Below are 72,089 nucleotides of genomic sequence, written 5' to 3' on the forward strand. Positions count from 1 at the left end.
AGGTGGCGGAAAACTGCGCCGCTTCTGTGGTCTATAGTTGGGGAGGTCATACATGTGGCATCATTTGAAGACACAAAAACTTCCCAAACGGAAGCAAGTGAGTCCCAACCTGCTGTGGCCCATCCAACATGCAATAAGGTTTCTCTGCCATCTAGTGGCAGAGTGTGTTCAATGGCCTCTGCTTTCCAACGCAGTTAATGGGTGGAATAAATGTTTTTATAAATGGACCTCTGGTCTTCTGCTGTTCTCCATAAGTGTCTCTGATCAAAACTTATCAAAATGCTCATTTAAATCTGTTTTTGACTCAACAGACATCGTTTCTTATACATATATATACACACTTTGGGTCATAATATTGCTAATAGTAAAACAACTATGACCCAATAGCGATCTTACCGTATGCATGGTGCTCGCGTTGATGTACCCGCGAACTGCAGGGCCAGTCAACTTCAACAGACCACATTACCCGGCAAGCTTTGCGACACCGTAAAGCCTTGTGGGTAGGTTACCAACGTCCTTGTCCTACCAAGCGCACACCGACTGGCTCCACGCAAGGGCTTGGCGATCTGTGTCATTCACCCGTGCTTGAATTAAAAAACACCGTTTTCGGACATGTTGGCAGCCAGGATTCTCCGCCGCGGCCTCCCGGCGCTCAGACACGCTCGCTCCTACGCCGAGGCGGCCTCCGGTCCCCTGCAGATGTCCTTCACTTTCGCCTCCCCGACACAGGTAGCCGGCTAACGCTACTGCCGAGGCTCCTGGGGCCCGACCTGCTGCTGGGCTGACTTAGATTTTTGTATAAAATGCACCTTCACAGTTTGCACTCTTCCCGGCGGTCATTTTGGCAGTTTTGTGCAGATTTGTGGCTTCTCTGTCGTGGCTTTTAAATGTTGTTGTGGTTTATTTTTGCCTACAGTGTTAGTAATCGGGTGTTAGCTTAGCAAGCTAACGACCAACTTTGCTGTCATTCACTGTCTTTGACCAGCAGCCGGCCAGTTTGTGTTCACTGATTGATACAATTAAAGCAACATTGTGTTGGTTCAGTAGTATTTTAGTAAATGTGTGAAGGTGAAATATATTTAAAGCCTGTGTGTGTTTGTTTTTTTAAAAACCACCCCAAGCACGAGTGTGTCAAATACACCTATCTCTAACCTTGACTTCAGCGATTGTACGTCGCCCCAATGACGAGTTGTGGTCATCAATACATGTATTATGTTTTAAAACAAAATTTCCCCTGTTCCCAGTTTAACATCTTCAGCCTTAACCAGTCACTATTAAACAATGTGGGTTTGCTGCAGTTGTGCTTCAAATGTCAATGAATCCGTGTCCCTGCCTCTTGTCTCCTTCCTCCAGGTGTTTTTCAAAGAGGCCAGCGTGAAGCAGGTCGATGTGCCCACACTTACTGGTGTGTTTGGTATCCTCCCGGCCCACGTCCCCACCCTGCAGGTGCTCAGGCCCGGTGTTGTCACAGTCTTTAATGATGATGGCTCCTCTATCAAATACTTTGGTAAGACCACACTTTGCCAAAACAAGAGAGCGATTGTGGACAAGCCCTCCCTAAAGGACCTCAAAATCCCCCCCCCCAAAATACATTAGCAATTCAATTCTCATGCTATGTAATAATGGCATCTTTGTACATGCGATTTGTACCTTGTACTAATTTGTTACATATTGGTAAAAGGTAAAACTCTTAATTTAGCAGCTTCAGATTTGATTCAAAATATCAAAATATCAATTCATGTGTAAAGAAGTTTGTGCCCAGTTTGTTTTCTAAATTCCCTTCTCTCAAAATAGCCTAACATGCCTGAAGGGTATACATTTTGTCTCACTAATACAATGGTACATCATGAAATTATTGTGATTTTGACATTTAGGTGTCATGTTTCATGTGGCAGGATGTCTGCAGACTTTAACACAGCATTCTGGATTTCAAAGCTCGTCAAAGTTACTTAGACTATTTGTCTGTGTGCACACAGTGAGCAGTGGGTCCGTAACAGTCAATGCCGATTCTTCAGTGCAACTGCTAGCTGAGGAGGCCGTTCCTTTGGACCAGCTGGACGTTGCAGTGAGTATACCAAACAGCAGCATCATATCATTCACGTGCATATCAGAGCTGCATCTGTACTAATGTTTGGCTGATATGAACAACTTTTACCATGGCGTAGGAAGAAAATTTGTCAGACTTTACAGCAGTTTAAAGCTATTTAAAGCTATTCCTTTTGTTAGCCAAGAGCAATTTTGCACTTAGCAGAACTTAATACTTGATACTTAGGCTTGTTGGATCAAGATAATGAAAGTCTGCATTTTTGAAGGCGTTAAATCACAAGATGAGCAGTTTTCATATTAATTTGAAAAGGAGTGCTGTTCCATACACAATGTCCAAAAAACAAACAGACAAACCAAAAACAAAATCTAGCTGCAAATGGTTTGTTTTATTTGAAATAAATGTAGAGATTAAGGGGGTGCATACAACAACATATTCCTTTAGTTCGAAGAATTCAGGAACTTGTTTTTTCATCTTTGCTTCTTTTGTCTCTTTAAAAACAATGTGGTCCTGGTCAGCCATGACATCGGCGTTCATGTCAGGTGATCCAATCACCAGTGGACGGCTCTAAATACAGGTGTGAACCTATTCAGGGCCCATTTTAGATCCAATCACTCATCCCACATTCGGAGGTGGACCCGTCTGTTAGAGTTTCTAAAAACAACACTGAATACCAGTTTATTTGCATTTAAAGCGGGGAAGTGAGATCTGATCATAAGTGGTCACTCCAGACACGTTTTAAAGCCAGGCATGAAGTGAGAGCTAAGAGCTGACCACTTGGGCTTGGATCATTGAAGACCCCCTTCTGTGCCGTACAGCAGTATCTTTGTACCTGAGGTTTCCTTGAATGTTTAAAATCCTAAACAGCTCTGCATTTCCACAGGTTTAACTGGACTGTGGAAGTAGGAAAGCAGTTGTGATTCTTTTTCATTTCAAAAGGTTTTCTTCAGTATTGCCTCTTAAAAGTACATGCAAATCTTTTTTTGTCATAAGTAGATAAGTAGATATTATAAAGAGCTGTAGTCTTTCACTTTTAATTCCATTATTGAGTGTGGACGACCCAGTGTTGACAAATTGTATCTTCAAAATGTCAGTCTAATGTGGATTAGTCAATTCTTTATGGATCTTGGAGGTTTTAATGAGATTTGTGTGATGGGTGTCCATATCCAATTGTTTGAGACGTGCATAATTGCTGTTTATTCAGCCTGGTTTGTCTGCTGGCAGAGACTTGGTCTTTGACCATTACTATCCCGATACCCTTACTATACTTTTTCCTCTCACATTTTGATCTGCTGTGCTGATGAGCACCCTCCATCTGGTGATTATACGTTTGATCTTTGTTGCAGTTGGACCTCAACATTGAGTCCCTGTTTAAATGTCAACATTGTTAATAGTGGGCTGCATTATTATGCACTCGCTGTCTAGGTGTCCGTCTTTGACCTTGGGCACTGCCAGTGTCACTGTCAAGTTCACTTCATTGCGGTAAATTAGTTACTCCCCCCTTGTCGTCTTCCACTCTGCAGTAACAATGCACATGGGCCCAGGCTGTTAATAAGGAGGGAAAGGTCAGTCACTGTTGAGTTATAGCAGATGTGTCAAATCCCTGCTGGGAGACCTTTAACTTCCAGCTATGTTTGGCATTTCTTGTTTCTAATCGCTACTGTGACAAATGGTGCTTTCAGAGAAAAGAGGCAGAGAGGATTTTCTCTATCTGTCTCTACCCACTTTTGACTCATTCTTCTTGGGCCTTGTTATTCTGACTTTTACATTTTGAGTTAGCCTCAGAAGGTTTTTGGGTTAATTGGAGTAGGTTGTGCTTTTTCGCCCCTGTGATATTTCTGTGGTTTCTACTTGGACAGTTAGTGCTCCAATAATTTTTATTTATTTTTATTCCTGGATGAACCAGCCCGTTGAGAGATTTTTGTTTCGCTGTTGACAAACCAAAATCTTAACTCGGGGCTTCATCAGTTTCTCCTTGTTATACATTGTGTTTTCTCTATTTTTAGGCTGCCAAGGCCAACCTGGAGAAGGCTCAGTCTGAATTACCAGGCACATCTGACGAGGCAGCGAGGGCAGAAGTTCAGATCAGCATAGAGGCCAACGAGGCCATCGTCAAGGCTCTCGAGTAGACCAGTGGTACGGCACCTCAGCCTCACATTGCCAGTCTGGGTGATTTGTTTTATCCACCTCTATGACATAATGATGAAGCAATGTGAATATAGCTCTTAATATTATAGAAAAGTGTTCAATATCGTATATCAAACTGAGTTACTCTCCCCCTCCAGGTAATCTTTTCTGTTTCTTTGATGGAAATCAATGGTCCATCAACTCCATTTCCAGCTCAGTCACGTCGGTGTCCAGAAGAGTCCATGTTTGCTTTGTACAGTGGATGAACTTAAAAATAAATTTATTTGGAATTAAACATGTGATGAAGATTGTGTTTTCCTTAAATCTGTGCGTCTGCTGCTAAGGTTTCATAAAATCAATACAGACCTATTGGCTCCAATAGATTTTATAATCTGTTTGGATTTTACATTTAATCAGAAATACCTTTTTTTTAATCCCCGGAAAGAAATTGTGCTGCTTGGCAGCTTATCTCCTGATAATTATGGAGTTGTAAAGTCTGACGTCTGCAGGAATTAATGATTTTCTGTGTCTTCCCTTCCTGCATCGTAGATGGATTAACCGACCACTGCAGTGGTTTCTCTGATCCATCAAGGTTTTATGAAGTGGATGGTCTGAATATTTTAAAATAGTCTCTGTCTTCCCTTTTGTACATCGCTCCACCCCCGCCCCTAGTGAGTCTAATCTGGTTCCAGTCACAGCTCTTTCCACCAGTTTGTCCAGCTGCCTTTCACCCTTTCGTTTTATGCTGCGGCACAGAGCAGCATACTTGCTAGCACAGAATGATAAAACATCTGGTGATCTGTCACATGCATTTTTCTTCATTAAGCAAATTTGCCATGTGTAACAAAGCAACACAAAATAATAGTCTTCCAAGTCCTTTTTTTCCTCTTGTGTTGTGTGTTTCTACCACTTGGGGGCAGCACACATCAGCGGTAGTTCGAATCAGCGCATTCTGGATATTCAGATTTTTGTTTAACTTCACACTGACTTTATTTTAGAGTAGCAAAAGTAAGTCATCGGATAACCTTCTGAAAATGGTTTAACTTGAACTGACTAAAAATAACAAGGATTCAGCTTGTAAATTACACAGCTGTGTGTCAGATCTGTGGTCACAGCGTAGCCACTGTAACAGTTACATGGTTGAGGTTACTTCAATCCCTCAGTTACTGTCTGGATGTTGTGCTGGCTCTGTTTGTTATGTGCGATGACCTCAGGTTTGAGTGACCCGGCCAGGAAAAGTCCTCCGCTGCCCATCCTGTGGAAAACTGGGCCTTTCTCTTGTTTCATAACTGCAGATTTTAACACAGTCTCGCTCCAGGATGCGCTGACCTCATTCACGTGCAGGCTTGAGGCTTTCGGAGCAGACACCACAACTGGTTTCTGTTCAGAATGTTTATTCAAAATAAACATTTTGAATGTCAAAACTCTCGAGGACCTTTTAACAAGTGGAAGTGACACTGTTCATACTGGAATACTCTCCTGGCTATGAAAATGTTGCTGTTGCTTGTGTTTTCAAAGCTGTATCAAAGCCTGACTTTTCTTCTCAGAACAGAATAATTATTCAATTTCTGTCACTACTTGAAGTAAGTGCCTCTACAATCAAGGAACACAAATAATACCATATTGCATAAATGTTAAGTGTTGAAATCTCTTTTTTTTTTTCCCCATGTACCGTGCAGACATGTTGATTGGGACTTAGACCAGTAACCATTAATAACAAGCGTTCTCAACACCTCACCATCACACATCCTGCTCTCTGTTCTCATTTCAAATCTTTCTGCCTGTTTGATGAAAACCTCATCTGCATTGCACGCGCGCGCGCACACACACACACACACACACACACACACACACTCACTCACTTGTGGACAGCCACACTCATGCTCAATCATCAGTCAGCCTCAGAGCCTGGAGACATGTAAGTGAGTAACACTTCAGACAGACAAGATGAAATGGTTATGTCAAAACCACCACTTCTTTAATCCAGATATATGAAGGGGGATGTAGAAACTGAGCCCCAGTCCTCTTTTCGGCGCCGCACTAAGGTGACACTCTCACTAAAAGGAAAACCAGAAAAATGACCATGTGTTTTCCATGTGCACACGGCACTCTCAGTTGGTGTGCAGTCGTGTAGCTCGAACAGAGAAGGCAGGATGTTCCGATCTCTTCTGGAAAAGAACCTCCCGTCATTGAAGAAGAAGCGTTTTTGGTCTGCAACATTTCCAGTTTGAGTTTATTTCTGAATCTAAACTGGTGCTGTAAGCATTTTTAGACATGAGAGATGACTCAGTCAAATGCACTTCATTCATCTTCTCCGTCACCCCCCCTAATGAACCAAATGAACCGTCTGGCTCGGGCGCTGAGGTGGTGTTTGCTGACATGAAAGTGGTGGAGTGCTATACATTGATAAAGGTAGATGAGTATCCACAGAGAGCCCTCATTCAAGAGGCACTCTGTTTTGTACGGCTGATGAGGCCCAAGATAATCTGTCATAGTCTACATTATCTTCCACGGACGACCATATACCGTAATTAAAAGATTGTGCTGTCTGCACCTGGGAGAGAATAACATGATACACAGCGTGACACTCCATGGTGTCATGTTTGAGTGGTACTGAATACAAAGCACCTCCCGTTTTTGTACGGACTCATTGGCCTATAGAGTTTGTACTGAGTCAACTAAAGCAGGAATACAGGGGACAAACCCGTGTGAATCATCATGTTTGGAGAGATGCAATCTCTAAAATGACATTTAGAGGAGAATAGGGATTTAATCTGCAAAGGCTGCAGCCATGGCTGTCTTTGGTGTCAGTAAACTAAATGATTTCCAAATACAAAGCTTGGTGCACACCAGAATGGAAACAACAGGAAGATTACCTTTAAAAACGGTGCTACTATATAAAAAAAAAGAAAAAAGAAAAAAGAAAAAAAGAATCATCATCAGCATTCATAAATTTTATTTCCTTGGAAACTCACATTGTTGCATTTTACAGTTGATGAACCCAACGCTAGCAACCCCGCAGCATAGTTTGAAACTCCTAGTGTTAACCGCTAATCCAAATACCTGCAGAACCGGTGACATCCCAGCCAGAGCTGTATTTTGTGTTCAGAGATAATCGGTGAATGTTAGCATCCTAAATAAAGTACAACAGCTTAATCTGCATTTTAGCATTTAGCCCAGAAACCATCCACAGAGATGCGAGCATGGCTGATTGGTTTGAATTAACTCAGTGAATGATGGATTGTTGAAATAGTTGGCTACTATTCTGATGATTGAATCAGCAGCCAATTTATCGTTTATCTGAAATGAACGAGGAATCTGATTATATTAACATACATTTATAATGAATATTGCTGCCCAAAAACGTGTGCCGAAGAAACATAAGATATAATAGAAATGAGATAATTGAACAGTGGGGCATAGTTCAGCTTGTGCGTATGCGTCTGTCAGCACTAATATTCATCATGAAGCTGATAGAAAAACATCAAGGCACAACGGTTTTTAATGTCCTGCATTTTCCTGTATGCTCTTAGAGCATCTCCATATAAGCCTAGTCAGGGCTGTATGGAGTGACTTTAACCTCATCAGACTTGGAACACAGATGAGAGTCTTTTAGTGGATACTCAAACTGAAACCCTCTTCATCTCTTTAATATAAATGCTCTCATTAGCCTCATGAAATCATGGGACATACTTCATTTGCACCCCCATTGACATTTCACTCCTTGTGTTAATGATAATTCATGCCGCTGACAGCATTGGGAGACCTGTTAATTCATCAGTCGCGATTATGAAAAAATAAAGCAGTGTAATAGGTGAATAATAAGAGAGTTATGCATAAAACGGGCGAGTGACAGATGACACATTTGATTTTCAAGCAGGTGCTGTGACTCATGAAAAACATATCAAGACGCTCATACCTTTGACTGACATGAGCTCTCACAACAAATTACTCATATACCTGAGGCGACGTAATGCTTTCATCTGATAGCAGAGAGAAACAATCATTGAATATAAATGTGGATCTGTTGGTCTTGTTTTTCCTGTTTTTTCTTTGTTGTTGTTTTTTTGGGGTTTTTTGCCTGAGCTGGAACGATACCTGCTCAGTCTTGCAATGGTAAATAATATTTCATTGATCTTCTGCCATGAAATGTCACGTATTAGGTTACAGGATATTGAGAGTACCTTATGTGTGGTGGCAAATTAGAGACCTGAGAAAGGAAGTGAGAGGAAATTAAAGGTCCCTGAAAAATGTAACACTTCGAGTGATCAGCCAGCTTTGACTTTGGGGATGGCAATTTTCCACACATTGAAGTGCAACAAAAATTAGACTTAATATCCAGTGTGCAAAATTATCCGCCTCGGAACCTAAATGTAGCCCTGCAGTGGACGTAAGGAGGTACATGTATGTTTGGAGATGATTTTCTTGTGTGTTAAACTGCTTTTCCCCCTCGTGAGATATGGTCAAGCACGGCTAAGTGTGCATCAAGGGGGCGAATAGAGGCTGTGCAGCGGTAAGAGAGAAAGAGCAGCATCCAGAGAGCGGAGCTGATTGAAGTGCTGACCTTTTGGTGGGACTGTGTAAAGAGGGGGCCTGCAGACTCTCAGTCAGCTGTCAGATATTGCATCCAGCCTGATAGTGGGAGTAAGGCCCTGACACCAGCCTCCCACCACTCTGCCCTGTTTGTGTCATCCATCCCTCCATTCTTACAGCCTTCCATTCCACACAAACACCCACCCACCTGTCAAACACACACACACAGCCAGGCGGCGCACGCAAACAATCAACCAGACGCAAAACATCCACACAAACACAAACATATTTCAGCCTGTGCCAGCTAGGTAACATTTCTACAAATAGCAGTGTGGGCATTCGGGAAAAAAAAAAAAAAAAATCTCAAAGCTGCAAACACAGCCTGCTGTAGGGGTGAGATAATCAGCTTTGTGGTAAGAGTAAATGGCCTCTGAGTGGCAAGGCAGGTAATCATTGCAGTGTTTTTGTGTGAGAAGGGAAGAGTGCTTTTCCATCCTTGTGTGTGTGTGTCTATGCATATTCATGCTGAAATAAGCAGCCGATTTGAGGAAATGTGGGTACTGAAATTATCACTAAAGGCACTTATAGCTGCACTTCCGCGACCTACACTGTGTACATTAAATTAAAAGGAAACAACTCAAGTCTGTATCTGTGCAGCTATTCTTATTTGTGACGTATCTTATTGCCATAACACAAAAATGCTCTCTGTTGTCGTCAGTGTTGCTCTCCTGCTTGTAAAAGCAGCACAGGTGGGGCGCATTTACATAAATGGCAACAAAAATGCTGCAGATTTGCTTAAATCATGTTTGGAATTATTCCACATGCCCAATCGCTTTCCTGTTTTGGATAGCTTTGATGATTTTAACTCAATTACAAATCACTGAAGAACACATCCACTCTTCCTTTTTATTGGAAACTCAGGGTCAGATCAGATTCAGATCAGCTCATTAAGTGAGCTGATCTGAATCCTTACATGCACATTTCTAATACCAGCATGCATAAATGAAATGTAAGGGACACGATAGCTGTCAACAGAAGCCCATAAGTGGAATTAAATGTTCAGTGAAAGTAGATTTGAATGAGAACAAAAGTTAGAAGTTGTGCATGTGTGTACATGTTATTCAAAGAATCTGAGGATGGTGTAGGCCTTACTTTAGCTGGGACAGATGTGTAATATATAGCTGCTGACAATTGGCTGTGAGGCAATTTGGCATTCTAACTAGAAGTGTCACATGCTGCAGGATTCAAAGGAGTGCATCAGCAGGGTGGACCTCTAACTTGTGTATACTACAACCCGGCCTTGAAATGAATAGCTAGATAAATAATCGTATTTAACAGATGTGACACTGATGCCTTTTTTTTACTTGAGCACCTGCAACTCAAAATGTCGAGCCATGACTTTTGTAAAATAGGTAACAAGAACAGAACAGTTCAAATATTTCAAAAAAGGATTTTTGTTAGAGCAATACGGAGGGACGGGAGACGAAATCTGATCTAACATCTGCTAGCCAGAGCCAACAGTAGTATGAATCCTACTAATCCCGGCACTGACGCTTGATTCATCCCAAACAAGGAACCATACATGATCCCTCGGTGCAGATGACGTTTGATTTGTTCTGCTACCCGTTCACAGAGTTGGCCACCTTGGGAATGATTTTCCTTTCCCAGACATTGCACGCTCTTTCCCCTCTCTCCTGGGTTCAGATCAGCCGCTCCCATGTGATCTGTCCATCACGTCCAAGGGGAGTTTTTGCCACCTGGTACTTGCATACTTTTCCCACAGGCTGTCTCAGGGCACGTGATGACACATTCACACTTGAGGCATGTGAACAAAGGCATTCATCATAAAAGTGCCGTTTATTATTATTTGTTGCCCTTTTAATTTCATGTTTTGCACAGGTGTGGTCCTCGTTATACGCATGTGTGCATATGAGTGTGTGTGTGTGTGTGTGTGTGTGTGTGTGTGTGTGTGTGACATGGTCAACCACAATGTGTCAAAAGGGGAATTGAGGCAAAGTGCAATTGGTGCCATAGGAGGACCTCCGGGTTTCCTTTCCTTCCTCTTCTACTGTGTTGAAACTTTAGTGTCATGGTTTCTGTTCTGCCACCTGTGTTGTTTCAAAACTTTCCAACTGACAGAGGATTTCTTCAAATCTCAGTAATGAGGTCACATTTCCTCTGAAACGATGAAATAAGACGATAATTACGCCAATCTTGATGTCACCTAAACATCATTCATTCTGGTTTGATGGTCACACCGTACAGAGAGAATTTGTAGCAAATAAAGAACGTTGCTCTGCTGAGTCATGTAGGCCACGCATAAGGCTGACAAGAGCACAATGTAGAGTTCGGGTTTGCAGTACTTGCGTCTGTGAGTTTACGCCACACTGTTGTTTATGGCGCCAAAGTTAAGACTGTATGAATTAAAACCAGCTTCATCAGAAATCTGCACATGAGGTCATCCCTCATACCAAAGATGCATCCCATACATTTTCAAATAAAACGTGAATAAATTATGTGCTTTTTTTAATTGTGTTCTATAAAATAGTCCAGTCAAGCAGTCATTAGTTAGTCATTATCTTTTGGGAAGCAGAACACTGAGGCCATCTTTCAAACTATTCATGTCAGTGTGAACTTTAAATTAGAGAAACAACAAAATAGCGAATTAGAGAAATGAAACTGCATGTGACTTTGGAAATGTGGTCCCATCTAACACTCACCAGTCTAGCTGATCCCTCTGTGCTGGGTGACTCCCACTTCTGTCCCCAGGGTGAATGACATCTTTTTGTGGCTTCATAGTCACAAGACTTTCTGCTGAAGCCCTGTAGGAAAATATGCTAACAGGTTACTATGCTTTCCGCTTAGCGCAGCCCAAAGCACGCAGAAATAACTCTCCTAACATGCATGGAGCATTCGTGTTAATGTAAGAGTACAGAATGCGTGCTGTCATCAAATGAATTATTAGCTAACTGCCACTGACAGTCACAGGGGTCAAGAAACATATTTTATGTTGTTGCCTTACAGTGAACATTTGCAGTAAAAGTGCCAGGAGGGAGAAAATACGAGTGCAAAGAGTCAAAGTCTTGGGAAATGTGAATGATCATTGGTCACAATCTCAACAAAGACCATAAAGACTGCCTGGCAAACCTGATACTACTTTTAGCTTATAAACTTTTAGCTTTTAAGTGGGCTGAGTCGGTCTATACATTTCACATCTACACAGATCACACACTGAATTAATATGATCTTCTGATGACAAACCATTTTAAATGATGACACCGTGTGCCAGTGAGCTGCTACCTCCACACCCGTTCGTAGTCTCAAATTAGCTTTTAGACTGCCTCTGAATATGGCACAGAATAGACAACCCACCAAGAAATGTGTCAGATTCTGTCATCCTATATCCGCAGTTTTGTTTTTATGCGACGAACGCTGATGGATATGGTGGATAAACACATTCTTAATAAGCAGTCAACACCAGACAAGCCAGCTGAAATAAATAGATGCAAGTGACTAATTAACGATGCACTCCCAGGGAGTCCACTGGCTGTATCAAGTTACATCAAAACAAAAAAAATAGACATGACTAAACATAGACAGGGCCCAAGCTGGGTGGAGGGAGGTGAGGTTAGTTATCATCTGGTTTATAATTCAGCGTTTCAGGCATGTTGATGAAAGTTAAGTGCAGCACGGTGGTGAGAGACAGTACCAGGGAGAAAAAACACTGAGGTCAATTCAATATCAGAGGAGGATCTCTTTTGTCATGACAACCGAGATAGAGGACAACAAATAACGTTAAGTGCTAAATTACTAGTTGGTGACTTCTTTTTTTTTTTTTTAGGTAATCTTGTTTCACTTCAAATGAAATGGAATCCATTATTGGTTTCCTCTCGGATATATTTCTTCTTTTTACTTTATGAGTATGATTTTTCTTTTTGGGCTCATTGACATTTCAGCCATGTTGATTCCTGTAAATTCATGCAGTTTCTCCTCAAGGCCACCTGAGGAGTGCTTACAGATGTGGTGTCAATAGTATGTGAAAGTGACGTGCTATAAAAAAGGTGAAAAATGTTTCACTTTGTACAGATCACAAGTACTGTTCTGTTTAATAATTATAGTTGTTTTAGCATTTATCGGTGGAAATAGCTCTATTTATGCTGTAATTGAAACTAAAAACATTATTTTATCTACATGTAATAGAACATGGTGGTAAATATAATGATACCAGCCAGACTGAGCCGGTGTCAGAGGACTAAATGTAGAAAACTGGGGATGAAAAGTTGCGATACAGATATTACTTTGCCACATGCAGAGAGAACCTTGAGGCAATAAATACCCCCTCCTGGAAACACAGCAGTTGTGCTCATCTCTTTGCTTATTGTACACCAACACAGCACAGCCATTCTAGGCCAGCTGCACTGGCTCACGCTTGAACAGCAAACCAGTGCAACAAAAATATGGAACGTGAGAGTCATGGTTAGTCATCCTTTTAACCGCTGAAACATGTATTTAGACTGTATATCTGAATGAAAGTCATCTGGTGTCTGGGCTTTAGGGATCACTTCCTAGTTTTATATGCATGCATGCATGCATGGGATACCTGCTGCCTGATCAGGTGGAGTAGACAGAGGGGAACAAACTCTGCCTTGCTTGCTGACAGGGTTAAATTTAAGGGCCCTCTTTGATTGCTAGTAATATAGATACTTTGGGTCAGTGCAACCTTCCCTGTATAACTCAGTTTTGCTTTGTGGCACACCACCCATACATAGTAAATATTTAACTACATGTCACTGCTGGCATTCTGTTTTTAGTATCTAAATGCGCCTCCTTTCAGAAATGATGGTTACATGTCACTTTGAGAATAATGCATGATTTTTTTTTTTCCGAGTATGCTGGAACGCTGCATTCATTCAAGCGCATGTTATTGTAGATTGTATATAATAATTTTACCATTGAAATCCTGAGTCGAGATTTTTCTGTTAAAAATCCAGAAATAGTTGTCTGCCACAGAGCAATCAGCTTTAAGTTCAGTGAATGGAATCAGTGCATGTATCGTAAAACGCAAACAAACGATGGCAAAGAAAAGAGGGGGGAAAGGCAAGGTCTGGAAAGTTACAAGAGCAGGGGGTGGAAAAAAAGGAGCAAAGGGGGAGAGTGGGGCCAGACTGAGACGGGAATGGTGACGTCGTCAGTGGGGACAGAGGGCTATTTTAAGAATATGATAGGGAGAATGCCACTGCGCACTTTTCTGGGCTGACGTCATGGATGGGATTATCCCTGCACAGCCTGCCAGTCAGCTCATGTGACCCGTAATGACCTTCGCTATCAGTGATCAGATTACTGCATGTCAACTGCAGAGCAAAGACCTGCTGAAGGGAGCAGATACAGTGCTACAAAGAAATCACCAGGAGAGAGTAAAGGAAAGCGAAAGATTGGAAGAGAGTCGAGAGTTATTTGTTGAGAAAAGAAGTGGGGGGTGAAAGCAGAAGAAAAGTTATGAAGCAAGACTCTGAGCGCAGAGACCAAAGGTCGAGAAAAGAAAGACAAGAAGAGAGATGTAAAACAGAGGAGCGCTAGCAGAGATTGAATTAGCCCACAGCTTCAGCTACCCCTAAGTTTGGGATGGAGGAGGATTAGTGGGCAGGGATTCTGGAGTGTGTGTGGGTGTGTGTGCAAGTATTCAACCGTGTGGGAGGAGAGCAGGGTGATTTGGCAAGTTCTGAACTTGCTTGCACCAACAAAGGAAATGCCTGCATCTGGTATTCATCATTGCGTACTGTACACATAAATACCCACACAGACAAACACACACACACACACACAGAAATACACATCCACTGTTATTATCTCCTATCTGTTTCCTTTCGGTGCAAAAAAATAAATAAAAAAAAAAACAAAAAAAGTGCTGGAAGTACTGGTGCACATCACATGTTGCTCTTAAGCTGATTTGGTGTCCCTTCAACACACACACTGACCTCAAAGGGCAAAATTTCTTTACAACTGATGCTACTCAGTGAATGGGTAGAACCATTGCAAAAGTCATATCTTTGTTTTACCAGAAGTAATACGCAAGAAGTCCATTCTGCATTGCCAAAACCACCTACCCAGCCACCCACACATCCTGCCCTGAGTCTCTCTCTCTCTCACTCCTATTTTCTCCAGTCTCACTCTCTGTGTCCCTCACACACACACACACACACACACACACACTTGCTCTGCTCTCTTCTATTTCATAGGCACTATGCTGACACGTAACCTTTGTCGGACCACGAGTTCCTCTGGCTACACTGTGGGCTGTCAAACGGATGAATAAACAAACAGATAGTGCTATCACCCTCCAAGTGTGGCCGAGTTTAACGGCTGGAAAGGTTCTTATCGTGCCCGGCTTGTGTCCTGTGGGCGGATTTCATTAGCTTATTTAGCACATTCAGCCCAGTTTCCAGACTGAGTACTATTGTAGGCCTTTTAGTGTGAGCAGACTGGCTCTGTAAAAGGAGGCAATTATCAGGTCCACTTTGTCAGGGTGATAAATTTACACCATTTGGATCAGGTTGTGCTGTAAGTGGTTAACAGGCCAGGATCTGGGGTTTGGGAGTGCAGCGCAACACCACAAATGTCTTATGAGTCATGCAGCACCACAACGGAAGAGACGATGAAATGACAAATGGTTCGAAGCACACGGACAGAATACGGAACGCAGTGTGAACTATCCTGTTACGAACATGGCCAGCCACACCTAAACTGTACATCTTTTTCTCACAGTCTGACTCACATTACCATGCCAATGCAAGCTAATGATTTTTTAATCATAAATGTTGTAATAAGGACACCTCGACATTTATGACGTTTACTTGCTTCCATGCCAAGAGATAGTGAAGATACATAGTGCATTGGTGTCTGTATGGAAGCGAAACTATGGTGACCGGCCACTCAGCCTAGTGGACTGAAGGACTGAAATGCAACAATTAGAAGACCTTCCCCCAAAAAGTTAAAAAAAAAATAAAAAAGTCCCAAAAGTATCTGAACCCAGTTGAAAAATGTATAATGTCATAGGTTGATTTTTGTGCAGCTTAACAAACATTTTATAGTGTTGGTGAGCTCTAGATAGACAGGCTATCCGTGTTCCTGTGCTTCCAGTCTTCATGCTAAGCTAACTGTATCCTGGCTATAGCTTCATGCAGCATTAAGGTAAGGTAGGTACCTTAAGATCTAGTAATCCTTTTCACCAAGGAAAAAAAAAGTCAGTGAGTATATTCCTGATTTTTACAGTAGGTTAAAATGTTGTTACTGTCTGTAATGGGTGAGTAAGTTAATAAATTACTAATAAATTACAGTTTACATTTATGTATCATCAACACAAACACACTTCCACACCACATGACAAATATGGCACCTGTACAATCCAGCGAGCTTGATTGTGAAATATTTGGACTGTTTCCACTGTGCCTCTGGGCGATGTTCAGTCTATTGAGGGGATTTATCATCACTCACATGGCAGTAAATTAAACATATAAACTTAGTAATATGCACCCAAGTTAATATTAACGTAACTCACTCATCAGTCAAAAAAAAAAGTACAGTCAGAAGTGAGCAGAAGCATCTGCTCTGGTAAAAGTTTCATTACAAAGTTTTCATGACACAAGTCAAAGGAATGTCGTGGCTTGTGATAATGGAAATTGAGTTCTTGTCGAAATGTTCCTGGCTTAGATGTTCAGAAGATACTCTACAATGTGACTGTGCTTAATCGTAGTCTGAAGTGACACTTTTTCTTCTAGTCCCGTTGTTACACATTTGGCACATTTGCTCTCGCTTTTTTTTTTTTTCTTATGCCGGGTCTCTGACACTTTTCCTGGCACATTGTCTGCTTTACTGTGTAAAGCCGTACAGCTCGAGATGTGTCACCAGTCATCTGTGCTGTGAGCCGATGGGTGAGCAAGCACTTCAGACAGGGCTCTTTCGGCAGGTGTGGGATCAGAGGCCCTGTCCACACTGAAATACTTCCCACTCCCACTCAACTGATCACTCCTCATCTCCGTGATGACTCTTTTTTTTACCCTACACTGCATCTTGGGTGGTTTTTGAACTCCATCGCAACATTTAACACTTATCCCACTTTGTATTTGCTGCTACTATGACCATGTTTCCTCAAGCTCTGAGGCACATATTCTTTCAGAAAAATTACTCAGATCGGAGTTATAACTATAGTAAAAACATTCGAGGAAATGGAACACTCACAAATATGTTGCTTTTTTGTTGCAGCATTAAATGAAATTTCTATCTCTTAATTGTATCTGTCCTTCATTTTTTTTTATTATTTTATTGCACACATATTGACATGCATATATGAAATCATGTCCTTATATGTTTATCAGTATATACTAAATTAATTCTATCAATTAATGCCACACAGCACAAATATGAAATTTACTTAACATATTCTCTTCTGCACATCATGCATAACACACAATGTGTCATCACAACAGTCAGTGTGTATCAGTAGATTGTGCCATGAATAATAGATGTCATTCATAATGAATCACCAGCCAGTCACCAAATCACTGTGCTGACTGACACAGACTTTGTGATCAAAATCATGGTATCAAAAAAAAATTTCATGCATTCATATAGTTACTTATTTTATAAAGTCCTTTTTTATATTAAACATGTTTGGTCATAGTTCCATTGTTCTCTTAATCCACAGTAATGTCTCGACGTGTAAGCATGAGTCTCCACCCATAAACCTTTCTCACTGACCAAACTGTCAGTGGACACCATTCAAACATCTGAGCTCTAAAACAGTTCAGAAACTTTATCCAATCCCGGAAACAGGCACTTAGGCCACAGTCAATACTGTCTGAAAGACAACATGTAAATCAAATTAGAGACACATAACGATCTGAGCCTGATAAAACCTTTAAAACCAAGAACCAAGTGGGGTTATAGTAGGTCAGCCTACATCAGTACCACCATGTTTATGTCATTTCATTTTGACTTTACACCTGAATGTTAATGAGTCAAAAACTGTTATGAGTCCAGGGTCTGATACAAATTCTTAACCCACTACGAAAATAAATAATGCAGAAACTTCCTCAAAGTCCCTGAGATCAACAAAACACCAGGGATAGAAGGTGCCCTGCTCGAAGAGCCCAATGAAATGATTACTCCTCCCACCACGCAAAATACAAGTCACCAGGTAAGTGCTTATTATTCTTAGAGATTATAAAAGCCCTTTGAGCTCATCTGAATTGCACGTCAAATTATAACATTGTCCCACTACTAACACATGATTATTAGGGCAAAAAGTGCCTGCACCTCACACACTTTTCCTTTGTATCTGTGCATGTTTGTATGTAAATGTTCCCAGTATTTGCCACCCTCGCATCTCTCTGTGAGAGATAAAACCTTGTATGATCTGTTTCCCAAGAGTTCACACCTTATCAGCCTGTAAGGAATTCAGGCAGATCTATGTGTCAGCTTCCGGAGGTGATGTTAAGAGTGTGGCGTTGCAAAGGCCTGTGAGGTGTGTCTGTACCACTCACAGCCACTCCGGGTGAATCAGGAGGATATGGTGGCAGGACAACAACAACAGCAGCGGGATGAGAGCGTTAGGCATGGTTCATTTTTCTCCTGAGGCAGAGGGCGGCCCACTGGTGACTTTGACGGATAGGAATGCTGCTCACCCACACACACATACACACGCCCACACATGTCCCACACACTCACACAACAACTTGCGCACTGTTGCTCGTGCATCGATATGCATGCACAAACTCACACTTGTGGGCACACGCGCAATCACACACAGGCTGCTCTGCCCCACCAGATCTGATATCCAATGTGAAATGTTTACGGCCCGCCCACGCGTCCTTCCTCCCTTGTCAATAAGCTCTTCCCAGAAGTATGTGTGATGCATTGCCATGTAGACGGCTGCATATGGGGGTTGCTCTCGCATCCTCCATCACAGGATTATCCATGTGCATCCTACTACACCATGCAGCACATAGTGAGAAACGCTTGGCTTATAAGCTGTGTGATGATAAATTTGTGCATTAACTGGATGCTTTTACTTAATCACATTGTGATTTGTCACATTAGCAGAGATAGAATGAGAGGACGGTCTGTACCAGCTACTGGGGATTAAAATAAATGACATACTGAATGAAGCTCTCAACCCAAAATACTAAAAAAAAAAATAAAAACAAAAACAAACAAACAAACAAAAAAAAAACATGTCTTCTACTTTACTAAAGAATGAAAAATGGCCAATTACAAGGAAATGTTGAGATCAGGATTACACGTGGAGAGGGTTGCACCTTTGTCACAAAACATATTCAATTGTCAGATCAGCTCCAGTCCAATTCAGGCAAACAAGGTCAGAGTGTTCTGGCCTACCAAAGCTGTGTTGACAGCTAGACCTGCTGACGAGTACAGCCAAGCTGAAAAGAAGAACTTGACTCGCAAGCGGCCAGAGTGACACATATCAATGCACATTATTAGTTTTCTCTTTGTATGGATGTCTCATACACACAGATCCCTTAATGTGCTCCTGCTAGCATGACAAGCGTCAAAACAGTCTATGGAGCGAGCTAATTCAAAAGCGCAGCATTTGACTAAAACAAAGGGTTTGGTTACAAGAAGAGGAGGGCATTTAACAAACTCCTTTCACTTTGCTCCAGTGAATCAGCATCTCCCCGAGAGAAATAAAGAGATGGAGACAGATAAGGAGCAAGAGAGGGAGCTGTTGGGGCTAGGAAAAGACAGGCACCTTTGTGTGATTATGGAGTCTCTGAGAGATAACGCCAGTGTTTCTTTTGAACACACACTGCTTTGTCTTTCTCCAAAACACACACAAACATACACACTCAAGGATGATTCAGTCCTCAGACAATGTGATAATATGCTTGTGGGGCACAACGTCCTCTACACAGCAGGGTGGAGTGTGTCTCTGTAATCAGACAGACAGTCTGTACCAGCCCTGAGGCTTGGAGGAAGGACAGTGTTTGGCTTGTGAATGTTAACTGACTTTAAGGCAGACTTTGGCTTTTTTTTTTTTTCTTCCCTTTGACACTTTGCCTAACATCTCTCTTGTCCTTCAGGTGAACCTTACTGTGATGATTATCTCACATGTGAGCTACATTAATCCAATCAATGCATGGGCAAATTACAAAAAACATCCCTTACTTGGAATGTATTTACTGTGGTAAAGTACATTTACTTAAGTACTTTACCACAAGAGTGCAATTTTCTGCTACAGAAGAAAATGCACTTTTAAAACTACTTTATTCACTTACAAGTAATCCTTGCACGCCACAGGCAAAGATTTGGCAATATGATAAGTGCAGTAATAAATAATATTAATTCTATCTTATGTATATAAAAATATGGCATTATTAAAGTGGTAGTGTTAAATAACATCTGTCAATTTGTAATGTTGGCGGTAGAATCAACATGTGTCCTATATTTCTATTTTGATTTAAGACATATCTATATGTTTCCTCTACTAGTGCCTACATTTGGCTCCTAAATAACAAGCAGCATTTCTGTGAATATTTAAGAGGCAGATTTGCGTTTTTGTTTGTTTGTTTTTTTTTATTATCCATGAAATTTCCCGCAACAAGCGCATTTCCCGTATAAAAAAAAAAAAAGTGCGTGAACGGTGCCGCTGAAGTTTTTGTTTACCTGTGCGCGTGCCCCCGTATCCAGGCAGCCTGTTTACCTGCTCCGTTGCCCGGCGACATATTTCTCTATGTCGTCAGAGGCCGGTAACACCCCTGATATGGCCAAAGCGCCTGGTTTCGTTGACTCTTTGTTAAGGTGGCGCGGCGCCGGTGGACGCTGTTCTGTTTCCTATCTCGACATTTTCCTCCATTAAAAGCCGGGGTCGCGTCGGAGGAGTCATCGACACGGTTTAGGTATGTGTATCTGTCGCCGTTTTGCGTAGGCACACTATCCAACCCCCCGGTGACGACCCGCTAAAAAAAAGAAAAGAAAAGTGGGGCCACCTTAAAAAAAACACTCCACCCATCTGAGAGAGGAGTCGGTGCGGAGCTGTCTCACCTTCCCGTCGGCGGCCCTTTATTACTGGGAAGGCGGCCCGTGCGGAAGCAGCACGCGGCGGCACTGTTAGGACACAGCTGCAGCTCCTCATTGGCCGGCAGTAGGCGGCTGCGTAACCGTCGCGCGCTGTACACGGATAACGCACGAGACGGCCAGAGAAGCCGCTGAAGAGAACAACAACAATAATAATAATAATAATAATAATAGTATACATTTTTCAGACTAATAATAAGCCCTCCAGTGGATATTAAAGAGTTTGGAATAATTTCTTCAGTTTTTTTTTTTTTTTTTTTACCATTCTGGGTTTTTTACTTTACATGCCAAAGCTGGGGGAACAGACTGGAACACAACAGACTTCAGCGCAAAGCTTCACAGTTTTCGCCACAGTTATTGGTAAGTGGATATGTTCATGTGGGTTCTTATTTACTCGATGGCATGTAAACTTTAGATTGACTCTTCGTGTCGACACAGGAGTCTGGACAGGGGCTTTACTGCGTTGGTGGCTAAGACATTGATTGGAGAGGAGCAGTCAATCGCGGATCGATAGAAACTTGTTGTCAAGTGACTGGATGAGCCATGTAAATTTTGTGGGCATGATTCCTTAAATTAGGTCTTTTGACGACAGTGTAGAGTCACCTTAGTAAGTATGATTAGAATTGGTTGTTGGCAGCAAAGGAGCACAATAACACAATCAAACGGTACCTTACTCCCGTAAAGACGAGAATAAGTTAATGTTATGATAGACTCTTACGCATGAACAGATGTATTCATGTTTTTGGCCCACAAATGCTCGATATGAAGTCTTAACTGGACTCTCTTCCATTGTCAAGACCCAAGTAAACTATGACTCAGTTTCAAGATTTGATTGTGAAAGTTTCCCCCTCGGCCGCTGGGGGGCGACCTTGTATGAGCTTTCTGGTGTTAAAGACCCTACATGTGCATTGAAAATATAGGGATGACTCAATGTGTGTGTGTGTGTGTGTGTGTGTGTGTGTGTGTGTGTGTTTGTGTATGTATATATAATCTCATATGATCAGGTTTTACTGGGAATTTTGATCATGGCATTGATTGATTGCCTCAGACTGGAAAATACCAAGTTTTGCAGTCACAGCTGCAGCTTACCAAACATGTACGAAAGTGTCAAGTCACATCCAAAGTTTGGCTGCAGATACTGAGATCGACATTTGATTGTGCTGCCCAATATATGCAGTGTAAAGCCTATGAGTTGTCTGATAGCCCATATTTCTTCCTAGAAAGTATATAACATTTAAAGGGGTGATTTGCATAAGGCAGTACTCATGATTACATCAGTAGCCTAAGCGTTGCTGAGATCAGGAGAAAGAGAAAGACGACAGCAGTATTACCGCCATCACACCCATGACATCTGATAAGTTCTTCTTATCAGTAAAGAATGTGACATAGATGTACTGTTATACTGTTTTAATTATATGTGTGTGTGTGTGTGGGGGGGGGGGGTATTTAAGGTAACTACATCCTCTCTGCCGTTCAGCTGTAGTCAGGAACAGAGCCACTTTCTTTGACACGGTTAAAAGTTTACTTTCAGTAACACAGACATCAGATTAGGACATTCATAAATTACAGCGATTCATCATTTTGGTTCGTGAGTCTAAGATCAGTCTATAATTTATCTATCTCTCCAGAAAATAAGGAAGTCGGTGATAGCGAAAAGTAATGAAGTCGTCATTTTTAACTTCAACTCGGTGAAAACTTAAAGGTAACTTCTGTTTAAATAGCACGACTATAACACGTATATTTTTGTTTTATGCTGTAATTTATTATGAATGGCCCAAACTCGCCTGCCCTCCACGTGGGTGTGGATCTCATCTTCCCATTGGCTGAGAGCAGCGACGGCCTGCAGGAGCTGTGCTGTGATTGGTCGGGCCGGCCCCCGGGGGTGGGCCGTGGGCGTGTTTTTATCGATGGTGGAAGTGAGATACTTTCTGACAATGTTCATTGTCGATATTTCGCCGGAGCTCCGGAGGGTGTGAGTGCTCGGCGGAGAGCCTCTCACTTCTAGCCGTGCGAGGCATCGCAGCTTACGGACGGTGTCGTTTCATTCCTCCGAAGCTTTCAAAAGCTTTCCAAACACCGAAGGGAATTTATTTTATTTCCAAGTAAACCTAGCAGGGTTTTGTTTTAAAAGGCACTCGCTTACGTAAATGAGAGTTCGTGGCTTTTTTTTGTGTGTGTGTGTGTGTCTGTGCGTGTGTGTGCGTGTTTGTGCGCGTGTGTTGGGCTGACTGCACACTTGCGTTGCTGCCTGGCATCTGCACATCTATGTAGCATTTAAGAAGACTTTCACGGACACGCTGGAGACAGAGAGAGACAAAAGAGGGAGAGAGAGCTCTAACGAAGACACAAACACGCTTTATGTAGTTCACTTTCCTGGGAGGAATATTCCCATGAGATCAGCCGGAGAGAGGACGGATCGGCTTTTATTGTGACTCTCAGAGAGCGAGAGGAAAGGAGGCACCGAGAGAGAGAGAGAGAGAGAGAGAGAGAGAAAGAGAGAGAGAGAGAGAGCTCTCTGAATGCTGCATTTGATTTGCAAGCACAACAAGGGACGGTAGCCGAAGCGGCGGATCTGCTCCCCGTCCTCCAACAACCCGTTTCATCCCCGGCTCTGCTCGCCTTGCCCCCCCCCCCCCTCTGATCACAGGTTATCGGATGGACCAGCATCCCAGCGCCCGGAGCTGCACCAGTCGCGGGGCTTCGTCCTGCGAGGCCGTCCCGACTGAGCCCTCCATGAATCTTTACATCCACTCCACCACCGGCACACGCTTCGAGCTCTCCCTGCCCCTGGAAGAGACCGTGGAGGGACTGAAGAGGAGGCTGTCGCAAAGACTCAAAGTACCAAAAGAGAGACTCGCTCTGCTGCACAAAGAAACGTGAGTAAACCTGATGCATGTGTTCGTGCACGGTTGAGATGTGTTTACTGCAAAGTGTAGCCTCCTTACTGTGGAGGGGGAAAGAAGCACAAACAGCACTTAATGCCTTTTGTCCCAAGAGCCATTGTCCGTAGTGTTGTGATGCCTTTGCGATTGGAAATGTGAGTAAACCCGAGTTCAGGTGTGTTCACCCTCTGGCTCTGCAGTGATATGGTTTAATCTATACTTTGTGTTTATTTGTGCTGGAGCTCTGGGGCGCTTTAGAGACAACCTTGGCTGCTTCGGCCATCAATACATTCAAGGAAACTACTGACCACGGTATTGGAATTACGCACAGGGGACGCACCGGTCACTGGAACAGTATTGACAAGGAGAGCTGCACACTCGCATTGATTCATTCCTCCTTCATTATAAATACCGAAGCCTGACTGAATTGCTAATGCTGTGTGAATCATACACGTTAAAAATTGATGAGTACAGTCACACTGGGCAGTCTGTAATTTATTTACTGTGTTACTGCAGGCATACATTTGGCTCATCTTGGACTGTATAATTGAATATGGATGTACCTTCTACTTGGATCGGGATCTAAGTGTTGAATTACATGGCGATACCAAGTATCCCTGAAAGCAGAGTCACTCCTTGATGGTTTCAGTGAATTTGTGGGTGTGAGGTTTCGGCTTGCTGGGTTTGAGTACTCAGAAAATGCTCCTGTAATAGCACCACAGGACGGAGCTGTAGAAGTGAGGGGATGGTTAGACCTTTGTTATTTAAACCCAAACATACAGTATTAGTCGGCTTCTAAATGAATCATGCCTGGGTCAAAAGAGCTAACACTAATGCTGATGGTGTCATGCAAAAATGTCAGAGGGGGTAGGGTAGGATAGGACAGTCAGCACTATTTTCCAGCTCCCACCTATTGTAATCACCCAGCAAATCACATCATCCTCTAAAACCTGAAACCTTGTTTTAATTCCCCCCTCCCCAGTCTACCCCTCAAAATGTAGACCAAGGCAGTGCTGAAGGTCTTTGTTCAGCTGCATTGAGAGAGATTTGGGTCATGCTTGTACAGTGGTTTGTCCTAAACATTCTACATAAGACTATAGGAAGCACTACACCTGGATGTGAGTGCTTTGAGTGCTTCGTGACCTGCAAGATAAAAGCTTTTCCTCATTGTGGAAGAGATACTTCTGCTCTGCGCTAACCATTAAATAGTAAAGCCCCTGTAAATGTATTATACATCATTTGTCTTAGTGTTCTTTGGCATTGCAGAAACATCTGCAATACAGTTTTTTTTTTATTTATTATTTTTTTATTTTAACCAAGAACAATACATCAGCAATATCAATAATAGTTTCCTGTCGCCCTATTTATTTTTTCTCATAATGGTTACAAGGACTGTGGTTCAGTTTCACCTTGGATTTTCAGGCTCTTCGTTTGTTCAACTCCAAATGCCAAAAGAAAATACTTACCTCCACTTAGGCAAGTGGCAGTGGTGCCAAATATCCACTGCGAGCAATTGTCAAGCTCCACTATACTCGAAATTGAAATATGACAGTCCAATCAATACTTTTCTTTCATGGAGCTTTTCACCCACGGCTCTTTTCGAAACTAGTTTTGAAGTCTGTCTGCCCCCCCTGGCTGAAGGGTATTTGTGTGTCTGAAGAGAGAAGATATTGTCAGCACAGTCTAATTATCTTGTTCTCTCTAACCCTTCAGGCGACTAAGTTCAGGCAAACTCCAAGATCTAGGCATCTCTGATGGGAGCAAGTTAACACTTGTACCAACAGTTGAAGCAGGATTAATGGTAAGGCTCATTTGACTGTCATGTTGTTTTAGTTTGGATTTCTAATAGTTATTATATGTAATGAGCATTTGCATCAAAAAAAAATTTGCATAGAAATTACCTTGCATGACTGACATGTTCTCCCTTCAGTCCATTTAAACGGATTAATTATTATCCATTTCTCTTGCTGTGCAGTCTCAAGCATCAAGACCAGAACAGTCAGTAATGCAAGCCCTGGAGAGCCTAACAGAAACTCAGGTAAGAAACTGTATTTCCACGTTGACCCTGAAATAATATGGATTCAAAACTTAGCATGCAACCATGGCCACAATCTAATATGAGCTTTGGACCTTTTTTATGTGTGTGTTTGCATGGGGGACATGGGAGGTTGCAGCTTTACAGAGAAACTACCAGATATGACAGAGGAGGGAATGAGATGAGTTGAGCAGGATGCACAAGCACAAGCCTCTTTGCTTGTCTAATCTCAACCTCTTAAGCAAGCCAAGCCAAGCCAAGCCAAGCTAGACATCGAGTGTGAGCTGTTAGGATATAATAAGCAGCAACACCTTCCTGTATCCTAGTAACATCTGTGATAGTGTGCGCATGTGTGCGTGTGTGTGTGTGTGTGTGAGAGAGAGAGAGAGAGAGAGACAGTGAGCGTGTGAGCATGTGAACATGCATGCCAGAGAGAAGCCAGAGTGAACAGTGCACAAGAAAGTTTGTGAGATGTTGAGAGGACAAGCACTTAATACTTCCACGTTACTGCAAATACCTCTATCTGTAATCTCTATCCACTCCCTCTGTATTTCATGCTCTGACAGATGTGCACAGGCATACACACACACACACACACACACACACGCACAGGCAAGTTTCCAGGAAGTGTGCTGTGGCTACATGGAGATTGAGTGTAGTCTCACTAAGTCATAAACAGAGTGCTGGATCATCAGATGACAACCTCCTCACTCAGTATTAGCATTTGGTTCCTGGAAGCCTGGCATGTATCTGACTTTGAGTGGGGCCTACTACCTGACTTATGGTGAAACAACTCTGTAGGCCCAGTTAAATACACCATGCATTTGACTCAGTGTGAAATGACTCACCAAAGTGATCAATAGTGAGAGTAAAGCAAAAAAGGCAATTAGTCTTCCGTGCTGGCCACAGAGAGAGCGAGAGCGAGAAGACAGGCGATAAGGCCGAATGCACTCAGACAACACTGTGACGTATGAAACACTCTGCAGCTGACTGACTGACTCAGATCAACTTCCTTTTGTAGTGTTCGGGAACACTGTGATGTACGTAACTGCACTGCTGAATGATGTCAAAAGAGAGCTGGGCAGCGAAATCGGATAGTGACGTAAGAAGCGTGACAGAGATGGAGCCGTCACATTCAGATGAAAAACAATTCTCGAAATTCACTCCGTGTTTTTTTTTTAATTGGAAGTGGAGAATGTAGGTTTTTGAGAGATAGCGGAGTATTCTTTGGTATGGCTTCACTCCCTGCTGATTTTATGGTGGAAATCCTAGTGTTGTTTTGCATGGGTGTGTGTGTGTGTGCGTGAACTCAGCATGCTTCTTGTAGCACTGACAGCAGATGACTGTGCGTGTAGGTGTGTGTAAGTAGATGTGTCCTTATGTGTGTGTATGTTACTGGCAGTGGGCTGGAAGGAAGCCTTGCCCATCATGTGGTACGCCTTTGCTGCGCAGCCATGAGTGACTGTCATTTTCACCAGAGGCTGACAATAATTCAACCACCGACCCAGACGAGTAGATTTCTCACCATGCCGTTCTTCTCAACTCTGTCTCTCTTTCTGGCCACATAACCTCTTAAACTTGTAGCTTCATTATGAGTAACATGCTTGTGTTTTTCACAAGAATTGCTCACTGTGCATAACTGTTACGTGTATATTTACTCTAAGTTTCACCGTAATACTGCAGTGGGTATAGAAGAATAAAAAGCACAGCGAACATATCAGTGTGAGAAGTTCAAATAAAGGTATAACGCTACTTAAGTGTGTTTTTTATCCAGAGAAATTGATTCTTGTTTATAATTCATGAAGCGGAAGGGAATGATATAGATTGTGGAGAGGTTACAGATCTGAGTAAGATTAGAAAATAGGAACAAAAAGCTTTCCCCCACCCCCCTGCCCCTACTCTGGGGCTATCAAAAATCAATCAATGCACTTAGCTCTTAAAAGTGTCTGACACGATAACTGATATGCCCATACAACCAAAAATAGCCTCGGGTAGATGTGGGGTGGCAGTTAGCTGTGGTAGCCTCTAAAGAAATGGGTATGAACACCTGGACCTCTTATTACTCTTCACCCCTCCATATATTTTGGTCGTGTCAGGTCTGATTTCCAGCTTGGGTGTTTTCCCAGGAAGTGTGTGTATTCATGGAAGACTGGACAGAGTGCACCAGTTTATGTCTTCTCCTTTCAGAATTCAGGGGGTGTCTGCAGCTAGCAGCTACGTAGCCAGCCAGCCAGACAGAACATGACAGCTTCCAGTGGCTGTTTCAGACTTTAGTGGAGCAAGTAAGATGGGAAATATTTTATGGAAATGGGGCCCCAGCAATTATTAAAATGAGATTTTTTTTTCCCCCCTTTGCGCCATCTCCCCTTTTCTCTCCTTCTCCCTCTCTTGTTTCTGCTTAACAGCTCTCCCAGGATCCTATAATTTAAATGTGCTGTGGTTTGCAAGTCCGGCTAGCTGCCTCAGTTTGACCGTGATGGCTGGCTTCTTTAGCAAGGACAATCCTGGCTGCCTTAATTCTTCCGTTTGCGCCTCACAAGACTTTTTTTTTTTTTTTTTCATGACACGCGAGCTGTATTAAGCCACTGCTTCCTGACAGCCCATCAAAATACAGTTGCCTGTGCCACTCTCTTTTCATTCTATCTGCTAAATAGAGGTTGTGTGCACAGCTTACTTATGCAGTCATGCACAGCCAAATACACACATGCACACACCAGAATTGAAAGGATATATTTAAGAGGATTTCTCATCCTGCTTGGTGAATGAGAAAATGTCTGATCCTAGTAGTAAAATAAATGTATACTTACAAGACATAGTAGTGAAAGGGAAATGAAAGCAATATTCACTAATTCAGTGGCTATGTAGGCAGTGACATCAGTCCCTCAACTATTGATCTTGGTATTTGACAGAAAGAGACAGATTATATGTTCCTCTCAGCACACAGGGACTATTTGCTCATTGATGCACATTGATGTTAGAATAAAAGCCAACCAGGCAGGCAGGCATCACCCTTCCCATCCCCCCATTACCCTTCCCCCATGCAGCCCCCTCTTTGTTCCTGTCTTAAAGCATGAGGACCAAACCTGCTCAGCTGACAAACACAAAACAGCGCCAGAGGGTCACCCTTTAAGTTTCACTCTCCTCCCATGATCCCCTTTCATCTGCCATACATTCACAGTGACATCAACTATATCCAATCAAGTGCAGCAGCCCGTTGGTGCATACTGGTTTCAAAATCGATGCACGGCCCAGCTGGAGCAAAGCTTAGTGGGCTGCAGATTGACAAATTTTGAACAATCTGAACAATAACGCAGATTGCTTTGGGGAGGAGGATGTGTGCTGCCATTTCATATGTCCCTACAGAATACGAATATGTATCTGCACTACTTTTCTCTCTCCTGCCAACAAGCACCTCCTGTCCTTATCCACTCTTCTCCTCCTCCACCTCCCCCACTTCTAGGAACAACAGACTCAGATATGGCACAGTTTTGCCATTGTGTCTAAAAGCAGACAGATGGAAACTAGTAGGATCTAACAATCTGTCGGGAGTCACTTCAGGGTCACCCTCACCTCATTTCCTCTGCTCTGCCTCCCTCAGGGCATGCCAAAGTGGGCCAGATAGGTGGAGGAGAAAAGAAAGGGAGAACTTAGCTCAAGTCACTCTGTAAGATGTCAAGTCGATGTGTGTGTGTGTGTGTGTGTGCACGCACAAGTTCTGCAGGCTTAGGTAGTGGGGACGATGAGTACACATCCCTTGGTAACAAACAGATGTTGAAATACAGGGAGGGGTCTAATATAAGGGAGGGAATCGAGAAAAAGATGAAGATGACTTTGGCCAGCTACGCATACTTTGGAGAAAATACACCTTTATGGACAACGACCTATGTACCTGTGCACATCTGTGTGCCCGTACATGAGTCTGTGTAAAACAGTTCACTGCAAATGGTCTGGTTCTTTTTATGGCCTGGCACACTACACACTACCTTGACTAGGTGTTAGTTAATCAATGGAATTGGCTCTACTGGAAATCATTGAAGAGTAATAGTATTGAGGATTTGGGAGTGCAAAGAATTGAAAAATGACTGAGGCAGCCTGTTGGTCAATATGAGAGGATCCTCCTGCTTTTTATAACACACAACTCCCTCTGTCGCACTCACTGCCATTGAAATGAAGCCTTTTTATATGCATGCAGCTTAAGAGAACCCATGTTCTTTTGGACGGTAATTTGCTTTTTTGTTGCTGAATGAAAGCTACAAAAATTAATTTGTTGTAAATTAAATTGTGTATGGAATAAAAGACAATGCTGATCTAAAGGCCTATTCAGTCCCTGCTCATGTAAATCCTGTCCTTGAAAATTGCATTATTAGGCTGAGCACGCAGTATTTTTTGCACCTGTGTAATCCCCTTTGTGATGCTTAAATACACAGAGGGAGGGGGATGCTGCTATGGGTGGAGGGAATCAAGGTGTGTTGTGGGGCAATCAAGGGAGAGATGGATTTTGCAGGGAATTTCATTGTCCTACTGTGTATATGCATGTATGTGTGCATGGGCCATTATCCATTTCTAATATCTACATGTGTGTGCTTCCTTGTTTGTGGTAAAGCAAGTCTCAATTTCTCCGTATTGGAGTCATGACTGTCATTGTTTCCCATTCCCTGGCGACACTGAGCTTTTGTGATTCAAGTAGCAGGCGTCGTGACTAGTGGGGCTACTGCGTGGGAGGATGGACGCTAGGAATATCATATCTGATAGCCACCACTAACTCTAAGGAGTCAATTAGGTGTATGCTGCTGTTGAAACACAGAACTGGGGTTATTATACCTAGGTCGAAATGCTACGTCATAAAAAAACCGTACTCAAAAAACTCACTGAGGAAAGAACCTTCGCTACTGCCTGTTCTTCGCACCACTCTTCTTGTCTCCTCACCTACGTTAGTTACAAAATCCTCCCTCCTCTCCTGTCACCTTCTCGACACTTACCTGTACATTCTACCTCAAGGAGATGAGCTCTTATTTTGTGATGTTTATACAAGTTGCTCAGTGGTGTTCTTCTCCACCAACACAGTATCCTGATTTAATATTACTTATCAGCAGGCATAGAAGACATTCAGTGGAATAAATGGATTTAGTGTAAACAGCAGGCAGATGAGTTAAAGTTAAAGCAAGTCACTTGCTTTGAATTAGATATATGACACATGGTCTGAGGGCCCAGAGGCTTGTACGTGTATTTTGTCAGATGCTGGCACCATTGGTGTGTGTGAGGAGTGGCTTTAAGTAGAAACCTGATGATCCTGAACTTTGCCACTCCGATCTTTCATTTCATTCGGCCTGTGAAATTCAGTGATGGCCAGCTGGCTCTCTCTTTCTCCTTCCAGCTCCCTCTGTTTCTTATCAGGCAGTATTACAGACACCTATCTTTCTAATGGGGACTTTCGAAAATCCCCCCCAGCAGCTTTTAGGATTTGGGGCAATATCTAAGTCATTGATTTTTTTTTTTTTTTTGCTTCCTCTCTTTTTAGAGCCTCTTATTGCATCTTTAGCTGGTATATGTCTGCACAGAGACTATCAATAGTGTCCTGGTGCGATCAAAACATCTAAGTCGATAGGTGGGTTAATAAGCAGCTTTTTGAACTGTACATTTCACCTAGCTGTTCGACAGGTGAGCAGCGTTGGAACCAAAATATGGCTGGAGGAGACAGCTTCCTCCTCTCATGGCTTCCCTCTCTCCACCCTTCTGTCCCGCCCTCCAATCCTCTATCCTCTTTTCTTTGGCACAAAGCTGCTCAGTTGTTCATGAATGTCAGCTCAGTGCTGCCAGCATGCTCTATCTTTCCCTCCCTGTCTCTCTCACCCTCCCTTGGTCTCTGAGCCTCTCTCTTCCTCCCGCACTCCTTATCTCCCTCCCTTAGTTCGCTTAGTGTGCAAAGGAAGAACGACTGCAAATGAGTTCCTTGAACCACAGGGACCCCAATAAATAAAACTGTCAGCCAGAGATGTCATAAGAAAAAAAAAAAAAAAAAAACGGAAAGAAGGAGCCAGAGGCACACTCTCACTGAATATTTCATCACCCACCACCACCACTCTGACACCCTACCCCCATCGCCCGCATCCCCCATCCCCCCTCACCATCCTTGCTCCTTCCCTCTTTCATGCCCCCCCCCCCTCCATCTATTCTCCAATCCTCCTCCCCTGGCCACCCCTTATCATATTTTCCCCCATTACTGCATAGCAACCAAAGCCTCCTTTTAAACAAAATACCTCCTCCTGCCGGACCCCGGCAACTAAAACATGATGGTTGATCAACGTGAATTGTGGGGTCAGCTGCTAAGAGGAGTGGCGGATTCAATTAAGTTCAAGAGCTCTTTAGCAACACCTCTATGTCCCTGAATAGACGCTGTTATGACATCGTGCCCATGCAGTTTTCGACTGAGTATAATCACCTACGTATGTTATTTTCAGCAAACACACACCTTGTTCCTCAGGCATGGGCTCCTCCTCTCTTTGCATACCACTGCTGCTGCATCAGAAAGAGAACAATGAAGGGCTGGCTTCTCTCTGTCTGCCTTAACACAACAAAAGTGGGGCCCTCTTCTTTTCCTGTGTCTCTTGTAACAAACCACCACAAACAGCCATGAGTTGCTTTTGTAAAACAACTGGAATTTGTCAAGTGTGCTCCGAGGAGCATGGTGGAAAAACAGGAGGAAGAGGGGGAGTGTTGAAGACTTAAAGGCAAGCCTAGAAGCTCTCTTTTGTTTGTCTGTGATGTTCCAGAAAGCGCTATCTGGTGTTTGTCCTGACGTCAGTGGTAGCCAGCCACATTGGCTGTCTTGGCAGTGCTCCTGAGAGCAGACAGGCATGTTTGGACTGGAGCAGAGCTGCTAGCTGAGACCTCTGGGAATCATTTGCTAGCCAGCTCTCCAGCACCAGAGAACCCCTTCCCCCCTACACACATGCACATATTCTCTAACACACTCCCTCCCCTTGTTTCTCTCATAGTCTCTGTCCGTCTGGAAGAGGCTTGTTGTTACACGATCACTCTCGCCAATCTAGCCTCTGGCAGGCAGGGAGGCAGGCCGCACAGTATCACCCTCCTCCTCCTCTCCCTCAGGAAACGGGCCCTATTTCAGGTGTTCCACTCCACAGCTCCCAGCTTCTAGCTACACAAGCTGTTCACTCTCCTATTCTGGGTATTCAGGAACGTCAGGAAAATATCATGTCAGTTGAAAAGCACAAAGCTCTTCATATGGAGGAGCTGAGTTACACACCTGAAGGTTTACTTTGGTTCCTTCTGTTTATCTATTGAGGGAAAAGAAAGTGACCAATCAGTTTATAGGAGATAAATCGTGCCCTGTCATTTTCTCAGCAAATTAGATGTCTGTGTTTATGTGGGTTTTCTGGCCTTTTAATTTCTAGCCTAAAGATGAAGTTGTGGTGGGTGGTGAGTGTATGTACGGAGACCCCATATGAGTCACACACATGGCTACAGAGGAGGAGATCTCCACGCATTTCAATGTCTCATATATGTGAGACTAAAGCGAGCCCATGTGAGAAACATCCAAATCGACTTTATGAGTCAGTGACTAAGACTCCCAAGATCAGAAGTGACACAAATCGACAGGAGGAGGAAAAATAAGAAGCGTGAGGGAGGAAACTTGGTTCTCGTGCTGGCTAATTTGAAGCCTGCCATGTGGTGTTGGAAGCTCAGTAGGAGTGCATGAATTTTATCTTGGTGGTTTTGAATAATCCACACTAGTCATTAGAAGGGTAATCAAGCCTCCTCTCTGTTTCTCCTGCTGTCAGTCACTGTCGTCGTTTTTCGTTCACTTTTTCTCGCGTTTGCCTGCACAGACACGCACACACACACTCAGAAAATATGGAGTGCTTCAGTAAAGGCCCTGCAAATACTTGGCAATAAAGTCCATCTTGTATGATTCCTTCACAGGTAATGGATATAAGATGACCTCAAACTGCTCTCAAAATGCACAATTTAAAATAAATTGCGCAGTGTGAACATTTAGAGACACACTTAACAGTTAATAAGTCTTACTTAAACATTTATGACAATTTGATCTCAGGCACTTCATTGCAGACTGAGTCAGATGCAAGGTGTGAACTATAAACGGTCTCACCTCGATGCTGACACAATCTTGATATATTTAAATGTGAGATAGGAGTGCAGAACTACCATAGGCAAACAGACGCTCACTTCCCAGGGCTCTCACCGCCCCCAAATTCTTCCCTCCCTTTAACTAAACAGTGGGTTAATGGTCTCCCTCGGGGGCCACTGACTTTTGTGTGCATGTCTGTCGGTGTGTGTTTGTGCGTTGTGGGTTGGCAAACTGTCAACTCATTCTCTTGACAGCTGTCAGTCAAAGGCGCATTCAGCTCTCCTCCCTCCTCTTTTTGTCTTTCTCACTTCCCCCACCAGCTTTGGGGTTTTGCCTCCCCCTGAGGTCTCAAACAGAAACACACACTTACAGACACACTCTCACACATCTTGTCTGTCAGGTGACCTTTTGTATGTGGAGTTTCCTAGAGCACTCTCACATAACACCCTGCCCCTGTTCCCCTCCTTGCTTCACACCCTGCCTTTGGCCTGCTGAGTTTATTGTCTTAACAAGATGGGGTAATCATGGCGGGCGTGGACTATATCAACAAGCCATTAGTGACGAAGTTTACACTCTGAAAAGGCTGAGTTTCTGTTTATCCTGCAGAAGCCTCTATGCTGATTTCTTCTTCCTCTTTTTCTTTTTTTTGCTGTCTTAGCTGTTGATTATTTACATGTTGAAATTCAGCCACCAGATCATCCCAAACCTCTCGTCCTTTCACCTCTCCTCTCCTTCCATCCGCTTTGCCACACCATGTCAATATCAATGTGCAAAGGTCACCCTGGCAACAGAGAGGCAGCAGTCGATAGAGAAATAAATAAGCTGAAGAAAAGAGAGAGAAGTGATGGAGGGTAGAACCTGGTGATTCACAGGGTTAACTACAGCCCACCATCTCAGAGGCACACTCCAAAGGCTGCAGGGTCTGCAGGGAGTGAGACCTCTGCTCTCTTTTTCTGTCTTTGTATGTATGTGTCTATTGCTCGTTTTCTCTGCTTTGTCATTAGTCTTTCTTTCCATCTACCATCCTCTTTGTGCTCTCTCTTCCCCTCGAGTAGCTTTTCAGTACTCCTTCTGTCTTCTAGTTCCCCCCTCCACCCTCCCTCCTTCTCTGCATCTCCTGGGACTGAAAACACACAAAGCAGTAAGCGTTGCTCAAACCTTTTTGGACAGAGGCGTCACTTTGCATTTGCCAAAGCTATTTGTTCCTGTTTTCTTGTATTTAGAGAGAACCTGAGACGTCATTACTGCTGAGTCTTCATGGCCCAACGAGGGCTTCTGACCCTTGAATGACTCTCACAAGAAACGAAACACACACACAATTTGACACACATGCATAGACTTCATAGTGAGTGGCAATACACATTAAGTTAGATGCAGGCCTGCATGAGAGGAACAAGAGGGCTTTTGTTATTAATGTGAATCTGCTAGCCAACTCGCGACAACTCCGCTATCCTGTGTCTGTTTGTGTGTCCATCCGGGCCATGGGTGGGTCAGTGGAGGCCTCCACACTTGGCCTCTGTCAGCTATTGCCAGAGCTCCAAAAATGGGCAGCCCTTCCAGATCCGCCTTGGACCCGTGAACAATCAGCCATTCTGCATTGGAGAAGCAGGCGGGGTGTATTTCCTGGACGTGGGACTGATTTTTCAGGCCCCAGGCCAAACAGAAGGGTGGCCTTTGTCTCTGCATTAAATGACACTGCTGACTAAGAACGGACTGAGGGGCAGTGAGAAGACATTGAGAGTGGGCTCTATCTGTGTGTACATTCTCCAATAGGTCACCATCTCCAGAGCTCCCCAGCACAAGTAAATAGGCCAGTGTTACAGAATAGCGATTGATTGCATGATGGGCTAATGTGATGTGTCCCATCTCCATGAGAGGGGGAGCTCAACGCTTTGTTGTGTGTATTTTAACGGTTGTCCATGGTGCAGTCTCCTCACTTACAAAGGAGGAAGTCAATATTCATGTGATTTTTGAAAAAGGGTATGAACCAGACTGAGTGCTGCAAGCACTACTGGACCAATGCATAATGAATATTTTCTTCTGTTGTGGTGATTGTGTTGGTGGCTTTTTATGTCAAGTTATTTTCAAGAATCAAATAACTCAACTTTTTTCGTTTTTCCTCCTGCAGGTCAGTGACTTCCTGTCCGGCCGCTCCCCCCTCACCCTTGCACTGCGTGTGGGTGATCACATGATGTTCGTCCAGCTGCAGTTGGCGGCACAGCAGTCTGGCGGTCCCCAACTCCAGCACAGGCACCTCATCACCCGGGGCAATGCAGAGGCCGCCATGGGACAACCCACGGGGCAGCCCCGTGTTCCCCACCCTCACCCACACTCCCACCACCACCCCCATCATCCCCACAGTCACCCCAGTCCCCACTTGACCCAGCCTCACACGGTTCCTTCCTCTCCCTCTTCCCCAGGCTCCCCTTCATTCCCCCTACCCTCCACACACCACCAACCGCTCCCTCCCATGTACCACCAGTCACCCTCCTCTGCTCATTGTAGCCCCCCCACTCCTCCTCCTCCACCACACTCCCCTCGCCCATCCCACATCCCAGGAGGACTTTTCCGCTCTCCGTCTCATCACCATCATCACCACCACCACTACCACCAGCCTTCCTCAGGCCAGCCCAGCCACGACGTCAGCCAGGCCAGCCCTGTAGCTCCGGTCCTCTGCCCTGAGGTAAAATTATTCACATTATTTATGTTCTTTTGGTTTTACACCGTTGACACAAATCCTGGTGAACTTGTAGTTCATTTTGTGAATGAAAAATATAGGGAATAGGTTTTGACCATTTGAGACGAGTGCCATGCTCACTGTTAAATCATTCTCCATTAAACTGATTGGATTAGTGGGATATCCCAGCAGAGTGAGGGTAGAGGGTGAATCTGTGGTTTAGTTAGTCCTGGAGAAGATTTGCACATGACGTGTGTGTCTGTGCTTCCAAAGTGCACAGTGTAATTACTCATCGCTGGAGTGCAGTGTGCTGCCAAAATACATACAAATAGGCCAACACACACAATAAGCCAGGAAGACACAGCATTCATGTGACCTCATCTTGCCCAGATGTATGGGGTTGGTAAAGAGAACAAGAAACTGAGAAACAGATTTAGTGAATCAGTTTTTGGTTTGTTTTGTTTTTTTTTCCAAACCTGCTGTTTTCAGTGATTTATCATTAACCTTTATAACCATTTATTTAACATGAGTCAACTCTAAGAACAGCTGCACACGTGTTCACAAAGACACTCGATCATCTCCACCAACCAATTTTGCTGTTTATACTTTGTCTACCTCTCCGAGCCCCAGCCTATGGAAAGAGAATAAGAACCAGATGTCACAGCTTCACAACAAGAAAAATAGAAGGACAGACCAGTTTAGTAGTGAGAAAATGGAAATGGCTATTCCTTATCAGGCTTTCACATGTGTGATGCATGCAAGCGCAGATGAACAGACAAAGACATAGACATGGGTTAGCATGGGTTTCACTTTCAAATGTCACTTACATGCTCCAAGTTAAAGGAAGCTAAGAGGCAAGGTTGCCACATTTGGTCCAACCACAGGTCTGTGGTAACAAGATATCCTGGTCGCTTTTGGCATTCAATTTGCAGATATCTCAGTTTTCCTGCCTCCTCCCGTTTCCTAAAACATTAGTCTCCACTGCATAGGTTACTTACATAGTGCAAATAGTTACAAGTGCCTGAAGGCCACTTATATAAATCTTGAAGGCATCCTTATTACACAGCTTATTTGATTTCCACACAGCACTGTATCAAAGTCATACGATGCACATGTTAATGCAGTATGGAATGTGAACATTTTCCCACACACCGATTGACTGTCTTTTTTTTATTTATTTATTTTTTTTTCTTCAGGCTAACTGCAGCACCAACAGCCCTAGCAGTGGCACCAGTCCCTCACCACGCTCCCGCAAACCTGGTGCCATCATTGAGAGCTTTGTCAACCATGCTCCCGGAGTCTTCTCAGGGACCTTTTCAGGTGAGGCGTCTCTGACCTGCCATTAAGATTTTTTGCTGCTTGAAGCTATTGCTCTTCACACAATAAGATACATGAAAGCCTCCTTAAAGAGGAATTGTGTGCTTCAAAAAAAAAAAAAAAAAAAAACTTATTCAGGAAATGAAAACAAAGCAATTAGACATATTTTGTAACCTTTGTCTTCTTCCTTGTTTCCCCTGTCAGGCACTTTGCACCCTAATTGCCAGGACAGCAATGGGCGTCCTAGGCGAGACATTGGCACCATCCTGCAGATTCTTAATGATCTCCTGAGTGCCACACGCCACTACCAGGGCATGCCCCCCTCCCTCACTCAGCTTCGCTACCAGACCCAGTGTGGTTCATCCGCTTCCCCATCACCATCCCCTCCTCCTTCGCCTCCAGTCACTGGCATGACGGGCCTCTCTGCCAAAGCTACCTCTGTGCCTGCCGGCAGCCCTAGCAGCCCTCCGTCATCTCTTCATCCGCTGGTGCAGTGCCAGAGCCAGATCCGCATGTGCAAACCCCCTGGTGAGTGACTCTACTCTAAACTCTCCCTCAGCTCATGCAAGCACAAACACACACACACACACAACATAATCACATGCAGACATGAAGTTGCTGTGCATCCCTTCAGGCTCTTGTCAAGCAGATGTTGTGGCAGTTTCCACAGCTTTGGAAGAGTCAGTGTGACTGCGCGAGAGTGTGCGTGTGTGTATGTGAGTCGGTCACTTTGCAGAGCTCTACTCTTCCTTTGCGACATGCTAAAGAATTCATTGTCATCTTTGCCTCTCTTTTTCTATTTTCATGGCACATCGTGGTTTGCTATCACTTCTGTTGATGTGATTTTTGCATCCTTGTCTTGCTGAGACACTTATCTTCATCTTTAAAATTCTGACAAAGCAAAAATAGAAAAGTCAGATTAAAGAACAAAAATAGTCATGTGCGTTTCTCTTGGGTTTTGTGGCAGAGGAGGAAGTGATGGGGGGGGGGGGTGTCTTGTAATGCATGCTTAGTAATGCAGTACAAACTTCTTCAGACCTGTTCAGCCAGGCTTCACTTGTCAGGCAGCGGGGTTGGCTTTGTTTTTCTGCACCAAGGATATAGGTTTACCCCTTCAAGCATGGGCTAGGTTATGTTTAGATTAGATTGGGCTTTGGGTGGTTTCATGTACTTTAAAGGATGGCTGCAGCTTGGGCATGTATGGGCTCAGGCTAGTTGGGGCTGGACAAACCTCGACATACCAGTGCCTAAGGGCTGGGTCGGTGCAGGTGCTTGAGTTCAGATGATACCATTCAGAGACTGGGTTTGGGTGTTTTCAAAACCTCCGTTTCCTTGAAGAGACACAGGATGTTGAGTTTCAGACAGATGTCCAGCACTGATAACATTCAGTCCATGTTGTAAGGTTAGACTGGCTCTGCTGAAAGAAACAGCATTGTCCTTCGTTGTCTCCTTATCTCCCACTGAGGAAATTGAGCCAGTCTTTGGTGAGCTCTTGGGCAGTTTTGTTGAATAGTGTAGTTGGGAGTTTCCTAGGGTACAGTGATTAATGTTTAATGTTTTCTTTTGTTCAAAAAAGCAAGAGCATACATTTCTATTGTCATACTTGTGAGCGTTGTGAGCTGAATTAGCAACTAAACACAAATTGAATAGGAATGTCCCGTATTCCCATGTCACCTTGTGCTCAGCCAACACTTGGAATAACAGGCTTACTTCCCAACTCAGGGAACACCTTCCCCTCACTGCCCCCACAAATACCCTCCTTGCTACACTTCCCCTGTTCCTACCGTAAACAAAATCGCTTTTCGTCTGTCCTCAACAGCACACAACACTGATTTCACCCATTTGCTGTCTAAAAGGGCCTTGTCTATGAAAGCCATCTCTCTCTCTCCTGCCTAATCACCCCCTCTCACCCCCAGACATCTCTTCCCATGTCTGTGTTGTGCATCAATACATTGTCTGTGTTCATTTGGCCTTTAAATAGACATGTTTATTCTGAATTTGTTCTGAAAGGAATTTGCTCTGTGAAGTAGTTAGAAGAGGAGGAGGATGCGGAAGAGGGAGGCTGTTAAAACCACAATACTAAGCCTCCATTCATCATACGGGTGTTTTATATCCTGTCCATCAGTCTACTAACTGCCCACTCACTGATTAACCACAAAAATGGCTGAAAGAATAGCCTGTTCCTGACTTTACTGCCCCTGTCCAACTTCCTGCTGACAATGTACACTTCCAAAAAGCGATGTGAATGGGTAACCTGCCCAACCAAGCACAGTTCAGCTCACAGAGTCACTGAATGCGCTGCTGTGTTTGTGTGGACAGAGGCTGTGTGCCTATTTGTGTCCTGTTCCACATGGTGTCCTAAAGAAGCTGATGAGTAAGCGCTCTCCGGCAGTCTTATCAGCCGACACCTGATGGAAGACTTACTGGACTTAACACCACGGCTTAACTCTGCTTCACAGAAACCTGCCCCCATTCAGCTACAGGAATAACCTGAGCTTCCCATCTGCCTGAATGTGTTTGTGCAGTCAAACTCAGGTTGAATCAGCCTCTTGAAAATGTCACATAGCTTGGCTGTCTCCTGAGAGCCTTTACCCTTTCCACTGCAAGTTCATGTGTGAGGGGGAGAAGACAAGCGTAAATAAAAAGCTTGAATATGCACACATGCATGGTCAAATACACACAAATGCACACACACACATGCACTCAGTTATAAATGCTTGGTTAAAGGCTTGGGTGAGTAGCTTGGTTTCATGGCCTTGCATTTCATCGCATTGCTGAGTGGGGGGATTTTTCAACCTAGGGCTTGTGTTGGGTTTGAACAGGAAGGCTTTGGGATGGCCTGGCAGGGTGATTGTTAGCTAAATTCCTTTACAGAGTAGGGTGGACCTCCCCGGCACCCCCCTTCCAGCCTTCTAGCCCCCCGCCCGGCCAAACCCATTGTGCAGGGGCCAGAGATGGGGGCTACATACAGGGCACCAGGCTGAGCCATTGTGGGGCAGATGAGGGGAGGGCTATGGGATTATAAGGCTGCCTTTTAGTCCCACTCCAGCTGCCTTAGTTCAACATGGGCCCACAGAAAGGGCCAAAACAGAGGCAAAGTTAGCTCTGAAAGCTTCTCCAGCACCCCCTTCCTCTCCTGTGTCTCTTCCACATCCATTCACCCCACCCCCCCTGCTCCTGTCCCTTTTTTCATTTGTCAGGTCATGTTAGCTTTGTGCTGGCTGGGACTGGGCAAGCCAAAGGAGGCGGGAGGGCAAGGGGAAAAAAGGAAGGGAGACACACAGAGAAAGATCCTACACATTTAACCTCCTCGAGCCGTGTATTGAAGCCCTTACCTGCTTGGCAGAGGCCTCGCACATTATCCTCCAGTAGGCCTTCCGCCTCACTCATCATTTTTGTGTGAAGCACATATACCAGGAACACAACAAATGCCCCAGCGATGCAACACAGCACCGAGCTATCTAGCAAAGCCAGTCAAGCACGTCAGGTGCCCTTTCATTGTTGACAAGGAGAGCAAGGGAGTGAAGGGAGGGAGGGAGAGAAAGAGAGAGAGAATGCAAATGAAGTCTAAAAGTCATTGAAGAGCTTGTGTCCCTGCAGGACTGTCAATGCCCTTTCAGTAGCTGTCAAATGCTCATATTCGCTCTGACGTGATTGGTTGCTTCAGGATGTATTCAGTAAGTTTTTTTGTTTGTTTTTTTTTTAGTGAGAGGGGGGGTCAGGTTTCCAAAATTTTCTTCCTCCAATGGTGACTGTTACATGCCCCCTCCCTTGCTGATAATCCTGCCGATAATTAGGGGATTGTAATAGTAACCTCCAGCCAGCCAATTAAAGAAATGTTTGGCAAAGTCTTCATGTTTAGCCATTATGCAGTGGCAGATTTAGAAAATTAATATTTGCATTATACTTTTGTTTACAGTTGGAATACACAAATAACTCCCGTCTTATCATGCATACAATATTTAAAAGCTGTAAGAAATGTTGTTTTGGTTTACAAAAGCTCACTGCTATTGCCACATCTCCAAGATTTTTTCAGCATCTATTGGCACAAAAATTTTGTCCTTTTTTCATTCAGACCTGGAATGGAGACAGAGGTTTCAGCAAATAAATAAATAAATAATAATATTGCTATATTTGATCCCCCCCCCTTCTCCTCTTCTTTCTTTCCCTCGTTCACTCCTCCTCCCTTTCCACCCCTCACTCTTTTCCCTGGTTCCCTGTATGCTGAGAAAACACAATGTTCTCTCTGCAAGATCACAAGACTTATCAAGGCAAACAAACAAACAACAGCACTAAGACAACTGCAAATGAAGGCCAATCTTTATACAATCAATAAAAGAAGAAGCTCCTTTAATCTCCCCCTGCGTCCTGCACACTGCAGCCCTCCTTCCTTTTCCCTCCATCGCCATCCTCAGCTTCTCCTCCTCCACCCACTCCTCCCACCCTTCCTCCCTCCATGAGCACTCCCTATCTCACTCCTTGCTGTGTTGCTGGGCTGAGCTCAAAGGCAAGGAAAACTGACTGACGTATCGATTATTCATAGATCGCCCCTTCCTCCTCTCCCTCTCTCTCTGTCTGTTTTGCTCTGGCTTTCTCTGCACTGCTCTGTGTGTTTACAGGGCTTGTGTCAAAGTCTTCAGAGAGGAGACTTTGGAGATGGAAAAATCTGCCGCTCTGGATTGAGTGTTGTTGTGACTGGCAGGCAGGGGAGTGGTTAAACAAGAGAAAAGGAAAAGAGACTGGCATTTCCTTCCTCTCTATGCCCTTGACCTGTCTTCGGTTTGATATCTTCCACTGGGTGCTTCTAAGAAAAGATCCATTGTTGCTTAATCATCTGTCTTCCTCTATGTCAGGCAGAGTTGTGTATGGTCATAATTTCTCGCTCTCTGTCTTCCATTCATTTTCTACGTCTATGTCTTACCCACTTCTCTATGGGTCCTCCAAGGTTATTGTACTCACGTCAAACCTGATAAACCCAACAGCCAGGATCTGGGCCAGCCTGTGTGTGTCTGAGAATGTGTATGTGTGTTTGTGCGTATGTTTGTGTATAGTTGGCCCTTCTTAGCCAGCCCTAATAATAGCCGTACTGTCATAAACATAGTCTGGAGATCCCTGCGGCCAGCTGTGTCCGGCCCAGTCACCCAGGGCTCCGGTAGTGACGCTGATGAATGATCCCACACACACATACACATAACACACACACCACTTTTGGTGTGGCTCCAAGCACATTCCCAGAGCTCTTGCCATGCCAAAGGCCAAAACGTCCTACAGCACCACCAAACTTCCTTTATGCTGTGTGTGTGTGTTTGTGTGTTTGTATGTTCGTGTGCATGCATTTATTCTTATATAACGCAGAGTCTTCGCAGTAAAGGCTGCTTTGTTGTAAAACTGGATCACGACTGAAGGACTACACTGATGAAATAAAGAAAGAATACAAGCTGAGAACCTTCAAAGACAAATTGTACCAGACCAAACAGATTTTTTTATGCAGGCATGTGTTGGCTTTGTGCCATTACATTGTTTACATCCATATTTCGACATAGCCGAGGGACAGTTTTGCTTTTGGCTAGTTAGACCTGGGGAATAAGGAGAAGAGGGAAGATTTGTGGGGAAACATAGCCATACGGCAACGTAAATGGAAGTCACATGGAGCTGAAGCAGTGGAACAATGGCTCTAATGTAGGATAACACCCCCCCCCCACCCCACCCTCCACGTTATACCCCTTGTTCTCTAGAGATGACATGCTGCCCTCACACAGCATCTGGATGCAGCAACATACATTTGTATCAGGACACAGCAGGAAGTGGAAAAACCGTGATCTGTGTTTGTGGCTGGCTCTACCATGAAGACGTATTCTTTTCTGCTAACTGCCAGTGTTCACATCCTTTCTGTTCTCACAAAGAAGCAAGCAAGGATGCTTGATGGCAATTTACTTCCTTAGTATGCGGTGCCAAACAGGGGTGAATATTTATAACGGGAGAAAAGGCTGTGCACTGCTCGATCCGATAAGCAAATGAAGGAAAGAGGTAAATTAAGCCCACACAGAGTCCGGAATTCATTCCGATGGGGGGAAGAGCAGAGGAGGGCACAATCGATTCAGAAAACAGCCACCTACAGCTGATCCTTTACCCTCCACCCTGTTCCTCTGTCCTTTTCCCTATCCCACCTCGCCCCTGGGGGAGGAATTCCTTAACCCTCACCGCCACCACCACAACAACCCCCCTCCTGCTTCCCCCTTCTTCACACTGCCCCACCTAGCTGTCTCTGGGGAGACATGGGGAGGCAAGGGCTATAGAAGAGCGAGGAGGAGGAGGAGGAGGAGGGGGAGGGGCCTCTGTGTGCATGATGGGGGGAATAGGGTGGGGGTCAATGAGCTGAGAGTAGGAAGCTACAGCCATAATAAAGGTGGTGGTGTGGGAGGGGGGGCAGAAGAAAAAACCCAATCTCTCTCTGTCTCTCTCTCTCTGCTTACAATTTCCATTCGCTTGCATTTTCTATTGAAAGCCAATAGCGTTGTCCTGGACCCGAGATGGATGGCTGCACTAGAGCTAAGGTTTAATCAATAGGTCTTTTTAATTTGCCATCGATCCACGTTAAAAGCTACTGCGGTTGTTGCTGCTGTTGCTGTGCGTGTTTATGTGTGCGCGCGTGCGCACCGCCTCATGCACGCCTGTATGCATTTGTGTGTGTTTGTATACGTGAGTTGCATATGTGTGCGCATTGTGTACGTGCTTTTGTGTGAATACATGAGGTATGTGAATGTGGGTTTAAGTGTCTGTGTGTGTATGTTTGTGTGTGTTGCGATGTGCTGTGTCGTGCAGCAGAAGCAGAGATGGCCACTGTGCTTCGGTTTATTGACTTTCTAACCCATTATTTAATTATTTAATTCCCAGACAGATACTAATGGAGCTGGCTAATAGATTGTGGTCGCTTTCTCTTCCTTCCAAACTCCTGAATATACGTACAAATGGAATTAGGCTCATCTCAGTCACTGTAGGAAAGCATTCACAGCCCGATGCAAGACCTCTCCCTCGAGACTGGATTCTCCTATAGTCACATCAACAGCTAGAAATGCACTTAGTCGTACACGCAGTCACCGAAGCATGTCATCTGCAATTATATGTGCCGATAGTATAGGCAGCTGACAGACAGCGTCATCTCTGGTCTGGTATTCGTGTGGCTTTGGCCTTGCTGTTAGTTCTCAAGGAGATTCAGGCAGAAGAAGGTCTCCCCACTCAGTGATAACGGGATGAAATAGCACTGAGGGGCTAATGATGCTCAGTGGGGGAGGTTAAGCACCAGATTGCAGTGTTACATTATATGCAATGTTTGTGTGTGTGTCTGTGTGTGTGTGTCAGAACCAAGGGAGTGATCCTTGCCTCTCTGGGCATTATCATCAAGGCTGTGGGGCTTTATCTTCTGCCTGCTACACACACTCGCTCACACACAAACACACACTGACATCCTCTCAAAGCTGCTTGTGTAAGTTCTGTTAACTGTATTAACAAGTCCTGTAGAAAAAAGAAATACCTTACTGATCACTCACCAGCCTTGTCCTTTTCCCAGGTGACCGTTTGCGTCAGACCGAGAACCGCGCAACACGCTGCAAGGTGGAGCGCCTGCAGCTGTTGATGCAGCAGAAGCGTCTGCGCAGGAAGGCTCGGAGGGACCAGCGCGCTCCTTACCAGTGGCTGCCCAACCGCAAGGCTGGACGCAGCAACAGCAACAGCAGCATGTCCAGCGAGGGCTCCCTGGACCTGGACTTTGATGATTCTGTGTGGAAACCCGACGTCAAAGCTGATCTGAAGTCTGAGTTCGTCATGGCCTGAGCCATCGTCTGATCCCTAATGCCAGGGCATAGATTCAAAGATGTGCACAGCATTGTGTGGGATTTACTGAAAGATACATTTTGAGGGAGTGGATTGGCAGGAAGTGGCATGTAACTTTGCAAAGAGGAAATCTAAGTTGTCCTTCTGAATGATCAAAAATAGGCTCCCTGCAGACTTTGTTCCCGTTCTGTCCCTCACAGTTGACCTTGTGAAAAACAGCAACAATAGCAACAGAACTTTTTTGTCATGCTTGGATTTGGACAGGCAACAACCGGACTTAAGAGTGTACAAGACTTTTTTAAGTTATGGTCACAGAGACCGTACCTGAACTTGAGCATAGCAGAATTCAGTGGGTGGTGGTGGTGGTGGTATTTTTGTTTAATTTTTTTTTTTCTTTAAGTTCACTCTGGACAGCAATGAAGACATCCACACTGGACTTATTAAGAAGACAGGAGCACCAGAGGCATCAGTGTTTCCTATTCACAAGAAAGGCAGAACTGCCGAACAATGGATTATTCCTACGGGCATTTTTATCGATCTCAAAACTCACCAACCTGAGTCCAGTTTTTACCTGTTACGGGGTGGTTAAACTTTTTCTTTTTTCCATTTTGAAACATATTATATTTTATAAACAAAAAATATGTAGCATTGTTCACAAAGCATTCAGGTTTTCATAAAACAGTTCAAAGTAGTTCATTTGCACATTTCCTTGATTTATAACAGCTGGTCAAAGTGTGCAAGGAGGAGGTGGGGCCTGAAATAGAATAAAAAATGAATATGGAAGTATTGATATCAACCTCAGTGGCATAGGGTATTGATAGGAATGATTAATGAATAAACAAAATGAATTAATATTAACAGAAAGTGCTTTAGAAGATTTTAAAATCTTAAAAATGTATATGGAAAAAAAAAATCTATTTTTATTTCTCTTCCTATCTGCTGTTTTCAAAAAACAGCAGCCCTCTGTGGCTTTAGTCAAGTCCTTGACTACCGACAGATAACATCCATTCAATCATCCATCAGCTCATTCATAAATTGTAGTTTAGCCACAACAAAAGATTGGGAAAGACGATTCTCATCCTGCCTGCCTCATGTCTTACAGACCTAGAGGGACGTGTTGAGGGCTTGTATTAGCTTGTGTACATAAATGTGACAATTGGCAAAAGGTTTATGAGAATGTGTGTATGTTTGACATTAGTGTAAATTGATTTAGGGGATCCCATGTTTTTGTCTGATTTGTCTTCTCCCAGTTGACCCCATCGTTTCTCCAAAACCACAAGGCTTTGCTGCAGCAATTGCTAACAGGCTCAAATGTCAAATTCCAAGTTGGTTCGCATTTCTGGGCCAAATTCGCTGTCTACTTTTACCTTAAGTTTTCATAACAGTGATTATTTTTTACTGGCCAAGAGGGAGAAGAGGTGGGATCTGTATCCAGCATCATTATCTAGTGCCTCCACCAGTACATCCATTGACATATCAGGTTAGGCCTTTCACAGTTTTGCTGCTACACATGGGGACGTCAAATGGAAAAAGAAAAAAAAAAAAAAAGCGGGAGGGGGAAAAGTGACTTTTCTTTGCATGCAGAAGTGTGAAATTACACTGATCTTTTGTATATTGATGGAAGAAAAAAAAAGAAACTGGTGCTGTAAGAATGAAGGTTAACAACATGCATGAATTTGTGAAGAAAATAAACAATGCTGCTTTCATTGGTTAGGTTTTTGTAAATTTTATTTTTCAATGTTAGAACAAACAGTGTCCTGCTAAAGTATTAACGACGCAAAACCAAAACAGATGAAGTTAAGTGTGGACTCGCGTGTTGCTCAGCACTGAACATTCCTGTTGTGTGACAATGAAGATGATGAGCAAAGAGCAACTGACTCTCTCTACTCTCTGCTCTCTACGCTGGTTTTACCCCCCCGGTGACTCTCAAGGACCCAGACAGCCAACAAACTGATAATCCACCCCCCGCCCCCTATTCCCTGCCCCCCCCCCCCAGCCTGAAAGCCGACTGAGGCTCATGTGGACATATTTTCACAGGGAACCAACAGGCCAGCGGATTTACAGTGCTGTCTGTCAAAACCTGCTAGAGAGAAGCATCTGTCTGGCGTCTGTTTCTTTATCTGTCTGTCTGTATGATCGATCGACCACCCTACCACAATTGCACTCCCAGAGATTGCAGTGAGAGATTACCTTCTTGGTGAACCTCATCTTTTTTTTAAGTGGCCTTACCTTTCACTAAAAAAATGAGACACTTGGGGACAATGGGTGTGGGAATGTTTTTGTTTGGGGTTGTTTTTTTTTTTGTTTTTTTTTTTTTCTCTCTCTCTCTCTCTTTTGGTTTTAAAACTTTGTGCGTATCGTTGTCAGACTTGTTGTCATCAAGGAACCATTTTTGTCACTGAGGACACTGGGCATCTGTTGTTTAGTGCTTTTAGCTGGTGGAGTCTCTATTATGTCAAGGCTTCTGTGCCTTAAAAATGTTGCCCTTGAGGTGTCGGTGTCAGATTTAAGCTTGTTTTTCATTGGTTGATACACGCAATTGTAGTATTCACAGCCATGAGAGTCGTAGAGTTTAGGGGTAAAGCTTGTTTGAGTGAATCAAATACTATTCAAAAGGTGGGTGTTGTTCCTCAAATACTGTCTTTGTCCCATTTCTTCATTGTATTGCCATGCTTGTTGGTCTCCGCTGTCCGAACCTCACATCCCTCTTGACTCAGTCCTCCCATCAACAAGCTGCAAAAGCTACAAATCTGTGAGACTTATTGTTAATCACAGTACTTAGACGGCAAGAAACAGCTCTAATTCAGAATAAGGTCCTCTAAGGACTCCAGACTACATGCACTTCCTGTTTCCTTGGATAAAACATTATTACAAAGGACAGTTTATCCCCTGCTCCTCCCAAATTTAATTTAATTTTTCTTTTTGTATATGTATGAACTATATTCTGTGTGTGCCTCACTTCTGTGTGAAAATCAAAAAGATGAAACAAAAACAAAAAAGATGACAAAAAGCATTACAGAGAGGGTAAAAAACAGTATGTTGGTGGAATTCTGATCACGTCATTTAAGTTGCCTGTTCTTTCTTGTAGCCAACTATTGAAAATAACAGGATTCAAGAATACAATTTACAATGTTCTAGCTCTAGACCGGTGTAGCACATGTGTGACTGTATTAATTTATGAAACCAAAATGGTAACTGTGAATTATGTATTTCTTTGTGCATTTTTTTTTTTTTAAGTGGGGGAGAAGGTTGCTGGGACACGGCAGCAGCTGATGTCCAAAAAAAAAAAAAAAAAAAAAAAAATGTTTTTGGTGGAATATAATGGAAACAACAATATGTTTTCGAAAAAGAGAAAAGGAAAAAAAATGAAAAAAATGAAAAGGAAAAAACGAAAAAAATCTATGAATATATTTTTTTTCTTAAGCAATACATTTCAGTGTGACTTGTGATAGAACATTTTTCTTTTTTTAGGTAATAAATAAAAAACAAAATGAGTACATCAGCTTGTCTCCATGAGTATTCATTACCAACGCGTTCAATGGCACTGAGTAGAAGCTCAGTTCAGTGTAATATTTCATATGAGAATCCATTTCATGAGGGAACATTATTCGAGATGGATATGAAAAAGTGCCTTGAAATTTCATTGATGAATTATTGCATTTCTTTTTATCAAAAGTTTATGGAGTTAATGACGAGACTGAACCATTTCAGCTGGCTGCGGGTGGGTGGAGACGGATCAAACACTGAACCATGTTTCCTGAAGTTCAGGTCCAGTTCTCAAAGCAATTACAAAAGTTTTGACTTTTCGGCTAACCTGTGAGATGCTGCTGAAGAGGCCCAGAGACGAGGGGTTTGTGTATGTGTGTGCGTGGGTGGAGGAGGAGGGCAGGCGGTTCACTGAGAGCCAACAGAAATGTTCTCCACATCTGTGAGAGCAGCCCCGGCTCAAGATGAGACAGAATGTGAAAGTGGAGTGACAGATTGGAGAGGGGAGAAAGAGCGGCGCCTCATGTGAAGCCCGCTTCCTGACATGCATTTACAGCAAAAGTTGTTTTGAAGCAGCACTTGTAGCTCCCTGCTCTTGTTTTCAGCAAGGCAGAGAACAGAGCCTGACTTGGAGCATCAAGAAATAGCTGAAAGAGGATTGAACATGAAAGCACAAAGCCACTGTATGTCAAAGCATTCCTCAGTCAGAAACACGGCACTGAGAGACGGGAGAAGACGCAACACAGCATGACAGACATCTGCTTCTGTGCTTCAGTTTGGAGTTGCTATAGTGATTGTTTGCCTGATAATGAGTAAAATGATGCTTGTTTAAAAATAGGACTGACTCGTACACAGGAAAATTATACATCTCTCAATATGGCAATAATGATCCAACTTTAGCTAAAAGCCTGGGGTGAGTTCACCACCTGATATTTGCCACAGTAACTCAGGACTGAAAAGCCGCGTGTTCCAGGTGCCTGAAAATGGCCTGATCCTGTTGTACATTCTGTTCATTGGTGTTCTCTACTTAAGCAAACATTTGTCCTTCTGTCGGTGAAAGCAGGGCCAGCAAAGTTTGATAAGAGCGAAAGCTGATGAAAAGCGTGCAAATATATTGATTTGCTCATCAATAGCCCACAGTCATGTATGGAACCGCAAGGAAATATAGTGGGAATGATGGAATGAGTGATGGAAGTTATTTCCTGTTGTATTCTGCTCACCTGAACTAACATCAGGACTCTTCCCCTCACCTGCTGCACTCAGCTGGTCCTGATCACCAATCGGCCTCTCCTGCTCACTCACTCCATGCTAGGTTGTCGTTAGTCCTCATGTGAGACTTTCCCCCGTCCCTGACTATGCCAGTCTCTGCCCTGAAAAACTGACCATGCTTCTGATCCTCACCTGTTCTCTGTTCCCTGACAGCCTGGTTCCCCTCCCCGGAGCGCCCAGCCCGTCTGGAGCCTCGCAGTCAGCACCTGCAACAGGTGAGTGGCAGCTTGTCTGTTTCCATCGCAGTGAAGTGGACCTCAACCCTTTTTAAGGTGAATGTAATACCTGTCACTTGGTTTAGTGTTTGATAGCAGCTTAGGTCCAAAGCAATGGCAGTCGTGTTTAACACTGAAAGCTCTGTTAGCATCCAGACAGATGTATCTGGATCTGAATCTAGTATCTGAATCTTAATGCTGAGGTTATTCAAATCTGAAAAGAAAGAAAGAAAGCAAGCAAACGAACACATTGCTTCAGGTCTTCTCCAGAAACTGGACCGGTCTTGTTTCATCAGGATAATCAAGCGTAAACTGTTGAAAACGAAAATATTCCAGTTCTCAAGAGAACCTGATGAAAATTCTTTCATGTTGGAAGATGTTAAGTAAATGATTCGATGCAAGACATTTAGTAGACAATATAGGAGCTGAGTGATTCTGAGAGATGGCAGTAATGCAGCTCCTTAGATGCCAGGCACCATTAAACATCAGCAAAGAAGATAACTGCCTGCAATAGACTTCACATTACAATATTTACAAGATGAATACTCTTATGAACAAGCCTTTAAGGCTTTTGATCTGTGAACAATTACAACTACAGGAACATAAACACTTGATGAATATAAAGACCGCTCGGATTTCAAGAATGCTTCAAAGGTAAGGAGGCATCACATTTCTCTGCCATGTAAGTTGATCATGTCGGTCAATCTGAATTCATTTTTAAGTGGTTGCCAACCAGGAGTTGGTTTCGAGAATCCTAAGTCTTGTTTCTTTTTTTTTTTTTTTTTCCCCTGCTCTCTGTTTAAACTTCATGGAAAAGCAAGATTTATTTGACAGAGTATCAAAAGTTGAGTGAGGACCACTCCGGTCACACTTTCTCTGAAAGATAACAGCTGAGAGAGAACCAGATGCTTCACCTCTTTCTGTCACCCTGTTCTGTTTTGGTTGTTTTCTTTGTTTTTTGTTTTTTAACCAGCGATAATTATGGCCAACAGATTTGGACTGAATTTTATTCTTTCAAAGTTTAATGAGGAACACAACTTTTTGATTCCAGTTATGTGATAGTTGCATTTTGTGGGACATTTTGCAACCCCACCAGTTAGTCACTGTTTCACTTTTACTGATATTCCTGATATCAGCTTATATGCCACAGTGTTTGTGCCTGGATTTGTGCTCTTCACCGCAGCAGGCCTCCTTGTGTGTTTGTGAAATGTGGTCAGACACTGCATTCAATATCAGTTTACAGACAAAAAACCTAAACCTCAAATCCAAATATGACATGAGATGTGTGATGGGATTTGAACTTCAGTGACAACTGAGCTCTCTGACTCAGAGGAATCTTATATCTGGTTTTGGAGCCACAGATTTTTTTTTTTTATTTTTATTTTATTTATTTATTCTTTTTTTTGGGGGGGGGTGGGGGGGGGGATTTACTCACAATAGGTACAGAATACTAATCTTTATATTTTTGATTTCTTTTTTTTTTTTTCATGCATTTTAAACTATGGTAGCAAACATAATGCCAGGATGCTACTTTGAGAGTCTCTCACGCTCACACACAAAAAAAAAAAAACATATTCACAACGAATATTACAGGTTGACTAAACAGACTTGTGTTGGTCTGATTCTGCTCTTTGACTGCTCGCTGTTTTCAACGTTGCATCTTATTGGGGACAACACAGGCACGAAGCGAAGCAGGGCGCTTCTAAATTTTCATGGCTTCCACTCATAGTGCAACTATCAAGAGCCTTTTCTGAGAAGTCACAGCCTATTTTTGACTCTTTATGACTGTCAGTCTCAGCCTCCATACTTATCTACTGCTTTCTGCAAGCTTGCTGTATGTTGTAGATGTAACTGACTTGAGAGACTTAAAAGAACAGAGAAAAAGAGAGGAGAGAGAGAGACCGAGAGAGAGACAGACAGAGAAAGAGGAGGTGAGAGAAAAAGACTCAGCTGCTACCGCAAACTGAAACCCTGTGGCTCTGGGATTGAGAGGAGTTCCGCAGAGTTGGGGTTTCACAAGTCGTTGTATGATCTGAGATAAGAGAGACTCAGCTGTATCCTGCCTTCACTTAAAAAAACAAAAAAACACACACACACACAAACACACACGAGTGTAACGGAAAATATTCCAGGATGTCACACTGCACGAACGTGAATATCATATACCCCGCTCACATAATGAAAGTTCAAGGCATATATGTGTACTCGCGCTTGTGTGCCTGGGAAAGTTCAGCCTGCGTGCTGTGAATGCAGTTTCGAAACCACTGAAGATGGAGGTATTTTTTTCAGATTAGAATAAAATTGATGCACTTACTGTAATCTAAAAAAAGGTATTTCACTGTATATTTGAGAATGGGTCTTGCAGAGACGGATAACCTTTTTAAAGGAATTCCCTCTTTCACTTTTGAGATGTGAGAGTTTTCAAGAAATTATTTGCCAGTTTGGGAAATACCTTTTTATTTGCCTTTCTGCTGAGGATTGAATGGAAGATTGGTACCACTCTCTAAAGATAAAGGCCACCACTGCCTGCCTAGTTCACCGAGTACTGTGGGATCTCATTTATTTAAAACCTAAATAAGGATGGTCCTACCTGCCAGTGCCGGATTCCCTTGAACTCCAGGATAATCCAAAGGTGGCCTGAGACTTCTGTGCATACGAGTTTGGGTCATGCGTATGCTCGCTCACCTGTCACTCAAAGTGACTCAGCCTCAGCAACGGTTGATTAAATGAAAGCAGGCGAATAATGTGAATCAATTACTCCCCTCTATGGGTGGCTTGAAAAATGAAGGAAATTGGCCATCTAGAACAATTCCACTTTTTGTACCAGACTGTAAACATGTTTGTTCTAGCAGTAAAGTCAAGCATTTTAACACATCTGTGGGTATTGACATGCTTTAGGAGCCAGTTTCAACACATTCAGCCTTTGAGGTTGTTGCTCTGTAAAAACTAAGATTGCTGTTGGCAGTAGGCTAGTTTCACAGCTACATTTACACCCTTATTTTAGAGGGCTAAAATTACTTTATTTACTTTTAAAATTTGCAGTTACTCAAAACCTTCCTTTCCTTTTTATAATTAAGTTTTCATGCATTTTGCTCTCCTGTTCAAGTAGATGCTTCTACCATTTAACGGTTAGATGACAAACGAGCCCTTCTCTGTGATGAAAGCCCCATCTGCACAAGAGAGTAATGAAGTGCACAGTGAAGATGCATTTTCTTCAGGTCAGGACATCAACGTCGGAGCACGGCCTTCCAGTCTCTTCCTCTGCAGGACCCAAGGCTGCTCGTACGGTCAGCAGGGACCTTGTTGTCTTTTGTCTGTTCTTGTTTGTTCCCAGCACAGTTGAAAGAGAAGAATGGCTTTCTATTTGAAACATTACCTGATGGATATTTATGCAGCTGTGAGACTGTGAACAGAACCTTTGATATCTTTTTCAGGCTCCGCGCGCACACACACACACACACACACACACACACAGCTCCTCTGTTGAACCCTTCACAAGCCATCACTGGGTCATTGGTGGACAAGTGAACGCACACATGCACATATTACACTGGAAAGTGTTCAGCTGTCTATCCCCATCAGCGTGACGCGGACTATGCTGCCTCACCTTGTGACCCCAAAGGGGCAGCGACCGAGGGGTCATGGTTAAAATAAACCCTGGAGACTCGGTAAACAGGATGTGTACACCCGCCTGGACATATGGCACTCACTAATCAAACGCCACTGAGATGGAAAAAAAACAAGTGGAAATCAACTCCGTGGGAGCTACACATGCACAGAGTTAGTACAAACCTGCTGAACTGTAGAACTAAATGGATCAAGCTGCTTAGCAACAAGAAGAAAGATTTCTTTTATTAAATGTATTCAAATTTATTTTAAGACTGAGACAAATAGCTCTGAGAGGGAATTATAAATGTCAAAGTATTACATACAGAGACTTCCCATGATACACAGATGATGAGGTAGGTCAAACGGATCTGTTGATTTCTTATCAAAGTATTAAACATATTCCTTCCAGTCATGTTTGGAGGATATCTATCTTTTTTAGTAATACATTTAAGGATACACACCACATTAGCACCTCAAACAAGTGTGTGCAAATCTTAAACTCAGTTGTTTTCAGTCCCGGAGGCTGGCAGACAGACATATGTTAAGTGTAGCAAGTGTTGTCGATGGAAACATTAGGGCTACATTTAAAATAAAAAATAAATAAATAAATAAAAAAACTAAAAAATATCAGTGTTAAGCAACAGCTAACTTTTTTTCACATCTGGCCCTAACCCATGTCTTACTTAGTGTTGTAGATTCAGTTTGTCATTGTGTTCATGCTGGCTGATTTCTTGTTAGGAAGTGGGAGTTGCACCATCTAACCAGCAACTAGCAATGTATTGCTCCTGTTGATAAAAGTTGTGGTAATGCTTTCAACAAGCAGGCTAGCTTACATTTTCGGCAACATTCATTCATTTTACAAGTCTGTTATTTTTCCAACCCTCAGCTTTGGTCACAAGCTCTGGTTAGTGACCAAGCAATGAGCTCACAGATACAAGCAGCCAAAATGGGATTTGTCTGCAGGCTGGCAGGGATCTGCCTTAGTCAAGTCAAGCCTAATTAACTTTACTTGTCAGTTCTGCTATATGTTCAAGTCATACAGAGAATTGTAATTTTTTCCACTTCAGCCCGGCCAGTAGACTGTATGAACAGCTACAAACAATATTAACTTACTTATAAATTGTTAAAGAGTATAGAGAAGGTGTTTTTAGTGCAAATGGATAAGTGGCAGATAGGGTGAACTGGGAAAGACACCTCAGGGGGACCTCAGTGGACCCGGAGCCTACTGGAGGGCTTACATACCCCATTTAGCCCGGTAACACCTTGGGGTCCCTCAGGAGGGGCTGGAGATGTCTACAACTCCTTGTCCTGGTTAAACAGAAGAAAATGGATGGAAGGATACATCTTTCTTTCAGATGTGGCTGGTTTAATCCTCATTGTTAACCCTTTATCGTCCATATATGGTACCTTCCACGTTAAAGGGTTCACTCTGCTTTCTAAGCTCTCATTGGTCAACTGTTTCTCCAGCCAGGGAAAGCAGTCATCAACCCAGACATCTGGTACCAGGCAAGTAGCTCCAAGCTCAAGTTTCAAAGTTCATTCTTGACCATGGCCATTGACGAAGCATTGACATCTGAGGGTCCGTTTAGCATCTGTTATAAAGCTTCTGATGTTTTCACAAACTGGTGCAAATTGCCTAGTTACAACGCTTCAAATGTGGACTTTTTGACCACTCTTAGCTTTTGATAAATGAATTCCCAGATGATTATTATACACATTCAGGAGGATTCATGTGGTATGAAAGATCACATGATGAAATCTCCAGATGAGCTGAAATTTTGATTACTTTGTCAATATTTGTGCTTTTTGTGACATCGAGCTTTATTTTGGTCTGTCAGTATTTCAGTACAATTACACAGCAGGTTACTCTTGTTCTCAGAAAAATGTGGATGACTTCACCTTTTGTGATCTGCAGTTGTACAATTGAACATTTCGCTTCATAGTTTCCTTTTGTGGCTGTCTCGGTGTGTCGACATCCGCACACTGTGTGTGCGAGGGTTGCTGTTACTTACAGATTTAGCACTTGGGAGGTTTCTGACAACTGTCATATGTCAAATGCTCTTTTTGTTGGTGTCCTCCATCTGTCTCTGTGTCTTCTGAGAAAAAGATCAGGTACCTTTCTGCAGTTGCTCCAGTGACCTTTAGCAGCTGTGGGGGTGAAGCTGGCTGAGCTTCCCTTACCTCATTCTTGCTGTCTTGTTCGCTCAGACCTTTTTTTTTTTTTTTTTTTTTTTTTAAACAGAGCTGTCACACCACTAATTCACAAACTTTGGCATTTTCTTTTGTTTGTTTTTAGAAGTTTGCATGGCAGATTTTAACTTCAATGGCCTTGAAGTTGCACCCTAAGAAGTGCTCTTTGCAGCGACAACACACACATTCTTCCCTTCCAAGCTTTTGTTAGTCCATGCTGTGTATTTCAGCACAAACCTGGTCTGGGTGTGTGCTTAACTTGTAGTTGATACTTGTTGCCTAATTATTCTCGTGTCAAAGTTAATTTTGAGAGGTGTATTGTTGTTGCTCTACTCCGACCATGCTTCCTGTACAAACGATGTGACTTCTTGTGCTAAGCACTCAATGAAAAGGCCAGGCCAGCAGTTTGGATGTCCTCCAAACAGGTATTTGTGGCAGCCAGAGCTGGCAGGCCATGAGGGCAGAAAGAGGGGGGAGGAAGAAGCAGTCAGGGAGTGAAGCAAAATGGGAGCGAGGCAAATGGATGTGCATTTCTGCAGCTTCCTCCCTGTCATGCACACTCACCACCTCAATTCCTCTTGCCCCACTTATTGGGCCACCCTTCCACCCATCCACCCTTGGCCCCCATTAGTGAACGCTGCGCTATAGGAGTTATGGAATGCCTTTACAGTGTGTGGAAACAGCTGAGGTCATGGATACAGACAGAGCGTATGCAGCCCTGTGCTCTGAATGTAAATGAGTTGGCCTTTCTCCAACCCAGAGCTGAACTGAGCTGTGTGTGATCTTGTCTGCTCCTCCCTCTGAGATGGAGGGGAAAGAAGGGATCCTGCTAATCAACCCATAGTATTAAGGACGCTACAGAGGCTGTAGAAATGCACAGAGGTCCTCCTTTCCTGAACGAGAAACAAGGACAGCTTTTTTTTTTTTTTTTTTTGGGAGGGGGTGGGGGTTGGTGTGGTTTGCAGAACACATAACAAGGAAACACAGCTTATATCTGTGGGTTTAACATAGTTTCCACTGAGAAAAAGGTGATTTTTCAAACCTCCTCCTCAGAGAAATGAACTCAGCTACAAAAGGTACGGAAAAATGGTAAGAGAAGCTCTGAAAAGCCAGGTTTGTTGGCCCTGATCTTGTTAGCAACAAGAAAATAGATTGCTCTCATGCTGTGTAGAGCTGTAGCCCCGGCATAGTTTACTTTTAGATCACATAACAGACCTAAACTGCTTTATATATTATCCCTTGTTCCACAGTCCCTTGAAATCCAATGTCAAGTAGAATACACATTTACATTCCATTTAACTGTAAGTGGAGATAATTGTTTGCAAATGGGTGCAGTTTTGTATTCCCGATAAGGGGCATGGCACAAGGCTGTGTTTTTGTCTAAGTAGTGTGCATGTGTGTGTGTGTGTGTGTGTGGATACCGTTAATGGTGTGTGTTTGACTCTGGGGGAAGCCCTGTGCCCATTGTTCATAAAACCCCATATATGGTAATGTAAACACAGCGCTTCGTAATTCCTCTGGAGCGTGCACACAAAAATGAATGAACACAGGAAGACCCACCGCGGCAGGAAGTGGCAGCTGCTGCCATGGTAACAAACTGAAACCTAAAGCAGCGAGGGAGAGCGACTCGCCTTTCTCACTGTCTTGACGTCACTTCTAGTACACTATAACTGAAAGGCAGCAGCTGCAGAGCACACACGCAGACATATTAAAAAAAAAAAGAGAGAGAGAAATGCAGGGAACTTTTAACTGCTTACAGAAAAATGACAAATGCTTTGCCAGCATTGCCCTTTCAAAACAGTTATTGGGCTGCAAAACCCCCGAATGTTCATTATCAAGGACAAGCAGAGTTACTGGCTTTAACAATAAAAATGAATCTGCAACCCTTCTCTGTATTAATGGCAAAATTTCAGGATGGCTGATTTTTAAAGTCGTACCACTGTCATGCCGACAGCTTTGCGGTATATACAACAAGTGGATGTTTACTGTTTACACAACCACTGGTTTAGTAAATCTGTGACTCTCAGTTTGGCAGGAAATTCATACCAGCAGGATGTTACCAAATACGAAAGGGAGAAAGTGGAAGCAATCAGATAATTTTGTAAAATTACTTTGCGTGGATTCGGAGGATGAAATACTGCAGAACAAAGCAATTACCACCACCAGCTGGAAGGATGATGAACACAGAGGAAAAACTGGGAATCAAAGGACGGCTGCATCCATTAGGGATGGCACACCGAAAAAAAAAAAAAAAAAAAAAGCCCAACATGCTGTTAGATTTTAGGTCACTGCTCAAATTGAAGTATGTGATGGCACTTTCTGCCTTAAGGGCTGAAACATTTAACTCTGTGCCAGAAAGCATGTTTTTGAAATTATTCTAGCAGCAACTGGAAAAAAAAGGATCCATTCTTGCTGGAGCCAAGTACATTTAGGTTTTTGTTTTTTTTTTTACTGTCTCATTTAGGTTGAATGGTATTATAATCCGAACATTCAACAAAGACATCCGCTTCCTCAAGTCAAGTGTCCCAGACCAAGAAAACTGCTCCCTGACCTGACTTGCAGTTCTCTCACCATTCTCCCCCTTGCTGCCTAATTAAAAACTCTCCATCCACACAGATGTTTCCAGCTCTGTCTCCAGATCAGTCCTGCTCTCATTAGCTGCGGTCTTATTCTTTGTAATTAGCTGTTGCTTCTTAATGCTCCTGCTGTATATCAGAATTGAGGTTTAAAGAAAGGTGGGGGTCACATTTCCTTTGCCCCTAAAGGCTAAATCCATGGACAACAAACCTTTAAATGGATGAACCTGAAGGGGTGTGTGTGTGTGTGTGTGTGTGTGGAGGGCTTATAAATCATATTGAAGAGGGTAAGGGGGCTTTGTGGGGGGTGTGTGTGAATGCAGATAGGGAAGGTTGCGGTAAACCATGAGCCCACCACCCCCCCCCCCCCCCCCACCTAACCCTAACCCTGTGATGTGTATGTATGCAGAGAAGGAACCAGCTCCAGAAACAAACTCACCTACAGATAAACATCTGCTTTTTTGGCACTGTAACCATCCAGACACCCCCCCACACCCCACCATCACAGCCCCTCCTTTATTTCTGACAGTGCTCTGAAAGGCGGGGGACAGATGTCGGTGCCTCATGGGTTTTAAGCCCTGCAGAAATTGCCTTCCACTCATTAGCCCCATGTGCACCTCAGACACGTGCGCACACAACACAACTCAGTGAAACCGGGGATTGTTGTTTCGCGTCTGTCAGTTCTTATGATTTATGATGGTAAATCTCTCAGAAGAGCCATACGTTGAAACATCTGTGTCTGCAGCAGTTTGTAGGATTCTGAGTCATCAGCAGTTGTGCTGCACAGTCATGCATTTGCTGGAATCGTCTCACCCAATGTGTTACTAGTCAAAAGGCAGCGCTATATGAGCCTAGGCCCCAGCATTTAGGTTCAAATGTTAGGGACAGAAAGATCCCTCAGGAAATGTCCCCAGTATATTATTCTTTTAAGCATGATTCTGATATTTGAGTTTTCAAGCAGAACAAACTGAACTAAAGCAAAAAAACTGAAACGACAGAATAAACAGAATAGTGTGTTTACGGTTTTTCTGTGTAAATAACCATACAGCACTACAATGGAGCAGTTATTTGCAAAATATAATATGAATAAATAGACAATTTGCTTATTTCATTTGTGGCAAGTTTGGTACAACCAATACAAGTACAAGCCATGTTTGATGATATTTATATATCTGATTCAGTGTGTCAGCAAGCATGTTTATGTGCTGCTCATTCCCTCCACCGAAATTTCTTTATTTGAATATTTTAGATGGCAACCACATATTTTTTTCCCATTCAGGATGTAATAATACTACACCGAGGCGCGGAATGACATTACTATCATAACATAATGGCATTTTTTTTTTTCTTTTTCAATATCAAATTGTTGTTAAAATGCCATGGACAGCTTTTTGATAAAATAAAGACAGCGTTTGACAGTAGACCCTTTATTGAAGCAGTGAGTTGCTTGAATATAACCATAGAAACAAGAGCTGTTTTTGTAGCAAAAACAAGCTAGATATGTTGAATTAATATGTTGAATAGTTTTTAGATTCCTTCTAAATATTTTCTCAGTATGTAAAAAAAAAAATCCAGCATACTGTTAAAGCCAGAAAAGGTTGGCATGGCTGTTAGAGACTCTGGTGGAGGGGTAAAAATGAGACCCCGTCTTCCTTTCTTCTCTTTTAATGATCTGGTTTATTTGTCAGGGCTGTCCAGTAACAAAGGAGCAGTGAGTGACACATCACCAGCCCTCCAGTAGATACCACTGAGTGTGATCCAATTGTCCATGGTGGGATCAGTGGATCATCCGGGACCCTCCTGCTATGCTGCTCTCCCTCCCCTTTACCCCCCAAAACAGTGTGGTTCCTCCCGTACAACAGGAGGGGTGTAGGCTTGGGGGGGTTGACAATCAATAGGGATTTTATGTGTTTGATTGTCTGTGTGGGTATATGTGTGTCTGCGGTGGCCGTTTGGTGTCTGTTTCTGTTTCCCAATATCTGTGTGTGTGTGTGTCTGTTTAAGTGATGTAGGGAGGGGGGTAGGGGGTGGTCTGTGGTCTTTTAGTTCAGTGCTATGGTTGTGACTGATAGGGTAGTGGGCCCCAGCGTGTGGGGGCCCAGGGGACCAGCTCTGTATTGGCGGACTCTGTAGAGAGGCTTTCTGTTCCCCCATCGATCCCTACATGTCAATTAGACTGACTCAAATAAATGTGCCCTCAGCCTCAGCAGGCCGGCCGTATGCAGAGCCTCCCATGTAAACGACACCCGCACATCAGCCCCCGTGTCACCGGAGCCGGGGTGATACCAAAAGGCCTTCTGGGTTAGAATTGACCGAGAGCTTTTCCGCTGCACAGATTGTTTTTCTCTCTGACCCTGACTGCTCGCGAGCAGTCAGACAGCGTGTGAGACACTGCAGACGGAATAGGTGATTTACCTTTTGTGTCTCATACTTTCTCTTTGGTTTCTCTGAAAACCAGCTGAATGTTACAAAAATGAAAACATGTGTGCAGTGTGCGCCAACCATGTTTTTGTTTTGAGGAAAAAGAAAAAGAAAAAAGATGATTTGCTGAATAATAACATTAGAGAGGCTGTTTGCTCCTGCCGAAAAGACTTTCGATAACCTTTGAGAAAAAGTACCCCGAGGTGTTTTTCTGCAAAACTTCAGGTTATTTCGGTGAGTGTAAATTACACACTTCTTTTATTGGATTTTTAATGCTTGGCAAGGAAGAGTCCATTGATTTTATGTAGGCAACTAAGATTGGTGACACCATCACAAAGAAAACTTAGTCACACACATATAGATTCCAATGAAAGTCTAAAACTTTCATCTTTAGAAAGAAGCAGAAAAGTAGCACCACTTTCATATCTGTGTAATCAGGTGATGTATTATTCGGCTGATTTATTCCAAGCTGGAAGGCAGTTAGCTTAGCATAGCAAGAGCTGAAAACAGCATCGCTCTTTCTCAGCGCCTCTAAAACTTCCAAATAACGGATATTTGATTGAACTTTTTAGACATGTTCAAAATTTAAGGCATTGTGGATTAAGTGATGCTTTTTTTTTTTTTTTTTTTTTTTTGCTGTAGTTGGACCGAGCTACCGAGATATGAGCTATAATCCTAATCATCAGTTTGCACATAGATGTACTTTTTTTTATTATATGATGGAGACGACCTCGCTGTTATCAATCTTTGTGCTCAGCTAAGCTAACTGTTTGCTAACTGTAGCTGCGTAGTTATCAGGCGGACACGAGATTGGCGTCAATCTTCTCATCAAACTCCACCATGAACTGAACAAGAGGACAATGGCTTTGGCAGACGGCCAGTTTTTTTTTTTTTTTGTTTTTTACAAAAGATTAGCTCTGCTCAGTTTGAACACACATGCATGAATGGACACAGACACGAGTAGACACTTGAAGGACCTGGATGAGACCATAAAATTGACTGTGTCCAAACAAGCCCACCATTATAGAGACAAATTGGGGGTAAAGCCTCTTGAAGATAATGACAGGGAGAAGTGAGTAAGCCCCCCCAACTGGAGGTGATAAATGATAGTACCTCTGTCGCTTCCCCTCACTCCATCACCCATCTTGCTCCACATTCACTCCCCTCTATCACCCCTCTAAAGCCAACTCTTTATGCGTCCTTCCCCTTCGCAGACACCCCTGTGAGAGGACGCCTCGCCCCCCCCCCCACCCGTCCGTACTGATCAGTGGGATTTAATGTGCGCTCGTCCACAGTTCTCAGCCAGTCACACACGCCCTCCAGATCGATCCAGGTCGAATTCAATTTGTAAGATATTATGTATTGATCTGTGTGCACCGTCCTGCCCCCCCACCCCACCCTTCTCACCCACACCCTCTGTGAAGACCTGGCAGGCGCTCATTGACCCAAATGTGCAATTCTTTGGATCATCATCATCATCACAGGAGTGTGGCAGTCTGAGCCAGTATTAGGGTCGGTGGCCTTAGGCCTATAGAGGTGACCCTCCATTACATCTGCTGCCCAAGATCCCCTACACAACACGCTGCTTGGGTTGAAAAGCAAAACACAGCTCAAATTTTGTTGTGATACCTTGCTGTGTGTCAATTTTCCAAGGCCCTTTTTCGTAAAAAAATAAATGTTATTTTGGAAAATGAGTTGAATGGAAAACAAATCCATCTTGCCTCTTTTCAGTACACTTATTTAACATGTTTCTTATGGAGAAGAGATCATAAGAACCCCCACACCACCCTGCCCCCCCCCGCTGCAATGCTTCCCCTCAAAATCACAGGCTGCCATTTGGCTTAGACAACAGGCTCTAAATCTTTCAGATCAATAGCTGTTCCCTAGTCTCTCCATCAAACCCACAAGTAAATAATTCAAATGAGATAGTTAAGCCCCTTAGAATATAAATTATGGAAAAGAAAAAATCCTCATTGTGATTTGGATGTGCGATTTACAGGCATAACAGTGGCTGTGGTAAAGCGAGGATGGTGAAGGGGGGGGGCAGCAGGAATCAATGGTTAAATCAACACAGGTTAAATCAATGACTGCTTTGACTGGATAAATTGAGATCTGAAAAGCTTTTATGACTTTCCTATTACATTAACATCAAATATTCAAGAGGCTCCAGATCACTTTTCCATTAGGCACATCACGGTATTACAGCTTGGTCAAAACAAAGCGGCAACCACAAATTCAGCCCAGTGCCTAAACGTAAATATACCAGCACAGAATGGAAAAAAAGAAAAAAAAAAATCCTACATTTTCGCAAGCATATTATCGTGCACCACAAATGACTGACACACAAACAGATGAGCGTGGGTCCTGTATGGCTGCCGCAGATAAGAGAAATAAGGTCACATGCTAACAGGGGAGAAAGCACTACGCCAAGGTGAGCAATAGCTATGACATTTCACAAACTAGGCAAATTCCCCAGAAAATTTAGAAAGGGCACGTTGCACATTATTGCATCACGACGGTGATCATGTTTAAAGCATATCAGAGTCACTCTTTCTCCCCCTGCAGCCATCTTTTTTTTTTCTTTCCTATGACCAGAAATGTTCTTTGTCAAGGAGACATAACTCGTCATAGCACACACATACCTAAATTAGCACACTCCATGCTGTGCATTCTAAAACAAAGCTTGAAACGTGGATATCCGTTGAAGTTACTGAACGGAAGAAAGCTAAAATCTTTAAAGAACAAATGTGATTTATGTTCTTATCTCTGCCAGACACCGCAAATCCTCTGTCTCCAAAAGAGGACATGAGGGACCCTCACACACACACGTGTACTTAAGTGGGTAGCAATGCGTTCATGCCTGAACTGTATATGTGTATATGGGCGAGAGGAGGAGAGAGGGGAAGCTAGAGGGGATGAGAGAGAGAGAGAGAGAGAGGAAATCACAGGAGTCCCTGTGGGGTGAGAGTAGGACGGCGCTGTGGAGTTTCCTCGTCAGCATGTGGGATTCCCTCTGTTTACCCCGCCACTTCCTGTCCCAGCAAGGAAGCATGAAACACTCTCCGACTCCCCTGGCAGGAAACACGAGCCGTTCTGCTTTGTGATTCACATCATGACCTTCAGCCAAACCCTCATCACATGACAGTTTTAGCAGAGCCTAGGGGGAAATTTAAATGCTCTAAGAATACAAACGTGCATGCTGACAGTGTATTTTTATATCTCTCTCAGTTTGCAATACATCTTTTGCCAAGGCCTTTTAACAACACAATATTGCTCTGGTGTAACTTTAGCCACTGGAAAAAAAAACAAAAACCCAAAACATCTGAAGCACTGACCTCATGTGGTTTCTTGGGCACTTTCCAAAAAATACAACCTTGCAAGGGGTGAAGATAGTAGTGACACTGCAGGTTCGAAAACGTTTCCATGATGAGCGCTGTTGTCCTCTCACTGGTTGGCGTCATTGCTACTGATATAGTTCCACTGACCTGAATGCCAACCTGTTTATTCAACAGCACAAAGTCACATTGGTTTTAACGAGATCTAAAACTGGGTCTCTTGTGCCTGATGGTTTTGTTTTTCCATATCCTTCTATGATCTGAAGAGTTAATATGCCAAATTGCTCTCCTATGAATATTGACCTCTGAGTTTGTTACTTTGGGCAGAAAAACAACAAAAAAAAAAAAAAAAAAAAAAAAAAAAAAACAGAGACTACAATGTCTCCAACTGATAATATTTGATAGATTTTACTGCAGCTTGGTTTAAGTATATCTCATTATGTCATTGTATGACAGTAAGATTATTATTGACTCACTGACGTTTGACCCTTGACGTTTCTCAACTTGAGCTGGAACTTCTTTCGCCATTGATAACTGGCTGGTCTTCCAACTCTCTGTGAACTACAGTAAAGGCAAAGCACAGTAGATACAGTAAAAACTCCTGTTTACTTAATAAATGCCTGTGATAGTGCACATTCAGTGAGAGACCTAAGATGGAGCAAACATCTGGATACATGAAAAAAAATGAATGTTTAACCATCTGGGAACTTAAAAATCTGACATTAATCTCCAGTTACTTGGTGAAATATTTCCACAAGTAAATTCAATGTCATCAAATCACAAAGAAAAAGTTAACTTGTACCGCAGTAAGCACAACGATAGTAAGAGTACTGACTTACTTATAAAGGTTACTGCCACAGGCAACTCAAATATATGCAGCTCATTAACAACCTCATGAAAAACTTTCTGTCCAGCATCAGCATTTGTAAGATCCCAAGCCTCTGGCAAGTATTTAAACACAACACTAATTTATTGTTATTCCCACGTTTAAAAAAAAAAAAAAACTAGGTAATTGGTTGTGCTTCTTGTAATATTACTTCTCCATAACCTGATTGTGGCAATTTAATGGTCACTTAGCCTTTGTTAAACAGTGTTGCCCATTAGAAAAGGCCCAAAATGATCTAATTATCAGATTTGACATGAGACATTGTCAAATGCTTACATTAAAGTAAAAAATAATGTAGATAACTAAGGCTGACTTATTCCAGCATTCACCACAATTTGACTGTGTTAATGTATAAACTTTTGCTAATTAGTGGTAAAGACAAAGTACATCTGAGATTGAGGGAAAGTTGCCAGTTTTTCAGGTATTTGATCACAAATGAAAGTATTAGACAAGACCCGATCAGGGGCTGTTAGTATTCATTCTGTTTGGAACACGAACAATTCGGTGTCTTCCATCCCATAGACATCGTTCAAAAAACATTAATTGTAATACCAGCGCTGGTATGACTGAAAAGCAAAAGTTTAGAAAAATAGAGGGGGAGAAATTATTTCTATTTTTAGAAGGAGCCTAACCATCAAAATAATTTCCATCGCATCCTTATTCCGCCATCTGCCTTTGAAATCCATTGAAAACAACTCAGCAAAACTTTTGAGCTATGTCACAATGTGTAAGCACTGACTGAGTGATGACTGACGGTTGTTTTTCTTTGACTCGACCGTCTTGGAAGTGCGCTTCCTTCCTTCCTCCCGTTCAGATTTCAGCTCTGTCTGAGTTTGGTGTCATGGGCCAGCCGGTCAGAGACAGGACCGGTGGTGAGATCTGGAATACATCAAACGCACGCCAGACGCTGCAGCCGGAAGACAGGCAGGAACTGTGAAGCTCTGCTCGACTCTGTCACTGTCTATCATCAAAAAAAAAAAAAAAAAAAAAAAAAAACAACAAAAAACACCTATACTGAGCAGTGCTGTGTAGATGATGGGGATTTGGGTGGGTGGATGTAAACCAACATTCAGTCTGCTTTTTGTCAGCATGTTCTTCTGTTCGGTCTTGTTGAACTTTGTGTTCAAGGAGAGAGAAAATGAGAATATCAGAGTTTATGTCAAGTGGCAAGAGTTTCCTCATTCATCTGCAATCCTTTCTCTTGGTGCAGGGAAAATTACAAAATAGAGTGCATGCCAATTTTCAGAGAGAAAAGGTTATTTTCAGAGAATGAAGATAGACTTTCCACTTGACCTGTGAATAATCAAAGAGCACCACAATGAAACCAGGTTCTCTCTGCGGTTTCCCCCCTGCATCTTTTTGACATTTAGCAGAGCTGTGTTTTGACTTAATGACTTGTGAATGAAGGGAGACGAGAGGTAACGTGCATGATTGTTGTTGTAGTGTTCATGTGATCTATGTTGCCATCTATCATTTTGTAGCTGATTGCTACATTTAGAACAGACACATGTCAAACAGATTAATGGATTTTGTCCAACATGACATGCATTTCAAGAAAAAAAAAAAAAGGTAAGGAAAACAAACCCCATGGAGAGAAAGAGGGAGGCTTTTGAAGGACAGTCAGTTATTCTTGAAATATTGACTATTGGAAAATGCATTTGCGAGCAAATTTTTTACAACATTTCAGATTGAAGTTTAAACATGTCAGACCTGACTGATACCAGATGGGATCTAAATCAAACTAAGCTAAAAAGAAAGATGAGCGGACTAAGGCTTGTATTCACATCTAGGAGCTAAAAGTAGCATCTAAGTCAGGGAGAAGTTGAGATCAGACAGTAGAGAGGACTTCTAATCAGAGGTGGACAACACAAATTCAAGTCAGATACTCTTTGTCCAGTATTACTCCAATACACATAGCTTCATCAAAATATTACTAAAGTAAAAGTATAAAAAATACCTAATGAAATACAAGAAATAAAAGTAGCTTTATTGTCATTATACAATACACTGATACGATTCTTCAACAGACATGTTTATAGCTCAAACATACCTTCAGTTAAAGAGGCCCGACAGGAACCGGTCTGTGGAGGGATCCGGTCTAGTCTCTCCGTACAAAACATTTTATGTGGACACAAGAAACACAGTCTCAAAACTCCGGGAGGTCTGGGGGTGTGTTAACCGGTTTGGTTCCCCCCAAGTTCCTGTTCTCCTTTACGCCGATTTACTGCTGAGTCGTGCGTAGCTGCTATGTAACCGTGCGTACTTAAAGAAGAAACGCAAATGGAAACACAGCTGGGTGTACGGAAAGCGCAATGGAACAAGCCAATGTGTCGGTTACTGGTATGTTATGTATTATATAAAAAAATAAATTGAGAATGCATTTGTTCGGCCATTCAAATTGACTGCTGGCTAACTGGTTAGCATGCTCGACTGACGAATTGATGACATTGTTTTTGACGCATAACGTTACTATTGCTTATAAAAATATGTTTCCTGAAAGCCTACACATTATCTCTTATCTCTTCCACGACATGCCCTTAAAATAGGCTCTAGGTCTACATAATTGTCATTGTGATGATCAGCCAGTTAAACCGCAACAAAAATTCAGCAACAAAGCATGGTATTTATTTACTCGTAAAAATGACATACAATCAACAGGCGTGGACTCGGCGCAAAGAAGAAGAGGTCACGTGGGGTGCTGGAGCCAATCCCAGCTCACTGTGGGTGTACACGTCATCACGGTTAGGTCATGTGACTCCACCGCTTCAGACACAAGAGCACACACAAGGACCGGGAGTTTGCTCGTTGTTAATGTTTTGTGTGTTTGTGTGCAGGCAGACAGACCTGTATTCTGTAATGAGGATACGGACCGTGTTGTTGTAAGTGATGTCCACAGAAGACATCCAAAATGTGGCTACAAGCTAATGAGTGTTCCAGGTAATAATACGGCCACGATGTATGATGTAGAATGAGCCGATCGTTATGGAGAAATAATCCAGGTTGGATGAGGATTATACATCGTGGCCATGCTGGCTAACTGGTTAGCATGCTCGACTGACGAATTGATGACATTATTTTTGACGCATAACGTTACTATTGCTTAAATAAATAGAAGAGGTCACGTGGGGTGCTGGAGCCAATCCCAGCTCACTGTGGGTGTATACGTCATCACGGTTAGGTGACGTAAATGTGAAATGGTGAAATAGCGCCACAACTCGAACAGCGCTGTGGCGCAGCGGTAACGCTGCCGCCCCGCAACAAGGAGGGTAGGGTTCGATTCCCGGCTAGGGTAGGTCATGTATGTTGTAAAGATGTAGCCCCGGGGTGATGTAATGGGGTGCTCATGTGAATGTATGTTGTAAAGCCCCAGGGTGATGTAATGGGGTGCTCATGTGAATGTATGTTGTAATTGATTGTATACATGATATAAAGGTAATAAGTGACTGTAAATATCTATGTAAATGTACTAAGGGATGTAATGACTGTAATGTTGATGTAATGTTGATATGTATGTAAAGGTCGCGCTTCGATTCCCGGTGTGGCACCTGAACGTGTCTACGGAGTTAATTGGTTGCGAGTATTGGACTGGGCTAATGCAGATACGGCGCCCCCCCCAGGACCTAGGCCGAACCACACCAGACCGGTGACGGCACCCCTCCAGGAACAGAACGGACCGAGACTAGACCGGAGACAGGACGCGTCCACAGACTAGACCAGTAAAAGAGCGAACGAATCACCCACTGAGATGATTTGTTTATGGAGGAAAAGGGACATGTAAAAATACACAACTGTTTTAGTGAAAGATTGTGTACAATTTGAGTTACATAAGCTTCTTACTTGTTTTCTTTCTAATTGTAATCCCCCCCACCCAACAAATGGTTTGGCCACCGAGTCTTTGCCCCGCCCCCCTTGGTTACTGTTGTCTGAAGTTCGGTAGGAAAATGTCCGGTCAGCATCAGTCCGGTGATCAGAAAGGAAAAGAACGAAGAATAAGAAAATAAAGGGTTAAGAAATTTTCTATCCAAATGTTTTTTAGAAAGGTGGTGACGGTGAATTTGGGACGAGAAACGTAGAGCAAGGTAAGAAACAGGGCCGTTAGCTTGTAACGTGAGCTAACTGTCCAGCTCTGATGCTAACGTCCATTAGCCTAGCTTGTATTAAAGCCCGACACAAAACGTTATCTTAGACAGAAACAGCTGAGTTTTGGGAGCTCGTAAAAATTATAAACAAATGAACAGGCGTGGACTCGGAGCAAAGAAATTGCAAATTTGCAATTATCTCTTTTCCATTAAATACAATGACTGGCAATATCTGTGTGCTTCATGTCTACTTCCTCCTCTGCCTCCTCTTATGATAGTACTTCTTGTCATAGATTCAGGATGACGGCAAAAATGGAGGCGAGAATTAGTGAGTTAGAGTCGCGGCTCCGCATGTTAGCTAGCTCAGCTAATGCTACTGTAGCTAGCTATAAAGCTAAGTCTGTTTCACCTGAGTTTGGTTCGTTGACGCTGGTAACCATGGTAACTAGCAGTCCTGGCTAAGAGGAGAGGCGGAGTAGGTGAACACATGGACCGGCTTTATTCAAACATCACAACACAGGACTTCTATGAGCTTCATCATGCTGACTATAAAGCTTACAGCGGCTACAGCTGGAGTTACTTCTTGCACCGTTCCCCGGAGAGAGGGACAAACACGCTTCACTGCAAGCGATCCCCTAAAGTGGAACTGTGTGGATATTAACCAGCTGTTTTAGCACAATATCAAATGTGCCACAAGTATCAACATATATTTCAATATAGTTCACCCTCTTCCAAATTGTACCCCCCCCCCCAACAAATGGTTTGGCTCGCTAAGCCCCGCCCCCCTTGGTTACTGTTGGTATGCTAGGCTGTTCTCTGTCGTCTAAGGTTCGGTAGGAAAATATTCAGAGGTGGTGACGGTGAAGCTGGGACGAGAAACATAGCACAAGGTAAGAAACAGGGCCGTTAGCTTGTATCGTAAGCTAACTGTCCAGCTCTAATGCTAACGTCCATTAGCCTAGCTTGTATTAAAACCTGACACAAAACGTTATCTTTGACAGAAACAGCTGAGTTTGGTAGCTCCATCAGAAAGGACAACAACACACACAACCGTGACATTACTCGTTGTTAATGTTTTTTGTGCAGAAAGACAGCCCTGTATTCAGCTGTGAGGGATGAAGAGTTGTACCGCGTTGTTGTAAGTGATGTCCACAGAAGACATTGAAACTCTGGCTTCAAGCTAATGTGTGATCATCTGAATGCAATAGGCGTGTGTATTCCAGGTAATCTCTTGGTGTTATATTGTTGTTGTTGTGTCCAAGCTGCTATACTAGAGCCAACTGTTACAATGAGAAATATATTAAAATAATGTCAGCTATAGTAATGAATTATTGCTCTTAACTTAAGGGAGCTTGCTTTGTTTTGGGTCTCAGCAGTTTTGTGGATAGCACGTGATTTAAAAAAAACAAAACAAAACGAAACTTTGAGCAGGATTGAGGAGTGTGGAAATAAAAACCTCTGTGAATACAGGCCCATATCAGTTGTCAGATATCCGTCAGTCTGCACAGATTGTCTCAGCCAGTCTGGAAAGTATTGATCTCTCTGATTGATCTACGGCTCTGTCCATCTGCCTGATCCGGACCTTAATGCCACAGAGTACACAGGAGGAAGAGGTGGGGAGGGCGGGAAAGGATAGCAAAGCAAAGATAAACCAGATAACAGCACAGATAGGATGGTGCGGCAGAAACCGTAAAAGCAGAGTAGGAGTGGATGGAGAGTCTAGCCAGTTGAGTCTGGACAGCTGGTGTTGATAACTAATCTGCCCATTGCTGGCACTTTTTGTAAAACATGACACCCGGTAACCTGATAGCATGAATTAATAAATGAACAATTTCTTCTACAACAGGGGCCCCCTGTTCCACTGGGGTTTCTTTGCACAGACACAATAGATGCTTAGAGGGGCCCACAGGGGTGTTCATTCCCTCAAGTACTAACTACACAGACCACTGGATGACTGAGAACCACTTGATCAAATAATGACACTGAGAGCTGCTATCCTTGCTCATGTAGCTGTCGGAGTAATGCACAGTGTGGAATCTGTGAATAGCTTCTGGGAGGGAACCGACTGCCGCTTCTCTCTTTCTTTTTCTGGGTTATTTAGAGCAGGCCTAATAAGCAGTGTGGGTGGTGAATGAGGAACCATTAGCTCAATAGCTGAATGAAGCAGCCTCCTCTTGCTTCTTTGCTTTTTACCCACCGGCAATGGGGACACCTGCACACAGAAACAGACTGGGGGCGGGGATGAGGGGGTGCAGCAGCAGAACAGTTACAGGGTTAGGAGGAGCCAAGACTTGGGGATGACATGAAGAAAGGAAAAAGGAAAGTGCTCTCTGACCAACAGTACAATATTAATATCACATTTCTATGTCTGGAGTATAAAA

The 72,089-nt window shown here is 43.2% G+C and overlaps 2 protein-coding genes across 3 annotated transcripts; both read left to right on the forward strand.

Annotated features, from left to right (window-relative positions):
• Positions 1-499: 499 nt before the first annotated feature.
• On the forward strand, positions 500-4,479 carry atp5f1d (ATP synthase F1 subunit delta). 2 transcript variants are annotated; one of them, XM_029500443.1, is made up of 5 exons: positions 500-729; positions 1,354-1,507; positions 1,977-2,065; positions 4,051-4,213; positions 4,330-4,479. In XM_029500443.1, the coding sequence occupies exons 1-4, from the start codon at positions 613-615 to the stop codon at positions 4,171-4,173; spliced, it is 483 nt and encodes a 160-aa protein (XP_029356303.1). In that variant the 5' UTR covers positions 500-612; the 3' UTR covers positions 4,174-4,213; positions 4,330-4,479. The 2 variants fall into 2 exon arrangements, with proteins under 2 accessions (XP_029356303.1, XP_029356302.1); XM_029500442.1 differs by having other exon boundaries at positions 4,051-4,180.
• A 16,319-nt stretch (positions 4,480-20,798) lies between these two features.
• midn (midnolin) lies at positions 20,799-48,956 on the forward strand. The gene is given in 9 exon segments (XM_029500689.1): positions 20,799-21,154; positions 23,442-23,670; positions 25,390-25,477; positions 25,652-25,714; positions 35,947-36,115; positions 36,118-36,299; positions 37,692-37,815; positions 38,017-38,340; positions 45,380-48,956. Coding segments are annotated over 9 exon segments (1,518 nt in total). The 5' UTR covers positions 20,799-21,078; the 3' UTR covers positions 45,643-48,956.
• The last annotated feature ends 23,133 nt before the right edge of the window (positions 48,957-72,089 follow it).

The sequence above is a fragment of the Echeneis naucrates genome, chromosome 4, assembly GCF_900963305.1.
Source record: "Echeneis naucrates chromosome 4, fEcheNa1.1, whole genome shotgun sequence".
Lineage (NCBI taxonomy): Eukaryota > Metazoa > Chordata > Actinopteri > Carangiformes > Echeneidae > Echeneis > Echeneis naucrates.

Excerpts from the sequence above, each read along its gene's own strand:
- atp5f1d (XM_029500443.1), top strand. The coding sequence starts at position 613 with ATGTTGGCAGCCAGGATTCTCCGCCGCGGCCTCCCGGCGCTCAGACAC. Across the intron at positions 730-1,353 it reads CTTTCGCCTCCCCGACACAG|GTGTTTTTCAAAGAGGCCAG; the intron begins GTAGCCGGCTAA and ends TCCTTCCTCCAG. Across the intron at positions 1,508-1,976 it reads CTCCTCTATCAAATACTTTG|TGAGCAGTGGGTCCGTAACA; the intron begins GTAAGACCACAC and ends GTGTGCACACAG.